At 48.7% G+C, this 71,212-nt stretch overlaps 2 protein-coding genes and 1 pseudogene across 4 annotated transcripts; 2 read left to right on the top strand and 1 right to left on the bottom strand.

Moving 5' to 3' along the window:
* The first annotated feature begins 8,891 nt into the window (after positions 1–8,891).
* On the top strand, positions 8,892–9,209 carry LOC308607465 (small ribosomal subunit protein eS27-like; annotated as a pseudogene). Its single transcript has one exon. The product of its transcript is annotated as a small ribosomal subunit protein eS27-like (transcript).
* A 17,362-nt stretch (positions 9,210–26,571) lies between these two features.
* On the top strand, positions 26,572–31,609 carry TAC4 (tachykinin precursor 4; the record flags this gene model as incomplete). Its single annotated transcript, XM_081219201.1, has 4 exons — positions 26,572–26,688; positions 28,244–28,337; positions 30,609–30,638; positions 31,542–31,609. 4 exons carry the CDS (start codon positions 26,572–26,574, stop codon positions 31,607–31,609), a joined length of 309 nt encoding a protein of 102 aa, XP_081075327.1.
* Positions 31,610–37,621: 6,012 nt separating this feature from the next.
* On the bottom strand, positions 37,622–68,864 carry KAT7 (lysine acetyltransferase 7). 2 transcript variants are annotated; one of them, XM_081218163.1, is made up of 15 exons: positions 68,703–68,864; positions 65,859–66,006; positions 63,438–63,614; positions 61,980–62,219; positions 56,983–57,065; positions 53,937–54,026; positions 52,417–52,515; positions 49,663–49,773; positions 47,853–48,044; positions 45,328–45,417; positions 44,956–45,096; positions 43,764–43,857; positions 41,119–41,265; positions 39,948–40,054; positions 37,622–39,313 (listed from the first exon to the last, which is right to left on the bottom strand). In XM_081218163.1, the coding sequence occupies exons 1-15, from the start codon at positions 68,715–68,717 to the stop codon at positions 39,212–39,214; spliced, it is 1,836 nt and encodes a 611-aa protein (XP_081074289.1). In that variant the 5' UTR covers positions 68,718–68,864; the 3' UTR covers positions 37,622–39,211. The 2 variants fall into 2 exon arrangements, with proteins under 2 accessions (XP_081074289.1, XP_081074290.1); XM_081218164.1 differs by lacking the exon at positions 53,937–54,026.
* Between the last annotated feature and the right edge of the window lie 2,348 nt (positions 68,865–71,212).

The raw sequence follows: 71,212 nt of genomic DNA, 5'->3' as shown, positions 1-71,212 counted from the left end.
TACAGATGGGGAAACTGAGGCAACCACTTGTCCAAGACCACTCAGTAAACAAGGCGGGGATGCGAGGATTCCAGCCCAGGGGCTCTGACTCCAGAGGCAGCCTCCGGTGGAACAGTCCGGAGACAGGAGCACGGCTGGGGCAACCTCCGGTGAGTCCTCTTGAGGGGCCAATAGAATGACCTTTAGGTGTCCATTAGGGTGAGAGTACACCTCTCGTAATCACTGCTGAAGGTGCCAGGCCTCAGCTCACCACACTGTTGGCCTTTCTCTCCCCAGTGTTTTTATAGAACCTGATTTTTATGCCTGGGAGAGGAAAATGAGCCAGAAGAGGACGAGGGGTATTTCTTTTCCTGTGTTCAAAGACCTGACCCTCAGGTCTTTTTTGGTGCTAACTCTTGTGCCTCCTTCCCTCTATTGTCCACTGCCTGCCCGCCTTCCTAAATTGCTCAGTGCCACGCCAGCAGGGCGGCCCTCCAAGACCTGGAGCAGGGGGTTAATTCCCTAATTCCGCCCCATTGCAGACCTGGATCTGGCAGGTTTATTATCATGTACCCCCATGACCTGGGAGGTTCTTCCCGGAGTCTGACCCAAAGCCTTTTCTAACAGCATGGCGGAGGATCTACATGGAGAAAGGCAACCACAGTCCCTGCCTTCAGTTGGAGGTGGGAGGAACTGTCGTAGGCTTTCTTGGACACAGGACGTCGGGGGACCCCAGAGGTCATATAGCCACACGGGCCCAGCTCAGCCAAGATGAGAAGGCAGGTGCCACGTGCCCAGCTAGAGCTGGCCCTGCCGGTCCCTCAGCTGTGTCCCTCATTAGAAGAGCAAATGGAAGGTAGTGAAGGACTGACTTATCTGATGAGAGCCCACTCAGGCCCCCTCCCCCGGAAAAGCCTCATTACCAGGGCCCCACCTCGGGCTCTGCCTGCCTGTTTACTCTGTCCTAAGAACAACACACCCTGCAGCACTTCAAGGCTGCTGGGAGGGAGGCGGGGTGGGGGGGGAGGAGGCGGGTGGGCAGGCAGAGAACAGAGAGGGCCAAGGCGAGGGCAGGGCTCAGGGCCTGGGGCCGTGCTCTGATGGCAGGTGAGCACCCTCTGGAAGCAGGAATGGATCACTGAGGTAGCACTGCTCCTGCCCTCAGGGAGACCCCAGTTTACGGGAGAGATAGGCCCTGCCTTGGGAGCCCCTGGTCTGATGGAAGAGGCAGCTCCTCTCTCAGACACACACACACACACACACACACACACACCAGGACATGTAGACTTGAATGTGGAAACTGACTCTCCTGCACACCAGGGCTGCAGACCTCCAGCGGCACATTGAGGAAAGCATCCCAGCTGCCCCCTCACCGACTCAGTCATCCCAACTTGAACCCACAGTACAGCCTGAGGACTCACCGCATGACTGGCCGCCTAGATTCTCACCCAGGTCTGACCAACACAGCTATTCCCATCCCCTCGGAATCCCCCCTGAGCCCCTCTGCCCACCCTGGTGTGGTGGGAAGTCTTCCTGATGCAACGCCAGCTTGCTATCCTGAAACCCTGCCTCTGGGCAGAGCTTCTGGAAGATAGAGGGCCTTCCCCCCTCCACCACCCCACAATGATCAGGATGTGCTCCCATGGGTCACACCTGGGAGGATGAGACGGGTGCTGGCAGGCGCCATCTCCTGCTTCACAGGGGGGCCTCCAAGAGAAGTCCTCGCACCCTGGCACCTTCAGGGGTTTCTCTTCCCACCTGCCTCTCCGCTGCCCCCAGCTTCATGAAGGAAGGTAGTTAACCTCAAACAACAAGCAAATTAAGGTCCTCAAGCCAATCAAATAGCCCAGAGGGTAAATTGAAGGTAAGCTGCCCAGGCCTCGGAATTATCCTGTTCCCATTCCCAGCTCCTGGGCTCCCTTTCTCCCAGGTTCATAAAAGGCAGAAGGTTGAAATGAGGGGCTCACTGGGACAGAGCATGGAACCTCTGGGATCTGGAGTAGTTACTTCTGGGAAAGAAAGATCTCTAGCACAGATGGCCCACCTGCTTCGGTGCCTCGTTGGGAACAGCGACTTCCCACGGATGAGCCGGGTCACAGCGAGCATGGGATCCAAACAGCGCTGACAGCTCATGGCAGAGGTGCGCTGACAAAGCCATGGTGACAAAGAGGCCAATAAAGATGCAATGATGGCGCCCCCAGGAAGAGAGTATGGGCTACAACTGGGACTGAATTAAACCACGTAAAATATACTTGCACCCAGACAGCATGGAAGGTTCATCTGGGACAATGTCCCATTGGTGGTATGGAAGATATATTTTATACTAATGGTTCATAGTTTTCTCTCTTTTTTTTTTTTTTTGGCCGAGCTGGCAGCTTGCGGAATCTTAGTTCCCCAACCAGGGATTGAACCTGGGGCCACAGCAGTGAAAGCGCTGAGTCCTAACCACTGGACCTTTAGTTCTCTACTTTAATGTGTGTGAGAAAATCTAACTGGTAGGCTTCCCTGGTGGCGCAGTGGTTAAGAATCCGCCTGCCGATGCAGGGGACATGGGTTTGAGCCCTGGTCCAGGAAGATGCCACGTGCCGCGGAGCCACTAAGCCCGTGCACCACAACTACTGAGGCTGCACTCTAGAGCCTGGGAGCCACAACTACTGAGCCCATGTGCCACAACTACTGAAGCCTGGATGCCTAGAGCTGGTGCTCCACAGCAAGAGAAGCCACCGCAATGAGAAGCACACGCACCGCAACGAAGAATAGCCCCCGCTCGCCGCAACTAGAGAAAGCCTTCACGCCGCAATGAAGACCCAACACAGCCTAAAATAAATATGTTTTTAAAAAGTGAATGTTTAAAAAAGGAAAAGAGAAGAAAATCTAACTGGTGCACCAAGCCACGACTTCACAGCTGTCATTGCTCAAAAGTGTTTATTTCCTCATTCTATCTAACAAACATTTACATGGAGCTTTCCATGAGCCACAGGCGCTCTTCCAGCTGCTTCACAAACACTAACTCATTTAGTCCTCACGATAACCCATGAGATAAGTACTATCGTTATCCCCATTTCACAGGTAAGGAAACAAACGCAGAGAGATCAAGGGACTTGCCCAAATCACACAGCTAGGAAGGAAGTGGTGGAGAAGCTAAGTTTAAAAAGTGGGTTGGGGCTTCCCTGGTGGCGCAGTGGTTGAGAGTCCGCCTGCCGATGCAGGGGACACGGGTTCGTGCCCCGGTCTGGGAAGATCCCACGTACCACGGAGCGGCTGGGCCCGTGAGCCATGGCCGCTGAGCCTGCGTGTCCGGAGCCTGTGCTCCGCAACGGGAGAGGCCACGGCAGTGAGAGGCCCGCGTACAGGGTTGATATCAAATCAGTCAACTTCAAAGTTCTCACTGCAGAAATCGGGCCAGTGGCGTTCCCGCAGCCAAAGTGTGGGAAGCACTGAATTCAAGGGACATAATTGGAATTTTATGTCCAATTACTTATCTGTTTAATTGTTTGTGAAGATTAATTTAAAAATAAAAGCACGTTTTTATTCGTATCTCCACCCACTTCCCGTGCTTCCCTCTGCCCAGTCCCAGCTGATGAGAAAAGACCCTGGGCAAGCGATTCATTTTTGCTGGGTCTCAAGCCGGAGTTCACTCCTACAGCTGCGCCCCCGACCCGTCACAAGCTCCATCCCCATTCCTGTCCCGACTTCCTCAGGGCCCAAGGAACTGGATCCTGGCATTAGGTCATCAGCAGAAACCATAGAATTCACACCCTTAGCTCTACTTATGAATTCAAATAATTACTGAATGTCTACTACGGGTCAGGCACTATACTCAGAGCTAGAAAAAGAATACATGGGGGGCTTCTCTGGTGGTGCAGTGGCTGAGAGTCTGCCTGCCGATGCAGGGGACACAGGTTCGTGCCCCAGTCGGGAAGATCCCACATGCCGCGGAGCGGCTGGGCCCGTGAGTCATGGCCGCTGAGCCTGCGCGTCCGGAGCCTGTGCTCCGCAACGGGAGAGGCCACAGCAGTGAGAGGCCCGCGTACCGCCAAAAAAAAAAAAAAAAAAAAAAAAAAAGCCCTTCACCTACAAAATCAAGCTGAGGCTTCTCATCGAAGTAGTCAAAGCCCCTCCCAAGCTCCAAGCTCCCTCTGCAGCATTTCTTCCACCTACATACACCCTCCGTGGAGCTTGACAGACTGAATCCCACCTCTGCCAGCAACCTAGCTGTGTGACCTTGGGTGAGTCACGCTACCTTCTTGGGCCGCAGCTCCTCAGCCCTAAAATGGGAGCTAATGATACCTCTTCTCCGGCAGAGTTAATGAGATCACCTGGGGTGAAGCACCTATTAGGTACCAGGCACTGGTAGCAGCTCAGTACAGAGCGGGAAGGGAGAAGGAGGAAGGAGAGCTCTGAGGGGGAGAGTTGAGGTGGCTGGGTTGCTGGGTGGGCCTGAAGAGGAGGGGTCTCTTGCCAGGGGCAGGGAGGGAAGGAGGCTGTCACCCAGAGAAAAATGTGCTCTGCAGTGGCCTGGCCAGTCACCAGCAGGGGGCAACACTGGCACTCAGCCTCCAGAGTAAGATGGCACCCGATCCCGTCTCCCACTCACCCATGGAGGGGCAGCCCACCCAGTCTGGGGCCAGACCCGGACCCCATGCCTCCCACCAGCCCCAGCAAGCCCCAGAGCCAGGATGCAGCCCACAAGATGCTGGCCGGGGCCACCAGGCCCTGTCCCTGGAGGAGAGAGGGCAGCGACCATGCAGAACTTCCTCAGCAGGGGTCCTGAGTCCTGAGACTGCCGTGGCCCCAGCCCTGAGGGGCTAACGGCTGTGCTGGAATGGGAAGGGGTCTGCGCTCAGCCGAGGTGAGCCCGTCCGCTCTTCCCTGGCCCTGTCCCCCTGGTCTAAACCAGACACACAGGCCACCCACGAGGGACCCAGGGCCTTCCTGGCTCCGAGGACCAAACTGAATTATTTCCCGAATGTGGTAAATAATAAGAGAGTGGGAAAGAGGGGGCCTGAGATCCCAGAACCTGGCACGCTTCCTGAACGAGAAGGGCTCTCCGCCTCCATTTCCTCACCTGCAGATGGGGGCACGGCCCCACTCCTGCCTGAGTCTCAGGATTGCCAGGGGCTCAAAATGAGGTCGGGGGTGTGAATGTGCAAACTGTGAAGTGATCACAAACTGAAGTAGTTCCTACTTGAGATGTGTTGCGTCAATCAATTGCAAATATAGCTCTTGGAGCTACTGCTCTACAAGCTGGTTTGGGTCAGACGAGCTTTCAACACCTAGCAAAGGGGCAGCCCACGCTCAGCCCTCCAGAACCTTGATCTTCTACTAAGAAGGGAATGGGCTGATCTACCACCAGGGTTTCATTCTAGATCCGCCTATCCTTGGTTACACACGCCTTCTCTTCCTGGAACCAGTCAGAGGGGGGCACACATTCCCTGCTTCCAGAGCTTCTCAGCTGATTGGGGAAGACCAGCCTCAGGTCTCAGGACCCGCTCCCACCATCTGGAGACAAGGCCCCGGGCATAGAGCAGGTCCACGTGGGGGTTGGGACGGTCCGGGGGCCGGGGAGTGGCCTGGAATCTGCTTTCCACCCTCCCACTCCCCTCTGGCGTTCTCTGAGCCTGGTTTCGAGGCTGCACCCAAGCAGGCTACCTGGGGATGAGTGGGCGCCGGACACCCCCAGGGGCCCCTGTCCTCCGAGCTCCCCAACAGGACCCCCTACCGGGATGACCCGGGGCCCTTTCCACTGGCATTCACCCCCTTGCCTCCCTGGCTGGACCCGCTGGACAGTGCCAGGGAGGAGGTGCCTGCCCCAAGATCTCCTGGGTCTGGGAGGGAGGGAGGGAGTGGGACCAGGGGAGTGAGTGGCTGTTGAGAAGGCAGGAAACCCAGGCTGGCCCCACCACCCCCTGCTGAGGACACTGCTTCCTCTCCTAGGAGGGGCAGAAAGGGGACCCTTTACAGCCCTCTGGGCTTCCAGGAGGGGGTCTCCCCAAAATACTAGTGGGAGACTGAGGCAGAAAGAGAAACGAACGAAGCAGGGCTCCAGGGCCCTGGAGAGGCCTCGATGCTCCAAATAAACGCCAGCGGCCTCAAACATCCAGAGCTTCAGGGTGAAGACTCAGCGGTCCCTGCATCCCAGCTGCCTCCAGGGAGCTGCCCAGGGCCGCCCAGCTCACGCCCGTGTGTCCCCTCCGTCCCTTCCCGCTCTGATGTCCTCCCTCTACCCTTCCCTCCTCCCCTCCTCCCGCCCTCCCTCCTTTCTTTCCTTTTTTTCCTTTCATTTATTCAAAGAATTGGGTAGATGTCTTCAGCCCAGGCCTCGGTAAGTACTGTGGATCTTGTGGTTCTGGCTGGCTGGGAACTGTGTCCTTATTTTACTGTGTGGATCCAGCTCTCTGGGTGTCCAGTGTGTCACATCACTCCCACCAAACTGAGGGGTTCCCCGGGCCACGCTGCTCCTCCGCCTTCAGATTGGGGCTCCACAGAACCAGTGCTGCAATGTCTCCCTCAGACAGCCAGCCCGGGAGCCATCCCCCGCTGCAGCAGAGGTGTGCTAGGACAAGTCCATCTGGGGAGAGCACGGCCACCCCGGCCCAAATCTCCAGTTTCTAAAGGCAAGGAAAGCCCTCCCTCACTCCTCCATGCTTCTCCCCTGCCAAGGACCTCAGACTGGGGGCCCTGCCAAGTTGGCAGCTGGGGGAGAGGCTGAGACCCAGGCAGCAGGAGGAGAAGCTTCACAGGTGAGGGGCTGAGGCCCAGAGAGGCAGGGGCCGGTGAGGCTCAGGCAGAGGCTGCCAGGGCAGAGGCTGGAGCCAGCGCCCGGGCCTGGGAGCCGCCTCCTTGACCAATGGGACCCAGACACTGACGCTGGACAATCACTGTCATCCCACTCCCACCCTGGGCCTCAGGATGGTGAGGGGAGGAAGAGGCCAGGAGGCACTTCTCCACTCCTCCTCTGACCCAGGCCTCAGGGACAGGGGCCGCCACGTCCTGCGTCCCGAACCAACCCCCCCGACCCCGGCTCTGAGGACCCCTTCCTGCCGGCAAAGGGAGAAAAAAGTGTCCCCAGGGTGCCTCTGGAATTGGGGACTGGTCCTGGCACTTGATCCCCAAAGGGTGGCTGAGCAGGGAAGGGAGAAAGAAGGGGACAGGGAGGCAAGACAGAGGAGGGAGGGAGGAGGGGATGCTGCTGACCCCAACGATGAGGAGAAAGCCTGGGTGGCATGCTGCTCACACAGCAGCACACACATGCACACACACGTGCACATGGACCCACACCTGTCTGTTCCCTCCTGCTCTTGCTCGCGTTTATATATAAACCTGTGTACATAGGTCCTCCTGCATCAGAGACCCTGTCAATTCACAGACACACACATACACACACACACACACACACATCACGCACACTCAGGACTCACACCGACACAACCCTCTCACTCATTCACATTTGAACTGACCTCACGGGATTGCAGGCACTCACGAACCACAGCCTCTCACACCCTTATCTATGGAGTCACGAACCCTCGCTCCCAGGCACACAGCGTGTGCACGCACACGCACAGTCACTCATGCTCGTGTACACACTCTCACAAACGCGCCCGGAATCACACACTCCCTCACAGCCATGCACACACACACACACACACACACTCACACACACGGTCACGCATGCTTGGGCTGCCAGTTCAGAGGGGGTGTCCCCCCAGCCTCTCGAGCTCCTCATCACCTGAGCATGCCCCACGCATGGCACCTCCTGGGTCCTGTCCAGAAATGCCCCAAATCGGGGTCCCTGCTGAAGCCCCTTGACTCATGAGTTCGCAGCCACCCAGTGGGCGCCCATCTTTGCCTAGAACCTAGAACTGGCCAGAACTACCGAGGCCTGAGGGACGTGAGGCCCCAGCCAGGGCCATGTGTCCTGCCTGGCCCCCACTGTCTGGAGCCTGGATTCCCACAGGGCCCTGAGCCCCCAGTCCAGCCAGCTTGCCTTCCCCCTGAGGAGGGGTCCTGGATAAGGCCCATGGCATCCCTGTGCCTCAGTGTCCTCATCTGTAGAAAGATGGGGTCACCTCATTCCACGCCCCTGTCACGGGTCACGAGGCTTCCACACGACCAGGAAAGGGCACTGTCAGCTGGAAAACATGGAGTCCAACCTACGGGTTAGTCATGTCTTTCTTAGTATCACCCTTCCTCACGGCATCCTTGCGAAACAGGCTCAGGGAGGCCCCAGGGCTGGTCCAGAACTGCAGCGTCAAGGGAGGGCTCTGTCAGCCCTGGGGGTCTATCCACACCAAGACCACTCACTGCCCAAGCCTTGCCCCTCAAGGCCCGTCTCTCCAAGAGGACCTGGGTCTGTGGCACCAGGTGCCCTGGGGGTAACCGTGAGAGGAGTGTGAGCCTCTTCTCTGATGGGGATGAAGCCCTTACACCTGATGGGCAGATGCTGCTAGAGATACCTGGGCCCCGGCAGGGGTCAAGGTGCAGCCCAAGTCCCAGTGCCTTGGAGGGGAGGGGATTTGTAGGGTTCTTAGTCCCCTATTTCCCATATTAAACCATGGAGAGGCTCCTAGCAAGCCCCGCCCTCTCCCGGGAAAGAGAATGGACATGGCACTGCCTGCCACAGGGCGGCAAAGGGGGCCCGCTGGGTTGGGAGGTCAGCCTGGCCAGGAAAACCAGACGCGGGAAGGGCCTGAAAGAAGTCCAGGGAGGGGCAGGAGTCACGGGGGCTGTGCTGGCAGCTGAGGGCACCAACCAGGGAGGAGGTGGACAGCCTGGAGCTGGCCCAGCTCACGGCCCTGCGGGCTTGCACTGGGGCAGCCTCCACCAGGGAGGGGGTGGGGCCTGAGCCCCAGGTTCCGGGTGGGAGAGGCACGGATGGGGACAACCTTCAATGTGGCGAGGGGATGCAGATCACATTAGAAATAAGGGAGACCTTTCCGACGGTGACGACCTCCCCACGAGAACATGCCTCTCGCAAAGGATCTCCTTCATCCCTCTCCAGAAGAGGAGAAGAGGAAACACAAGAAGAAGCGCCTGGTCAGAGCCCCAATTCCTATTTCATGGATGTGAAATGCTCAGGATGCTATAAAATCACCACTGTCTTTGGCCATGCACCAACAGTAGTTCTGTGTGTTGGCCGCTCTACCGTCCTCTGCCAGCCTACAGGAGGAAAAGCAAGGCTTACGGAAGGATGCTCCTTCAGACGGAAGCAGCACTAAAAGCCCCCAGAATCAAGATGAATGCGAAACCATCCCAATAAACACATTTTAGATTTTAAAAAAAAGAAAGAAAGAAGGGAGAAAGGAAAGGAGAGAGATGGAGAAGAGCTTGGTAGAGATGGAGGAGGTTCGGCAATAAAGACGGAGAAGTCAAGTCTCCAGTCAAAGTGAGAGCGCACAGGAGGAGGGGAGGCTGCGGGGGAGAGAGCGTGCGTCCGTGGGAACTGCAGCCTGGCGCCCAGCCTAGAGCTGGTCCCGGATCTAGACAGAGGATCAGAGACACAGAGAGCCAGAGAACCAGGAAGAGAGGGAAAGAGAGAGATGGAGAAAGAGAGAGACAGTCGAGAGATAGAGGCAAGACAGAGAGCCCGAGCCAGATCAACAGCAGGGAAGGGAGTGAGGGTGAGAGGCAGCCTGAGTCAGGCTCTAATTATGGGCGGGCGGGCGGGCGGGCAGAAGCAGAGGGCAGCCTGTTTGAAGTCTGTGGTGAGAAGCATCAAAGGGAGAAGGGGGAGGCCAGCAGGCGAGGGGAGACACAGGAGGGGCCGCCCTCTGCCACGGCCCACCTGGACCTCCCAGCCTCCACCCTTCCCTGCCCCAGCCGCCAGCTCCCCTCCACCCAGCTGCTCGGGACTGGCCAGAGGTCTGGCCACCTGGTCACCAGCCTGGAGCTCAGGCTGCCACGAATCCCTGCTGCCTTCTCAGCATCCCCAGGGGCAGGGCAGGCTTCTGGCCTCAGGGACTGCCTGGCTTGGGGAGGGGCAGGCTTCCCTTCCGGTTCCTGCAGCTACCCGCTTCCTGTCGCCCCAGAAATATGTCCTGGCCTCTCCCAGCCCCCACTTTTGGGATCCTGAGGTGGGCTCCGAACTGCTCCAGCTTCAGCATCCCAGCACCAGCCCCCATGATTGGTCTTTCCTTGGATCCGGAAAGTTCCAGCTCTCAAGACTCCCAACTCCCACCCAGGCCATTTTGGCCTCTTATGGCTGCAAGAGGATGTCCCAAGATGACTTCTGGCCACCCTTGTCTCAGGTCAGCAAATCAGCTGCGCTGGAGCCACCGTAGGTCACCTTCTCCAAAGAGTGTATTTTTCTGCGCTTCCTCTTCTGCCCTTTTCAGAGTTCTACAGCCCTCCAGGCCAGAAAGTCCTGCTGGTAGTCTCACCCAAATCCCTCATGCTGCCTCTTATTTCAAATAGAGGCCAGCAGGTCTCTGTACAAGAGCCCTAGAAACACTTAAAGGTCCTTGGCTATAGCCCATCTCCTTGGTCTCGAGCCTTCTCATTCTCTGGGGGCCTCACCTACATCCCTCAGGTGTGTCCTTCCAACGGCTGCTCCTTGAACCCGTTCTAACCAGCTGGACCAGACTGCAGGGAGGGGGTGGTGGGCTCAGACATGAGAGATGGCATGTGGCAGAGAAGTCAGGTCGACTTGAATAGGAATCCTGATTTTATGACCTCCTTGGTGGGTAATACCAGGCACATTCTTTAATCATTCTGGGCCTCAGTTTCCTCATCTGTAAAATGGGTGAAATACTCCCTCCCTTGAAAGGATACTGTGAGAATTAAACATGATGATGTATGTAAAGTGCCTGGCATCCAGCAGGTTCTCAATGCGTGAGGCTCCTATAATTGTCATGGAAGCCAGGCCATCCAGAGTCCCCAAGGGAAGATTTTCCCCAAGAGAAGGGCAAAAGAGAATCCTCTTGAAGCCAAGAATAGGCCTGATACCTGGGAAGGGAGAGAGAAATGATTCCACAGCCCCCCCCAATCCCCCCGCCAAGCACACCCCCTCCTGGCATTTAACCTCCATGTGTCTTTTTTTTTTTTTTTTTTTGTGGTACACGGGCCTCTCACTGTTGTGGCCTCTCCCGTTGCGGAGCACAGGCTCCAGACGCACAGGCTCAGTGGCCATGGCTCACGGGCCTAGCCGCTCCGCGGCATGTGGGATCTTCCCGGACCGGGGCACGAACCCATGTCCCCTGCATCGGCAGGTGGACTCTCAACCACTGCGCCACCAGGGAAGCCCCCTCCATGTGTCTTGTTACAGCTTCCGTTTGCCTCCTCTCATTCGGGAAAGCAGGTCAGTGTCCACCTTCTGTTGTCAGGGCAGCAGTGCCGCTATCAAGTTCACGTCAGCATCCCACCACCTGGCAGATGCCAGGCTAATCTCTGTGGTCCTGGGCTCCTCCAGTGCTGACTAAGCATCAGAGAAACCTGAAGGAACAGCCTTAGACCCTCAGGAAGTCCAGCCACTGTCCCTGACCCTAGAGAAGGAGTGAGCCCACCAGAGAGCTACAGGAGAATCACGGCACACTGACTGCACTCTGTAACTGTCTGAGAGGAGATGCCGTTCTGCCCAGGACGGGAGGGAGAAAGATGATGGCGGGCTGAGAGGAAAGCAGGAGCTGGACTCCCAAGATGAGCCGTACCGATGCGTATGACTGACGCGTTATAGGCAATGCTCAGACCCTCAGACTTCATAGGGGAGAGCCAAAATCCACCCCAGAGTGTGATAGAAATCAGGTTGCAACCAACCAGCATCTTCTAGATTTTTCCATAACATGGTTTCTCTCCATCAGTTCAGATGAATTGAAGGCTGACCAAAACCAAGATACTTGTGAAAAATTCATTCCCTGTGTATAGCCTGTCTTTCAAAGTCTCCTCCAGGCTCCCAAATCTCTACCACAAATCCACTCACACACCTATCTACCCACTTTCCCATCTCTACCCTTCCATACATCCATCTATCCATCTGTCCATCCATCCATTCACTCTTCCATCCGTTTATCCATCCTTCCATGCATCCATCCATTCACCTACTCTTCCATCCATCTATCCGTCCAACATCCTCCACACACCTAATAATCCGTCCGTTCAACCATTCACTCATACATCCATTGATCTAAATACCCACCCACCCATCCATCCTAACACCACCCACTCACGCATCCACACATTCCACCTGCTCACGTATCCGTCCATCCATTCACCCGCCAGCTGACACATGCATCCCCCACCCAACCCACCTGTGCATTCACCCTCTTCTATATATTCATCCACCCACTCACCACTGCATGTCCATCCTCATGTATTAATCATCTCTTATACCAAAGGCACGGAGCCAGATCCCTAACCTCCAGGCCCTTTCCCAGTCGTTGGGAAAGCCCAGCTTCCTTCTTGGCACGCTTGGCAGCTTCCCTTCAATGGAAGGAATGGGGTTGGTGCCTCACTGCCTCCACTGAAGACCAAATAAAAGGAGACAGGAGGGGACTACACCTCAGAATAGTATGTTGATAGAGCATCCATAAATACCTGCAAAAGCACAGGATGGATGCAAGGACTGGCCATGCCATGGGGCCCTGATTGCTTCAGGATGGGGTGCGACTCAAGGCGGGGCCAGGTCATCTCACCCAGCTCCCACTGGCCTATCTCCATTCCATAGTTTCCTGAAACAGCAGACTCTTCGAGGGCGGCAAGGACAGGGCACTGAGGAGGCAGAAGCCCAGCCATGGGGATCAGGAGGGGCCCAAAGGGTCTCCCTTGACACGTACAGAGCAAGACCCTGGGCTCCGTCCTGGCTCTGTGGCTCACCAGTTGTGTGATTTCGAGTAAATCCTTTAACTTCTCAGAGCCTTGATCTAAACACCTCTGAAAGAGGAATCATAGTAATACCTGCCCCACCTGTTGAGAAAATCCACGGGAGTAAACGTGAGAGAACTTTGAAAATCACTTCTGGTTTTGCACAATACAAAGAAAAGGCTAGACTTAAAGCCCCAACGTCAGGACTTAAAGCCTCAACGTCAGGAGGCACGACTAACAGAGTAGTCACTCTCCCGACGGAGAAGCCACAGAAACACGAGACCCAATGTCATTCCCAAGTCTCCTGCATCGAGCTCCTTTGACCCCACACCGAAACAGACAGCTTCGCCTCGCTAGGGTGGGCCGAGCCCTCACCAGAGGGGCGGCCACTGCCTTCCCACTCTCGCTCTCAGCGCTCACTGGCCGGATCACGCCTTCCCCCAGGAATGCAAGGGGAAGGAATGGGAGGTCGGAGCAGCAGTCAACTGTGGGGGAGGGGTGCAAGGGCCAGGAATGAGAGGTTCAAAGACAGAGGGGTGCCGACACACATGTAGGCCTGCCCAGCACGTGCTGAGTGACAGAGAAGTAGAAACCCAGGGGAGACATGGCCCCGCCAGCAGTGTGTGTACCTCAGGACCCACTTCTCATGGGGGCACCAAGGTGTGGGGGCAGGGGACACACACACACACACACACACACACACACACACACACACACACACCCTCCGGGGCTGGAGAGGCTGCGGTGAGGGCACCGCCCCTGGGCTCAGAGGTGTCGGTGCCAGCCGGGTGGGCTGGCATGAGGTGGGGAGAGGGTGGCGCGGGCAGCTAATCCCCCCAGCGTCTCCCAGACGCCCACAGAGACCAGGGTGAGCTCTTTGTCTGAATGCAGAGACGACAGAGGGGCGGCGGGCAGGCGGGCAGGCTCCTCTTTCTCTCCTGCCTCACGCCGGGGGGCAGGTAGGAGCCTGCCATCTGTGGGGATGGTCGGAGGGAGTGGGGGTGAGAGGATTAGGGGAGAGACAGGCGCTTACGACTTGCAGGGTTCCCTCCCTCAGGCCCAGAGGGCCTGTGGCTTTGGGGTAGGGGTCCCCAGAAGGGCAGTGGGGCATGACCCTCAGTGGGAGCAGGACTCATCTGCAGTGGGAAGCTGGTGGGTGACTGACTGGTAGCCCCGCTGCACATTCACATACCCAGTCACACCCAGAATAACAATACACACACACACACACACACACACACACACACACACACACACACAGAGCCTGAGTCCTAAACTCTGCATCCACACATGCGTTTACTCCCAGGCTCACACACGGAGACCAGCATCCAGGGGGATAAGTACACAGCCCCACAGGGTCAGAGCTGGACAGTTTAAAACAGCCCCGGTCCCTCATCTACCACCATGCTCCAGGCTGCCGCACAGAAACACCACGATGGGGTCACATGCTGTCCTAGCCACCTACAGTGGAGCAATGCCATAGCCACCGGTGGGCCATCTCACACCCGTGTGCCACCAGAGCCCAGCCATGCAGTCACCCACACCACACGGGTCCCAGCCCACCGGCCCCAGCACACAGTGAGTGCCCACCAGCCCGAAACCCGCGGCAATGAGGCAAACGCCTGTGTGCTTCCGCACCCCCAGCACCCAGCACCACTCGGCACCAGGACGCTGCCTCTCTGTGCGCCTCTCCTTCCCTCTTGCACGGTATCCCTGCCGCCCCCCCACCTTCTCCAAACACTGACGCCCAAACATGTCAGTCTCCTTAGAGAGGATGGAAAGGCCACCGCCTTCCTGTCCCTGGAACTCTGCCCCCTGCCCACCTCCCTCATTAAGAACAAGCCCCCAGACTCCCAGGCCCAGCTAAGCCCCGTGCCACAGACACGCTAGGCCTCGGCTGGGCCTGGGCTCACCGGGGCAGGCAGCAGGTCTTCCCCCAGGCCTGCCCTCCAATGCCTGCAGGAGCTTTCAAACCTACAGACACATCCTGAGCGTGGCATTCAGAACTGAGTGGTCCTGACTGGCGTTGACACTCCCCCGACCCCAGCCCCAAAGATGGGCATGGCCACATTTGCCCCTTCTCCCCCCTGACCCCACTCCCTGCCCGAAGCCTGTCTGCCCTGCAGCTCAGGAGCCCAGCGTTGGCAAGCTGAGTCCCGCTGCGGCCAGTGCCTCCAACGATGAAAGACCTCTGGCTCCTCCAGAAACCAGGGCTAAATATACCCCTCGCCAGCTTTCTTGTGCCTAACTGGAACCAGCTGGGCAAGACCCACCCTTCCGCCTGCAGGACAGGCCATGGGCCATCAGACCAGGGACAGGCAGATTGACAGGCTGCTGCCCGGAGCCGCGCTGGATAGTGTTGGGATCCAAGGAGTGGAGCCTGGAAGTAGATGAAGAAGAAAGCCCTGTTTCTCGGCACCCCGCCCCCAAACCACCATCCAAAAAGATCAGGATGCTCCCTGAGCCTGGCACACAAAAAATGGGCTCCTTCCAAGCCTCAGTTTTTCTATTTGTCAAATAGGGATAAAATAGCACGGACCTCGTAGTGTCGTTGTACACAGTAAATGAATTAATACAGGTAAAGTGCTGGGTCGGTACCTGGCACAGTAAGCACTTAATAAATGGTTATAAACACTCTGGGCACCCCTCTGGGACGACACTGTCCTGAAGGTGCTCTGGCCGCACCTTCTTGGACACACACGGATGCAGGCCCAGGGTTAACTGCCTGAAATCAGCAGCGCTACAGGGAGGGGTCAGATGAGCCAAGGACACGCCCCCACCGGGCCCTGCCCCAGGCCTGGCCACGTCCCCGTTCCCCTCCCCCTGCCAGGACTCCGCCCCAGGCTGTGGTCGGTGCTGTGGCTGCAGCTCCCACGCTGAGGCCCAGTTTAGCGGCTCCAGCCCTCGGCCCCAGGACAGCCCACTCTCCGGCCCCGTCCAGAGGCCTGAAATAGGAAGGAAGAGGGGGCTAAAAATAGCCCTAATTACAGAGGGGCCCAAGGGGGTGGGGGGCGTCGGCTCCTCTCTGGCTCCTGGGCACTGCCACAGCCGGCCCAGGATCCTGCTCCGGCCCTGGGGAAGGGACCCCACCCTGGGCCTCCTGTCCCAGCCCACAGCAGGCCTCCCAGTGGGACAGGGGGTGAGGGGTGGGGCGGGGGGATGGGCCAGTCGGGGAGTTGAGCCCACGTTAGGGCCAGCGTGGGCCCGTCCCCTGACTCCAGGGCTGTGACACACCACCCCCCTGCTCCCCATACATGAGGATCACTCAGCAGCTGCCATGGAGGGCATTGCCCTCACTCAGCCTACCTTTCCCTAGTCCTGACCCCTGCCTCTTCCAGGAAGCCTCCCTTGAATACCTTCACGTGGCTCTGGCTCTATACCAGTAGGGACTCCCAGAAAGCTACACCTCTGTGTCCCCCTTTCAATAGGCTTCTGGGGCAGGGTTGTGTTTCCCACTATCCTGGGGGCTCCCCAGAAGGCAGAGAGGGGCTGCCTCTTCTACATTTCAGCCTTATTAGAAAAGACAGAGCATGAATATACATAGAGAGACCAAAAGGAAAAGGAGAACCTGGTTAGTGTAAAGATGCCTCAATTCTGAGAAGACCCAGAGGCTAAGATAACAGCAGGCACTTCCCTGGGTAAGGATCATTCTGTGTCAGGTTTGAAAGAAACAAACCAAGAGACACCAAAGGGACAGTCACGGGCCTTAGCATGGGAGAAAGTGCTCAAGGGCCTCACCTGCTCTGGGGACCCTCGCACCATCCATTTCCACCCACTCCTGCCAGCCCAAGAGCCCCAAGTTTTGGGAACCTGCAAAGCTGGGGTTCAAGTTCCCTCCCACTACACATTTGATGTCCCACCCTGGGCGACTGACTTCATTCCTTTGGGTTTCACTCTCTTCATGTGCCCAGTGCACACTACCCAGGACCTCACTGGGTTTGAGGTAGAAATGCTGTGATGTGTGCAAACACCCTTTGTGAGGTAGGTGTTACCCTGAGGGGCATTAGAGCCTCTCCAGCTCCGGGCCCCCACCCTGGCCCTGCCCATATTTTGTTGCATCTGTTTTCCTCCACGTTTAAAGTCCCAGGAAGGCGTTGGGCAGGGTGTGGATGTTGTGAAGGGTTAAGGGTGGCTCATCACCCTGGGCTGGGGGGAGGGGGGAGCAGTACGCTCATCTAGGATGGGACACATGGTGCACTGGTGCCATCTGGTGGCTACAAATAGCAATGCTAGTTACTGGGTTGAGAGAAGAGAGGGAGGAGGGATGGGAGGGCAGAAAAGTGGGTGTAAAAGGAAAGGGGGAAGACAGAGACAGGCATCAGGGAGACAGAGGGCAGGAGGGACTGAGATGGAAGGAGGGAAGATGCGGCCAGGGGCCCACAGCAAGAGGGGGGATGCCAAGGACTGTGCCTCTCAGATGTTGCCGCGGGCTCCGGCAGCCCAGAACAGCAGCCCAAGAAGATTTGCAGTCTCTCAGAGGCTCCCAGGGGCCATAGGGCCGCAGCTCCACCCCCAGCACCTGAGTCTGATCCATGAGACCTGAAAGTCAGGAGGCTGAGAACCAGCAGGTCAAACGAGGTGTTACTCCACAGGGACCCCCAGTTCTAAGGCCCAGCCACATGAGCCTTCAGCTGTTGGCCCCAGACACCAGGGATGGGGTGAAAGGTCCCTTGCTCCGTGGCCAACTTGGTCCCTGGAAAAGGTTGGCCACACCTCCCCCAAGGACGCATGTGAAAGCAAACACGCTTCTGTACATGTCGCCCACATGCAAGAGCCCAGCACACATCCTACAGGCCCCGTGGACACCCGCGACACGCACCTGTGTTATGCAGATGGCTTGGGCCTGGGGGAGTGCTTGTGGGCCCCCACCTCACCCTCTTCCTTGCTTCCTCTCAGGGGTGGGAGGCAGAGGGCAAACTTGTTTACCACTTCTGCTCCGGGCAGTGGTGATGAGCTCAGACTGGCCCATTGCCCTCCAAGCGCAGGGCCAGGCCTGAGTCATGGGGGCCAGATGACTGCGGAGGCTAAACGGGTCCGATCCTGCAGCCCCCAGGAGCTGCTGGAAGCCCCACCCTACCCCCGGCGGCGGGCTGTCCTTCCAAAGCAATCAGGCACTCCCAGGCAAACAGGATCGGGGGGTGTGGTGGATCCTGAAGTTCAGGCCCCAACCGGCCCCTCCCCTGACCAGAGGACAACAGGGCAGATGGCCCTCTCCATCTCTGCCCAGCCAGGCCCAGTCCTCTGAGCACCCATCCAGGAGCAGTGCCTGCCCTCTAGGGCATCCTGGTTCAGGCCAACTCCCTCCCAGAAGGCCAAGCGCTCCCAAACACATCTCAGAAGTAAATGGAATGTTGCAAAATGGTGGCGCTGGAGGATATGGTACTTCGTCCTGGACCTCAGTCTGCTCCACTGTGGAAGGAGAGGGGGGGATCAGTGTCGCCCAGGGGCGCTTCCCAACGGACCTCGGCCTTGGCCTGCAGTACGTGTTCCTGGGCCTCCAGCTAATGACAGAGCCCTCAGCTCTGTCCCCCAGCAGACCTGCAGGCCTTGGGATTATCTGCCAATAGGAGGGACCCACAGCCTGACCCCCCTGGACAGCAGAGTAACCAAGGTCAGCTCCAGGTACTTAGCACTCACCTTCATGATGTATTTTTGTCTTGAAAAATCCTTTCTAGTACTGTGGGATATTTGAGTTCCATTGAAAATAAAGTCCTAATGGTTTTAAATACCTCCCTATTTTTTGGAGTTCCACCAAAACTACAATTTCCATGGAATTCCTCCCAAAGGTCCCAGCTCAAAGGAGGTGCGCTCCACTATTGACCCAGAACATTTCCCCAGGGGCACACATGGCCTTCCTCTGCTGCCTGGGTTTGGATGTGTTTGGCCTCATCTCCCCAAGGACCACCGGTCTCCTTGGTCAAGACTGGAGCCCTTCACTCTCGGCACCCCTCACCTTCCAGCTCCCCACCCTACACCACACAGGTGTGGCACAGACTTGGACACACAGGCAGGTTCCGTCCAGTTCATGTCTCTCGACTCACTGGGTAGTCCTAGAAAGGCCAGTGCCCCACTGTGGGCATCGCTGTCCCCATCTGTACAAAGAACGAATTGGAAAAGATGACCCCAGAGGCCCCTCTGAACCCTGAACTCTAGGGTTTATAACTCACCAGTAAAGGCCTCTGTTTTTATTGCAAGGTGAATGAGACCTGGGGAAAGAATAAGTTTGAGGGCTCCCTCCCCCTGCCCCCCAGCCCCAAGTTGGCACTGACTCTTTCCCATTGCTCCTTTGGCACTGCCCACTTCCTCCCAGTGACCCTCTGTCTTCACTGATCTCCACACTCCACCCACCACCACCCTGCCCCTGGCGGCCTCCTGCTTCAAGCCCTGACAGTGCCCCGGCCCTCCCCCATCCGCTCCTCTGATCTCCAACCCTGGCAGCCCCTAGCCCCAGCTTGGCATGGCATCTTTCAGCCTGCTGTCTGCCAAGCCTGGGCATCGCCCGCTCTCCATGCCTGGGCACCAGGATTTGGCTTTTGCCTCCCCAAACCTTCAGGCCTCAATACTATCCTCGCCCCCCCACCCCCTGGGCACCAGAGACTTGGTGACTCCTGCCAAAGTCAGCATGGTCATCCCCCTGCCTCGGGGCCAACCTACACCTCCAGCAGCACTGCCTGGCCTGGCCACTGTCACCCCTTTGGGTCCTCAAACAAATCTCTCCCAGAGTGATGACTCCATTTACTCTTGGGTAAGAGACGAGGACAGCTTCACTGTACCGTCAGCAGCAACATCAAAGGCTCCTCGCGTGTCCCAGTGGCGGCAGGGCTGAGACCACAGTGGGAGGGTCCCCAGGTGGGCCACTGGCTGATGATGGGCTTCAGGGCCCTCTTGTCAGGACTCTTAGCAGGAAAACCGAAAGCAGACCCTGAGCCTATGGGCCCAGAACACTGGTGGGAGCTCGCCTACCTCAGGCCAGTCCAGGCTCTGCCCCCAACTCTTTCACTGCAGGACTTGCTCTGCATTTCATACTGTTGACCCTTCCCTCTTTCTTATAACCCCTCTCCCCATAGTTTTACATTTCTCTTCTAATCTTCCTTTTTCAAAATGTGTTAATTATATCAGGAACATAAAAACGTATACATAATACTACAGCAAACCTGCGCTCATTACCTAGTTTTTTTGTTTGTTTGGCCGCGTGGCTTGTGGGATCTTAGTTCCCCGACCAGGGATTAAACCCGGCCCTCGGCAGTGAGAGCGCAGAGTCCTAACCACTGGACGACCAAGGAATTCCCTCACTACCTAGTTTAAGAGAGGAATCATTACAGAGAAAATTGAAGCCACCTGTGTTCTCTCCCCAACCTCCTCCCCGTGTATATTTTCACTACCTGTGTATATATCCATGTATAATATGGATATATGTTTTTCATGTTTTTCAATTCTACATAGATGGACTCATACTCTAGGAATCCTGCTGCAACTTGCTTTTATGAGCTCAACATTCTATGAGTTTTATCCACGTTGATAGACACACTCTAATTCATTCGTTTTCACTGCTGTGTAGTATTCCACAGCCACAATGGGCTTACCCATTTTCCTGTTAACGGACATTTATATTATTTCTCATCTTGTTTTTGATTGTAAAGGTGTATTCTTTTTTTTTTTTTTTCTGTACGCGGGCCTCTCACTGCTGTGGCCTCTCCCGTTGTGGAGCACAGGCTCCGGACGTGCAGGCTCAGCGGCCACGGCTCACGGGCCCAGCCGCTCCGCGGCATGTGGGATCTTCCCGGACCGGGGCACGAACCTGTGTCCCCTGCATCGGCAGGCGGACTCGCAACCACTGCTCCACCAGGGAAGCCCCTAAAGGTGTATTCTTACTGTAAAATATTCAAATCCTATAGGGTACTGAGTAGATGATGGACACCTCCCTTTACTTACTTGTCCATCTCAAAAGTTAGCACCACAACCACCTATGTGTATTCTGCCAGCCCTTTTTCTAGGTGTTAACATACACATGTTTGAGGGGAGGAGGATTTGGGAACCCTTGAAGGGAAAAAAACAGAATCCCACATAACATCTTTGTTCTAAAACCTTCAGTGACTCGCCAGTGTCTGCCAGATAAAAGCCACACTCCCTAGCCTGGCATTCAAGGCCTCATCTCTTTGTTCTCCAGTCCCCAGCCAGCCGGTACAGAGTCTCACTGAACTCAGCAATCCTCTGAGAGCCCAGGTGTTCCAGACCACGGTCAGGGACAGCAGGACAGGAGTCAATGCTGAGTCTCGTGCCCCGCCCCCACCAGCCAAGTTACCCCACCCATGGGTACCATCTCCATCTCTGAGTGGCCGGCTCTGGCGTCCTCCCTGACTTGAGAAACAAACTATTCTTCAGACAGTGGGGTCTGGAGGCACCATTTGGTAGACAAAGGACAGTGCATTATAACTATATTTTCAATTAGTCGTTCACTTTTCTGCCACACTCACTAACCAAGATCCAGGAAGAAAAGGCTGATTGGAATCATGAGCTTCACCTCTCCCACTAATGGGGTCAGTCTCTGGCGGCCTTTATTGCACAGAGGCTCTGGGAGACACAGGCACACAGGCGAGACTTCACCGCCACACATGAGGCAAGGGCCGGGCAGAACCCACATCCCCTTAACAAGGGGGGCTCCACAGGCCTCCCTCAGCACCCAGGCCTGAAGCTTATGAACCCTAACTTTAAGCATGGGCTCACTGAACCTTGTCTGAGAGACCTGGCTGCAGGGAGCTCCTAGTCTGATGGGAGAGACCCAGTTCCTGTCCTTAGGAAACTCCACCTGATAACAAAATATCAGGGAACGCCAAAAATGGTTTTTCTTAATCTGGCTTTCCTATAAAATAGGGATGAGTGTTATTGTTCAATTATATTATTAATAGCAATAATAATTGCTACCATTTACTAAGACCTACAATGTGCCTGATGCCGCATGAAGTTCTTTTATGCATTATCTCATTTAAACGTCTCAACAACCTTTTTAAGAAAGTATATTATTGGGGCTTCCCTGGTGGCGCAGTGGTTGAGAGTCCGCCTGCAGATGCAGGGGACACGGGTTCGTGCCCTGGTCCGGGAAGATCCCACATGCCGCGGAGCGGCTGGGCCCGTGAGCCATGGCCGCTGAGCCTGCGCGTCCGGAGCCTGTGCTCCGCAACGGGAGAGGCCACAACAGTGAGAGGCCCGCGTACCGGAAAAAAAAAAAAAAAAAGAAAGTATATTATTATCCCTATCTTATGGTGAAAATCAGAAAGGTTAGGTGCTTGAGGTCACACACTGGTAAGTGGTGGGGTCAGAATTCAAACCCAGAGTCTTATCCTTAGACACTACACTTTGCTTCTACTCTTGACTTAAATCCTTCCTATGGACAAACAACCCCCCACCATGCACGTTTGTCTTTCCTTATAGAATCTAACTGCAAAAAGGAGGTAGGTAGGTGGGGGCCAGGGCCCTGGGAAAAAAGGTGATGGAGGAGGAAGGGAGATGGCGTGAGAACCTCCTAGGGCCATAGGCCTGGGCCAAGATGCACCTTTGGTGGGGGGAGAGGGGCCTGATGAAAAGGGCAAGGACAGGGACTGTTTGGAATCATCCTCAGGACTCTGAGAATTTCTGAAACTGGGTTACCTATATCTTCAGGCCCTCCCAGAGATACCTGGGATATTATTAAGAGGCTAGAAATGCTGAAAGCAAGGCAGCCTTGAGCCAAATTGTCTGCCATACCTACACAACCTGTGGGCACAGAGGATTATGGCTCCGTTTGCTCCATCTGCAATCTGTGTGTAGAGACCCACTTTTCCAACCCAAAGTCTTCTGTCTAGGACAAGTGTCTGAAGTGTACCCACACTGTAAATGTGGGTAAAGGGGGTCCAGGATTCTTCTTCTCTCCCCAGATACCCCCGCCATGGCACTTTCCACACTGTTAAAAGTGTTATAATGCTTGTCTGTTTCTTTCACCTGTGTTCTGGGGCAACTCCCATGTTGTAAGGTCTCAGCAAATCCAGAATCAATGAATGAATGCATGAATGTAACCTCAAAGATTCGCAGTAGAATTAAGCCATTGCCACCGAAAGGGTCCTAGCACAGGGTGCAAAGACTATTGCCCCAGTTACACACTCCGAGCTACTTTTACCCACCACCCTGCCCCCTCCGTTGGAAGCACCGCGCTGCCCACCCGAAGGAGACTCACCTCCTCTGGGGGCCCAGCCTCCCCTTTACCTCCCGTCCTCTATCCAAGGGGCAGCCCGTGAGACCGGACCCAGCTCTTCCCCTCCCGGGTCAGCCAACTCCGAGTTCTAGGAAGGGGCGCGCAGAGGAGGGGAGGGCGGGGTAGATCGGGCTTCAGAAGGAGCCTCCACACGGGGGCGCTGGAAGGGCGCGGGGAAGACGGACGCAGGGTCCCTGCGGCGTCACCTGGGGCGGGGAAACCCGGAAGGCCAGCGCCCCCGGCTCCCCTTCCCGCTCCGGCCCGCCCCGCCCTTCCCCCGCTCGCGTTTGCGTTCTCAGTCGTGGGGAAAGAGGCTGATCAGGCTCCCGACTCTGCTACTTCACAGCTGGACGCCTCGTCCGAGGCACCCAGCCTCCCCGAGCGGGCCGGTAAAGTGGGGCCAGACATCCCACCTCCTTCGGACGCAGTCGGCGCTCAGGAAACGTCAGCTTCCCGCCCTCATCCCTCCCTCGGCTTGTGTTTCCCTCTTCCCCGCTCTCCTCCCTCCTGCGCCCTTTCTCCTCTCGGCTCCGCAATCTTAGCCAAACCGCAGCCTTTAGCAATCGTGCGCGCCCACCCGGCGCCCGGGCAGCCTCGCCGCGGCCGCGACTCACCCTGCGGCCTGCCCGCCGCCCGCGCCCCAGCCCCGCGCGCCGTCCGCTCCCGCGGCCTTGTCACCGCTCGGCTGCGGTGTCCCGACCCCACGCCGGGCCTCGAGGACAGGGCGAGGCCGGACCCGCCGGCCAGGGCCGAGCCCGGGTGGCCGAGGGCACAGGGCGGGGCGGCGGGCTCGGCAGCCGGGCCGCGAGCGCCGGCCCGACCTCAGCCCAAGGGCAAAGCTGCAAATAGCCGCGGTTTCCAGCCCGTGCCCGGCCTCCCTCCCGGCCTTCCGGGCCTTGGGGATTTTCTCTCCCTTCTTCCCGCCGCCCTCTCCTCTGCCCCGTGGCCCTGCCCCCTCCCCGCTGTGCACCCCCAACACCTTGTCCCGCGCAGCTGGGGCCAGGAGACCAGCGCTGAGGTCCAGGGTTCCAGAGGTCGAATAATCACAAAACTTAAGTTCGGATTAATTGAGCACATACTATGTGCCAGGCACTCTGCTGAGCTCTTTAAGGGTGGGCATTTATGAAACCTTTACCACCACCAGATAAGGGGTGGCTCCAACTTCCAGATGGAGAAACTGAGGCTCAGAGAGGGTCCTTGGCTCCTAAGGTCGCCTGGTTTGGATCTGCAGAATGGGAAGGCATCACCCCTATCCAGAGGGCCACGCTGGTACTCTGTCTCCACCCATGTGCTGCTTGCCCTTGTGGGAAGCAGCTGCCTGGGGACCCGGGAGGCTAGTCCGCCACAAGTTCTCAGTGTAACCTAGAGCAAGCCCAACCTGCTGGCTTGTGAAACCCAGTGCCAGTTTCCACATCTGTAAAGTGAAGGGGCCGTTCATCCCTGTAAGGAAGAACTTGTTAACAACAGTGGAAAAACAAAGTGGATTGTGAGCTATTAAGTGCCCTGCCCTTGGGAAAGTTCAGCCAGGGGCTCTGTAGATTCAGACCCACAGACTAGAGTTGGCTGTGTCAAAAAGGGCTGAGCTGGGGAACCTGCATTTTAGCAAATGCAGGGATTCTGAAACCATCAGTTTGGGATTCACCAAGAGATTCCCGGAAGGGGGTGGACGTGGTGTGTATGAAGCTGTCCTCCCCCAAACCTCCACACTTGTCCTTATTCATCTCTGCCTTCACTGGCCTGGACTCAAGAGTAATTGCACGTTTCTTAAGGACCCACTGTGTGCTAAGCACACATATATCACAGCCCCGCTCTCAGAGCATTCGTGACATAATACGGCAGCCTAGCAGGGCTGTCCTCAGCCCAGCTGGCCCCTCTGGGAGAAATGGAGCCAGGCACCTTCTTGCAGGGGGTGAAGCCTCTCGCCAGGCTGTGTGGCGCAGTGAGCAGAGCGAGGGCGGGTTTCCACCTTCACTCCCCCGTCGGTCGGCAGCCTCCTCTGTGCAGGACACAACCTGCACAGCCTCTGACCACAGCCTGTGCAGAGCTGCAAGAGATATGAGTAGGAGATATTGGGAAAGCCTAGGAAAGGAGCTAACTAATTCTTGCTGGAGTCGGAAAAGAGACAAACTCTACTGGGGGTGATCCTTAAGCAGACCTTTAAGGATGAGTGGGAGTTCACCAGGTAGAAAAGGAAGTCTAGGCAGAGGCAACAGCTGAGGACAAAGCATAGAAGCAGGGAAAGTTGTCCTGTCTGGGAGCAGGTGGTGAAGCTGTCTGGGGGCAGGAAATGGGCAGACTAGGAAGGGGGGTGGGGGCGCGGCCTTCTCCTGCCCCCACCTCTGTGCCAGCACAGAGCAAACTGAACACAGTTTATCTGCCAGCCAGAGGTGTCCTTTCCTAGCGACTGTGAGATGCTGTAGGACAGGGACAGGGACAGTGTCTTATTCATCTTCTGTGGCCCAGTGCCTCACCAAGTGTCAATAATAGTAACAGGAATGATCGTTAATGGGTATTAAATATTTACCACCATGTACTGTGCCAAGTGCTCCACGTGCGTTATCCCATTTCATCCTCAACTTTGGAAATAAGTGCTATTAATAATCTCATTTTACTGATGAGGATTCCAAGGTTTAGAAAGGTTACGTAACATGCCCAAGGTCACAGAGCTATTCAGTGGGGGAGCTAGGAATGGAATTCAGGGCTCTGACCACAGAACACTTGTTCTACACTAACAGATGGACAGATGGATGGATGGGAGACAGGGAGGAACTAAGTGGAGAAGCGCCCTGAATGCCATGCCAGGGAGCTTGAACTTTACGCCACGGGCAGTGGGGAGACACTGGAAGGTTGTAAGCAGGGAGAGATAGGTCAGGTTAGGGCTTTGAAAAGATCCCAGCAGTGGGAAGATATTTTAGAGCTGATGACACTTGACCAGGAGGCCATTTTTCTGGCAAATCCCAATTCCTGCCTGAGAGGAGCCTTATTTCTTTACGTATTGCCTTACCTCTTAGGGCAAGACGTGTGCTACCGTGTTCACATGAGGACTGCTGATGGCGGGGAACGCCGAGGAAGGGGTGCAGTGACCGGAAGGGGAGACTAGTGGTGGAATACTGAGTTCTGGGGAGAGGCCTCTCTTACAGGGTGAGGGAGAAGCCAGGCAGTTCCCCCTTCCCATTTCCAAGATGACGCTGCCCGCTCGGGGTTTCCAGTCAGGAAGCTGGAAGCACCAGGCCCCACACACTGCTCCATTGTGCACCTGCCTGCCAAGGGGAATGCAGCCAACGGTGAGGCGGTGTTGCAACAGAGATCAACTGCTGGGGGGTGGCAGTGGAGGAGACCTGGTCCCTTCTCTGGGCAGCTCGTGGTATCATTGGCTTTTCCAGCTGTGGGGGGCATGGGGCAGTCACAGGAAATGGCTCCGGGGGTCAGATAAGCTGAAGGAAGAAGCCGAGTAGGAGTTTCCCCCACCTGCCGAGAGGAGCCAGAGAGAGAGGACCGAGCCTGCTAGTGGCGGTCTGTGGACTGGGCGGGGCTCCCCGAGGGTCCCAGGAGCACACAGAGCGGTGCTCACCATGCTGCTCTGCCGCACCCTGCGTCTCCCGATGGGGCTGTCTGCTTGCACTGTGGCAGGTGACAAGGAACTGGCACTTGATGCTGAAGCTGGGTCCTGGGTGACCGTGACCCTGGAGGTAGGTACCTTTGGGGAGAAGCAGGGGATGATACATGGTGGAGGAGGCAGAAAATGCCCTTTATGGCTGCCAGGAGAGCAGGTTGTACACTGCAAGGCAGGGTGTCTGCCTCCCCTCTCTGGGCAGGTTCAAGGTCATGGCCCCTGGCCTGGCAGACCTCCAAAGAGGCGCATGCATATGGAAGCAACTGTGTGTGTGCGTGTGTGTGCGTGTGTGCACGTGTGTGCATGTGCGCATGCACTCACGCTTCATTTAACAAACACTTATTTAACATATAGTATGTTCCTGGCACTGTCCTAAATGCTTCATAAATATTAACCCATGTAATCCTCATATCAGCCAGTGGGGAAGGTACCATTACTATCCCCATTTCACAGATAAGGAAACTGAGGTACGGAAAGGTCAAGCAGTTTGTCCAAGGTTGTGCAGCTTCAAAAGCACAACTGTACAGGGACTTCCCTGGTGGCGCAGTGGTTAAGAATCTGCCTGCCAATGCAGGGGACACGGGTTCGAGCCCTGGTCCGGGAAGATCCCACATGCCACGGAGCCACTAAGCCCATGCGCCGCAACATGCTGGGGATACAGAGATGTGAAGACGGTCTAATGAACGTCACCCACTGTCATTCTCTCCACTAGTGAGCATCTCTCCCTCTCAGCAGAGCTAAGCAGGGCCTTCATCAGAGGCTGCAGTTAAGGCCAGAGAAGGAGAGGACTTCGGCCAAGGTCACAAAGGTTAACGGAGGAATGAGAACCTAAATCTATAGTCCTTGGTCCAGAACTTTCACCCCATCAGCTCAAGGATGAAAATGTCTTTGCCCAGGGGAGTGGCCTCCACCCCAGGCCACATGCCATTATCCTCACGGGAGGCCCAGGTTCTAGGGCAGGAGAAATCCAGGACAATGGTGGTAGTGCCGGGGGAAGAGAGGAAAACAGGAGTCAGAGAGGGGGTTGGAGGGGAAGCAGTCTCACCTCGCCAACTGGGTGCCCACCCCAAGTTCATCAGTTGCCCCCTCCTTGTCTATATTGGAGACATTTCCCAAGATGGAGCAGAACCTGTGCTCTGGAGTCAGACTTCCTGAGTGGCTCTACTGGCTCGACCACCTCCTGTGTGACCTTGAACAAGTCACTTAACCTCCACACGTCTCAGTTTCCCTACCTGTAAAACAGGGATAAATCAGTCCCTACTTCATATGGTTTTGTGAAGAGTAAATGAGATTATGACCGAGTGTTTGAGCTTTAAGCCAGATGACGTGGGTTTGCATCCTGGCTTCATCTCACATCCTTGCTGGGAATTGCTCTGTGATTCAGTGTTTCCATCCGTAAAATGGTGACAGTAATAGTACTTCATGTGGTTTTGGTGAGGATTAAGTGAATTAATATATGCAAGTGCTTAGGAACAGGGTAAAATGTTAGCTATTAATTATTATTATTATTATTTACAGTATTGTGTAAAATGTGCCAAAGAGCTCAGTGCCAGCACAGAGCTCGTGTTATTGAGATTGTTATTGCTCAGGCTGTCTCCTTGCCCCAACTCTAAGGAACTCTGCTTCTTCAGGAAGATGTTGTGCCCAGCATTCAGCTCCAGCTCTGGGAAGTGAAGAGGGGCAAAGCGAGCCAGTTCTTTGGACTGATGGGGAAGCAGGTGGGAGGTGAGTGACAGAAGTGGGCGGGTGCCCAGCGAGGAGGGCTTCTGGGTGGGTTCTGTTACACCAAGCAGAGACCCTAGCTTACAGCAGCTCTTACTCCAGTCCAGTAGGGGTCGCTCATGTGATGGGATGGGATAGAGTGTCCATGTCAGTTATCACCCAAACCAGGATACTTCAGAGAGTGGTAATTACGCCAGGCAACAGGTGCAAACCAGGGCTGTCTCCAGCATCCGGGGAGTGCAGTCACCCCAAGGGTGGGGACAAATGCATTGCATCCTGCTGGTGCCCTTCCTTCAATACAATGGATGACTGTGGAGAGAGGTGGTGGTTCTCAAGAGCCTCTAGATGTGAGGAAAGGCATGGGCTAAGCTTTCTAGTTGATTCTGTTTGGCTCAAATAGAATTATTAAAATGAACCTATGTTCCCTGAGGGCACGCTTGACACGTGATTCACGTCCTGGGGGGACAAGGAGAAAACAGTCCGAACAGAGAGCCGTTTCCTTTTTCTTATTGCCAATATTGTTTGTTTGTTTGTTTGTTTTCCGGTACGCGGGCCTCTCACTGTTGTGGCCTCTCCCGTTGCGGAGCACAGGCTCCGGACGCGCAGGCTCAGCGGCCATGGCTCACGGGCCCAGCCGCTCCGCGGCATGTGGGATCTTCCCGGACCGGGGCACGAACCCGTGTCCCCTGCATCGGCAGGCGGACCCTCAACCACTGCGCCACCAGGGAAGCCCTGTATATTTTTTAAAGTAGTGTTGGTGAGGATATGAAAGAACTGCCACTTTGGGCTTCCCTGGTGGCACAGTGGTTAAGAATCCACCTGCCAATGCAGGGGACATGGGTTCGAGCCCTGGCCCAGGAAGATCCCACATGCCACGGAGCAGCTAAGTCCGTGTGCCACAACTACTGAGCCTGTGCTCTAGAGCCCGAGTGCCACAACTACTGAAGCCCGCACGCCTAGAGCCCCTGCTCCGCAACAAGAGAAGCCACCGCAATGAGAAGCCCACACACTGCAACGAAGAGTAGCCCCTGCTCACAAGTACAGAAAGCCTGCGCACAGCAACAAAGACCCAACGCAGCCAAAAATAAATAAATAAATTTATATTTTAAAAAATATATATATATATTGGGCACATCCATACCCTTTATGGCCATTAAAATGGATGAGGCAGATCTGTGGAAAGACAGAGAAAGATCTCCAAGATACTGGTTAAGTGGAAATAGCAAGTTATATAACAATATGTAGGATAGGAGTTTACCTGTTTAAAAGAAACACTACATACTTACACAGATATATATGTGAAAACATAGGGAGAGTTCCAGAAGGATAAATATCAAACTGTCTACAGTGTTTACGCCTAGGATAGGAGGTGGGGGTGAGGGAGAGAGTTAGGAGGGACTTTTCCTACACTCTCCTCTATGTTACCATTTTATAGTGGGCATTTATTCAGAGACTGCTTTTTTATTCTTTTCTTTTTTTGTGGGGGGGCGTGCCGCATGGCAGGGGATCAGCCAGGGATCGAACCCGTGCCCACTGCAGTGGAAGCACAAGAGTCTTAACTACTGGACCACCAGGGAAGTCCCCAGAGACTGCTTTTGTAATTTAAAAAATGCGTATAAAAATAGAGAAAACCTTTCCAGTACCTCCACAAAAAAAAAAAAAAGAGGAAATCAACTTGTGAGCAAATACTTTTGGCCTCAGTTTCCTCCTCTACAAAATGAGTTTTGGACTGGGCCATTTCAGAGCTCTCTTCCAAATCCAGCAACCCATGAGGAAGCAGGGGAAGGGATTATAAGAGAAATATTTACTGAGGAATTCCCTGGAAGTCCAGTAGTTAGGACCCCGTGCTTCCACTGCGGGGGGCAAAGATTTGATCCCTGGTCAGGGAACTAAGATCCCGCGTGCTGCGTGGCACAGCCAAAAAAAAAAAAAAAAATTTATTGAACACTGTGCTCACATGTGATTAAATCTCACAATATCCCCTTTACCACCAGCAGGGAAACTAAAGCTCAGATAGGCTAAATACTTTCCCAAGGATGCCCAGCTGGTGCCAGGCGCAATGACTCCAAAGTATGCGCACTTCCTACTACCCCACACTGCCTCCTACCCAGAGTGTACCTTGTGCGGCCCAGCCACACCAGGACCACAGGGAGCGGCTGGAGTTCCATTGAAGACCCACCAACGGTGCGGGATCGCAAAGAGCCATGAGCCCTTTCACCTCACTGGGCCCCCAGGGAAGCGGTGCAGCCCTCATTCCTTCTCTCTTTCCCCCAGGAATACCTCCCATCCATCCAGAGAGAAGAGGTAAGTGTTGTCCAGACCTTCCCCCAGCATGCTCCCTGGGGAGAACAGAGCTGTCCAGGGAGGCAGGAGAGGTGCTCTGGCCAGGGCGCACCAGGCTGGCCTTGTGGAGCACCGGGGCAGCATGGTTTGGCCGCATGCTAGGCTCCCTGGTTGTTTCCTTAGAGAGGCGGTCTGTGCATACCTGGGGAGTAGCTGCGGGGATATGGAAAAGACGGGATGAATCTAGTTCTGCCAAAGGTCCAAAATTACCTTGGGTCTAAAGCCTGGAGTTGGAGAAACTAATCAATCCAGAAGGACCTTAAAAGTGAAAAGCTGTCCTTTCGGTGAAAAGGGAAAAACAATATCAAAAGAAAACCAACCAAACTTTACCCACCACCCTTCAGTGCTCTCAGGAGCAAACCTAACACCCTAAGACTCACCACATCCTCCCGGGCACCCTCACTGACAGGACTCCTAGCTCCTCCCTTTCCCTGCCTGCCTGCCTGCCTTACCCAGAGCTTGTCTCCATAGCCTGGGCATGGTGCCCTCCTTGGCACACTGCCTTGTACTGTTCTGCTGGGTCACATGGCTGGTGTCCCCAGAGCAGGAACTACCCCACAGGCAGGTAGAGGTCTGCCATCTCCTCTGTCCCCACAGTTTCTTTTCTTTTTTTTTTTTTTTCACAGTTTCTATTAGAGGTGCCCACGAGGCGTTAGTGGAAGGGGAGAAGGGAGGGAGAATGGAGGAGAAAGAGGAAGGAATCAGTGAATGCATCAGTGAAGGAATGAGCCTCAGCTCCTAGGTTGATTGCGAGATGACTCCATTCATGAGGCCCCAGCTCTGGCCCTGTCTTTCTTGGTTCCCAAGACAGCCTTCCTCTACTGCACTCTCTTTTTCTTCTCTATCTCCTCTCTTCACCACCAGGGTATCAGCGAGGACCAGCAGTCCAGGGCCACCTGGGCAGGGGAGGACCATCTACAGAAGGTAGATGAGAGCTTCTACTGGATTGCAAGGGCATAATGGGAAAGCAACCAGACACTTTGCTGCCAGTCTCCACGGTGGGGGCCAGGCAGCTGGCCAGACAGAACAGGCTCCCCACAAGCTATTAGGCAGAGGCCCCATGGAAGAGAGCAGTCGAGGTGCAGGGAGATCATGATCCCTTTGATGATCCAGGCCTGTAACAGCCGTAGCCCTGAAGCTGCACCCTCTCCACCCCCAACACACCCAGGCACACTCTGCTCCCCCCTCTCAGGGCCAGCTGAAGCTACAGAGTAGTGTGTGGTTTTTCAAACCCTGGAACATCCCCCTTATTCCCTTACTAATCGTTGTTAGAAAGTCTTAAGGTATTTTCTATCCTCAACAATTATAAATAAGGGCAAATGGCCCTGGGAGGGGTAACACCCTAAGTAGTTATCAGCTAACGCCTTCTGGCAGGGGCCACAACCCCAAAGGGGTTCAAGGGGACGTTCAATAAATGAACAGGCATGAAAGTAGATAAGTGAATCGAGCTGGGGAAGGATCCATAGCTCAAGCCAGTCAGCTCAAGAGGAAGGGCAGGGGGTGTCGCAGCTGATCAAAGACGCCAAGCTCAAGCCTGCTTTCCTAATCCTGACCTCTCCCCCAAGAGCCGCAGACCTGTGGACCCCTCTCTAGCTTCCCTGATACCTGCTCCTTCCAACATAGGCTCTTGCGAATAAAGATGGGAAAGTCCTCTATATTCCCCCAAGAGTTTCTCCTAAGTGTCTGAGCCATTCCACTTGAAGGGCCATGGAAGTCAACCCAATGCCAAAGTGGAAATGAATGTCCCTCCATGCAGACTGTCGGCAGGAGCCTTAGAAATCATTTTCAGGGATGGAAACAATTTGCCCAAAGTCACACACTGAACTGATAACAGAGCCAGGACTAAACACTGTGTGTCCTGCTCCCTAGGCCAGGGCACTTCCCGTGGCCCCAGGAGGGCCTTTGGAATTTTGAGTGGTGGATTACCACTCCCTTTCTTTAGAGAGGATTAGTGAGGGTTGGCTCGTCCATGCTCTGGAGGTGTTTATGGTTGAAAAACGGAAGCTGTGCCAGATGAACCTGTAATTTGCCTTAGATATCTGCAGCCAGAGAAACTCGAGTTAGGGACGCCGAGGGCCTTGGGTGGATGACTATGGAAGGGCTCCGAGGGTGGAGGAGGCAGACCAGTCTCCCCTAACCGCCGGCCACGTGCAGCACTCTTCCCAGGCCGAGAGGATGAGGACCACTGGTCAGAGTGAGAGCCCCCGCCACGTGCTTCCCAGAGGACGAAACCTCTTCCTCCCTACCTGGACGTGACAGCCAGCCAGCCAGCCTCCGTGTCTCCTGTGCTCATCGCCGGCATGTCCCCACCACCAGGCCCTCACTGAGCTCACTGGGGCTCCTCCCAGGACTCTCGGTCTCAAGCAGCAGTTGTGCAAAAGTGCACTGTTGTCACCACTGTGAGCTAGTGACCCTGCCCGCACCTCCCCCACTTGGACCTCACTGCACAGCACGATGAGTCTCCCCCGCTCCTCTAATCTCCTGTGCCCAGAACACAGCAGGGGCTCAATAAGCCAATGAACAGTGGATGGTTTCTTCTCCGGTGCAGGGCAGAGGCCCAGGGATGGCCTGGCACGTCAGCAGTTGGGAGACTTTGCAGAGTTGTAAAGGGAAATACTAAACAGTCGTGCTCCCCACCCGAGGTGGGAAAACAGGCTCGGGACACAGGTAAAGGTGACACCCCCTCCCTACCCACCATCATAACCTCAAGGAGCAGAAGTGGGTCCCAGGTCCTTCATCAATTCTTGTGTATGAGGCGGCCCATCAACTGACTGCTTTGCTTTGGGGACACAGGCAGCTAGTCATGCTCCCAGCACTGGGAAGAGCTCTAGAGGAAAGAAACAGGTCCCACTTCAGGGAGCTGCCACCGCCCCCCCGCCCCCCCCCCCACCCCCCCGCCTTCTGACGGGGAGACCATTGTCCTGCCCCAGTGGCTCATAGGCAGGCGGGACACAAAGGACCCCAGGATGCTTAGGAAGAGCTAGAATGAAATCCTAGGGGCCAAACCTAGGTAATAAGCATAAAGGTGAACAAAGGACTGAGCTGGGAGTTGTGTGGGTTCGGCGGTAAAGGGAGATTAATTCTCTGGGCTGCGTAACATTCAGCTTCTCTGTGTCCCTTTCCAAACAGAAAATGGGTTAGGGGCTTGGGGGGGGGCGCCTGATTCTTTGGGGGTGGGGTCGTTAGGCTGTCTAAAAGGTGGGGAAGAAGGCATTGGTGGAGAGGCCAGGCCCTTCCTCTGGGTGCCAGGGAAGGTTTTAGTGACAGCAGAGAGACCCTGAGAGGCCGGACATGTCCGCACAACCAGTTAAGGTTCTTCTGTTTGACCTGCAGTGAAAGTCTCCATCTCAAGACTGACTGTTCATCATCATTCTTCCTCATTCTCACACCTTACCCGTGTCCAGGGAGAAATATGCGAGTAGGGGGCAGTGCAAGCCTTCTCCTGACTGCAGGCCTCCCAGGGTCCAGCACGCCCTCCAGAAAAGTCCAGCTCACACTCCAAAGGAAAATTCGCTCTTACTGGAAGGACTGGCACACACATGCAGAGATGGGAGAAGTTGCTGGTGGCCATCTCTGGAGGTGATCTACCGCACCTCTTTTGTGAGATAAGGGTATAGGTTCCTAGAAACTTTGGAACTGACTAGACATAAGGTGAGTGGTTTCCAGAAACAAATACCCAGTTGAGAAAGACTGAATGGACATGACTTATCAAGGATAAGGGTGTTTCCATCTCACATAGAACGTCTGGGAGGAGCAATGGAGCCAAAGTTGTGCAACAGCACAGGTTATTTTCTCCACTCTTGGGCACAGATAAACACTCCCAAACCCCATCTACACGTCTTGCACAAGACAGAAGGGACAAACTGATAGTGCAGCAAAAGGGGCATTTGTCACCACTGGGCAGCCTTTTTTTTTTCTCCTTAGTGACATTCATTGGCATTTTGTTGAAGATACCACAAAGGAAGTGGGCAATTACCCTGCCCCCGTTGGCAGGAGACCGTCTGGAAGAGACAGTCATGCAAGTTTACAGCAGAAAGCACTGGAGCCAACCCCACAGGAGGTCCACTTCTACAATTCCATATCAACGAATAGCAAAAGTAGCTTCTAGAATTCCTAGCATACATCATATATAGTTAGCAAAAGAGTTTTCACCTTATTCTCTGAACACGCAAAACCCTGTAGAGCGCCGTGTATATGTGCGCACCTGTGAGGATCCTAACGTCGAGCCGGTGAGCCAGGCCTTCTCCCTGTCATCACTGTACCTCACTTAGCGGGACCTGTCATCTTACACAAAGAACTAGTCGTGGGCTGTGAGTGAAGGCAGGTGGGTGGGGTTCCTGCCTTTCCACTGGAGCTTTCTCAAACCAGGGTTTCTTATTTATTAACCCCAGTTCAGAAATGGACTTCAAAGGCTCAATTTCCTGAACTGTAGACAAATGTGTGCATATTTGCGTTTATGTACATTTTTAAAAAAAGACCTGATGCTTTGATTAGATTCTCAAAAGGTCAGAAGGAAAGTAAAAAGGGGAAGGACCACTGGGAGCTACACTGCTTGATTCCAGCACCTTTCATACAAACCACACTTCTTCAATGTTTGGCATATCAATTGCTCTTCAAAGGAGGAAAAGGCAGCCATGTTTATGACTAGTTACTAATATACATTCAAAAAGCTGCTTTTCATTGGTTTCATATTCCAGAAGGAATGTGTGCTGTAAGCAAGCTGTGGTATTTTTCTATACTGGCTTCACATGAACTCCATTAGAGGCCATTCCTAACCCCAGCGAGGCAACCTGCCCAGAACTACAGGGACAAACCAAAGCTGAGGACATGTCAAAAGCATCATCTTCCCTATGAAGGGCACACCATAGTCTTAAAAGTTACTTAATATGACTCACTGTTAACCCTGTGAGAAATGGGAAAGCAGGCACAGAGGCATCAGATGACTCACAATAGCGTTGTCAGAAGCATGGGATTTGGAATCAGAGGAGCAAGGCTCTCATTCTGTTTCTATAACCCAGCAGCAAGACCTCTGAGCCTCAAATTTTCTCACGTGGAAAAGGGCTACAATACTCACCTTACAGTGGTGGCGTTGTAAGGACTGAAGGAAACCATGTAAGTAAAGGGACAGACAGTGCTTGCGAAACAGTTTATTCCTAAGTCGGAAGCAGAGCCAGAATGAAGCACATCTTTGTTTCCTGGTTTAGGTCTCTGGCCTCCACAAATGCTGCCTATAGGAGCAACTAAAATCAATTCTTTCATCTTGAAGTTTTCACCAGTGTTGTCATCTTTGTGGCAGTGGAAGCCACTAGAAGCATGGGAGTCTACAGTTGAAGCAAGGAAATCTAACTAGAAGGGAGATAATTCATTAAGGAATCAAAAAAGCCAAGAAAGCAAATGATATAGGTTCTCAAGCTGGACAGACCAAAATATGTGTCTTTGACGCTTCCTGCGTCACCCTGTGATCTAGGTTTCCTTCTGCAAAACCGGTGTGAATTTCCACTGCACTGAGCTAACGTGAGGGTCAAACAAGGCAGTGTGAAGGTACCCAGCACAGTGCTGAGCAGATAGGAAGCAACCAGCTCGTGCTAGGGCTCTCTCCCTCCCTCCAGAAATAGAGTAGGTGCTTCCACTTAGAGAGTTTCAGGAGCTAGACCCAGGAATGACTCCAGACTTTTGCTCTTCTAATGAAGGAGCCTAAGCAGCTGAGCTTCTTTTGTGCAGGTAAAAAGGAGTCAGAGGGGACAGGCTGACTCAAAGTAGCCAAGGAAGTGAACGGTCTCTTCCCATACCTGTAAGGATTTAAACCAGAGAAATCTTCCTTTGATTTCTAGGTGAGGAAAAGGGGGTGCAATCAGTGGAGGCTTGGGATCCGCACTGTGCACAAAACTTCAAGTGCCTTGACCTCTCAGCATCCGTTCTCATGATCCACATTAACTACCTAAATTTTTTCAAAATGTGAGAGAGAGCAGAATTTCCCTTTGATGCGAATACCTAGAACAGGGAGATGTGGGCACACATCTTTCTAAGATGTGTAAGAAGGGTCTTTTTATAAGCTTGAGCTTCTCTCCATCCCATCTCCCACCCCCAGTCAAGTGACACACTGGACTCTAAGCTTACCAAGGAGGACCCTCAGTTTGTCTGCCAGGAGAAGCTCTCACCATGCTGGCCGCAGTGGGCAAAACCACCCTCCTAGGGCTTCCCTGGTGGCGCAGTGGTTGGGAGTCCGCCTGCTGATGCAGGGGACACGGGTTCATGCCCCGATCCGGGAAGATCCCACATGCCGCAGAGCGGTTGGGCCCGTGAGCCATGGCCGCTGAGCCTGCGCGTCCGGAGCCTGTGCTCCGCAATGGGAGAGCCCACAACAGTGAGAGGCCCACGTACCCAAAAAAAAAAAAACCACCCTCCTCCTCTCCACCATATAGCGAAGTGCCCGGCCACCCTTTTCCTGCTCTAGGTAAATGCTACAGGAAAATGCAGCTACTTTCAGAAATCATCTCAACCCGAGAGACAATGATTAGAGGTGACACTGCTCACTACTGGCAAATAAGCCTGGAGACAAGAAGGGACCCACCTTTTCCCACTTCCCACAGCTACCGACTGTACCCCACGTATCCTAACTTCCTGCTGGGTTTTCTGTCCTTGAACTTAATGAACTTAATGAAAGAATGGATCATACAGACTACTTATTGCTATGCATACCTACTATCTGGAACCAGAGTGTGGCAGGGAGAGTTTATCCCATCAAGTAAACAAGCTCAGAGTAAGCACTGCCTCCACAGATACCCTGCATCACAGAGGAAGACACAACCTTCCCCAGCCACAAACCACATCCCTCAACAGTCAGTTTACTGCTAGGAAAATAAATCCCAAGTGCATTACCTATTAGCAGCAGGTCAGGGGCACCATTTTGTACTCAAAATGAGAGCTCCTAGGTGAAACAAGACTTGAGCAGAGAACATGCTTTATTGAGGAGCAGATATAGAACAGCACATTCTACCACATGTGGGGAAGGATTAGCTTCTGTAAAAGGCCTTTACCCCTTAAGAAAACCCCCAGTGAAGTTGCTTTTGGATAAATTTTAACAGTGACACTGAAACTGGCAGGGAGCTGCCACTGAACATGCTTAAAATTGGCTCCCCCCAACCCACAGTGAATATAAGTAGTGTACAAAGATGACAAGAGAAAGGCACAAATGACCAGAGTTGGGATTGTGGTGAGGGTTCCACATGAAGACAGCGGTGTTGTAGAGACCAAGTTGGAAAGGGTGACATGTCATACATCAAAAGCTGCCCCAAGATAGCAGGTTATAATGGGCTAGAGAGAAATTAGAGGGAGCATCTCTTCCTTCACTTAAACAACACCAAAAATAGGAGACCAGAGAATGGGGGGATGGTGGTAAATCCCAAAAAGGAAATGGAGGAGGAGTTCTTGGAAGGGCATAAGCACTTCAGTCTTAGAGGGAGGGGGAGGCACTGTTGAAGAGGGAAGCGAACCTTGGCAGGGGCGGCCATTCTGCCTCGCTGGGTCATGGGCTGAGACACGGAAGTCATTTTCAATCACTTCTCCAAGGATGTTCAGACAAAGCAGTGTAACTTCAGTGTAACTTATGTGGAAGCATAGGGATGCTATATCAGACTGGTACTGGTGAAAAGGTTTCTGCAGTATAATTAACCAGTTAACATGCAGCATGAGAGGGAGAACTGGAAATTACTTTGGCACCTGCAAACGTAAAGACGGGCAGGGAGTGAAGAGAAGAAAACATTTACTACTGGGCACTTTCTGGTGAGGCAAAAAGTAGTATTCCATTCCCTTCCACCAAGACGTTGCCCACTGCCCACAGGTGAACTCAAATCCAAATACAGAATCACCACTTCTCAATTCTTTTCTCCATCTCATTCAGATAATGTGCTGTAACCAAGACTAATCCCTGCGAGGCTTCAAAAGTATTTGGCTCTGGTCAGCCTGATACTGATCAAAAACAGGTCTTTCAGGAAAAATGGAGGAAAAAACTTAAAGTGAGATGAAATCCAAAGGGAAGGGACCCCTCCCAGCACACACACACACACTCAGAAGTGTTACCTCTTCCCTGCCCCTCCAAGAACACAGGTAAGGAGTAACTGGGAATGTCCTGGTGGCAGTAACCGTGGTTGGTGGTCTGGTGACTGGGCGGCAAGAAGAAGCACTATTACAAAGTTTAGAGACACGACACAACCTCATGGGGCCAGAGGAGAGAACCAGTGACTGGACAGGTACAGTACCAAAACAGAACACCTTGGGTCAGTGCTATGAGGGACCCGCACTCGAGTCTAGTGCAGGATCCCATCCGGGCAACCTCACTGAGGCCGAGCATCAGTTCCTCAGAACCAGCGTCTGCAGTGTGCACGGAGGGCGGAGCCAGGACAGCCCTGAGGGGGGCGGGCCCTCCCCAGAGGATACTGCACTTGCCAATCACCAGAGCAACAGAAATGACAGACAGATCCCTAGGGTACGGATTCCTACTGCTGGGGTTCGCTGGCTCGGAGTAACCGGGCACTTTAAGTGCCCTTGGGAGGGGTCCATTTTAAACAGCTTGGATCCATGGTTTTATTGGAGTTGGATCTTTTGGCCTCTTTGGCTATCCACTCATCAATCAGGTCCTGAGGGAGAACAATGGGAAAAAGTATTATATACATTCAACTAAAACATGTTTATAAGTGGATTTCAAAAGGATTATCAGCAAAGAAGAAATGGCCCTTACATATTTAATACTATACTAAGGTGTGAGGCAGGTATATATAAAAAAATTCTCTTTTGATTTACCCAGTGCTCTCCTACCTAATCCATTTCTTCCTGCTATGCCTTCAGTAAGACCTGAAAATCATTATTCATCTTCCATCATTGAACGTTATAAGTCAATTTAAAAAAATTTTTAATTGGCATGAGTTGAGATGGCATTTGTTAAAGGAATTTAACACCACTTCCACAGGCCCTGGAGTTTATGAAGATTCTCCTCCACAGATGGGCACTCTTCATCCGATCTAAGAAAATCATCAAAGGATAGAAGCACGACTGTGCCACATAAAGCTGCTTAACTGGAGCTGCTTACACGTCTGTCATTCAAATCTGAGACAGGAGCTTAAGATAAGCCTAACAATGAGACCAAGTAAAGGATGCATAGAGTCAGACTCCTTTAAGAAGGGAAGGTTACCTATAAGGTGTGAAGGCCCCACTTTGCTCTGCTAGGTCTCAAGGGACATTAAGCAATGAGCAAGAGGCTGATAGTAACTTTACCTGTCTCTTCAAAACTAGGTGTTTTCCTTTCCAATATTTGAGCATCTGAAGGGCTTGCAGGGTGCTGACAATGTCCACAGGATTCACAGCTGTCTCCTGGCTAATTTCTGAAACAGAAGAGATACCGAGAACTTGGCCAAAATGCAGACACCACCCCCGCCCCGCGCCACCAAGGCCCCCTTTCCCTTGGCGGAAATCTAGACGCAGACTCCAAATGTTTGGAATCTTCACTACTTGACCCAAGCTGTTCAGAAGAAATTTACAAAGCATTCATTTGACCAGTTAAAATAACTACAGAAGAGGGATATTACAGCAGGAAACCATTTGGCCCCTATAAAAATCAAGGTCAAAGACAGACCAAACTAAATTCTTCCATCCTCACATAAATAGTCAGGGATGTTAGAATTTCCTGTGCGTGCCAAAAGACTTGAAGTTTTTCTTCTTTCTTGACTTTTGTTTAGAATTAAAGTGTCAGCAACCTGAGATTTGAGACGCAATAACGAATGTCTGAATAAAACCTATCTATAAAACACATTTTCAGACTTCCCTGGTGGCGCAGTGGTTAGGAATCAGCCTGCCAAGGCAGGGGACACGGGTTCGAGCCCTGGTCCGGGAAGATCCCACATGCCGCGGAGCAACTAAGCCCGTGCGCCACCAACTACTGAGCCTGCACTCTGGGGCCCGCGAGCCACAACTACTGAAGCCTGCGCTGTGCTCTGCAACGGGAGAAGCCACTGCAATTAGAGGCCGCGCACCACAACGAAGAGTAGCCCCCACTCACCTCAACTAGAGGGAACCTGCGTGCAGCAACGAAGACCCAACGCAGCCAAAAATAAGTAAATAAATAAAGTTCAAAACTCAAAAAAAAAAAAATTTAAAAAACAAAAAAAAACACACCACATTTTCTCTGTAAGAAACCTAATCATATAACCAGTCCCAAGAAACCAAATCGTATGACCAGTCCCAAGGGCCAAACACTCTGGAATCCTTAGGCACCTTTAGTGAGTGGTCCACGTTAGTGGGCCTTCTGCTCTCATATTCAGATGAAACACAGAATGGGGCATTTTCTTTGCAGGTTACAAAGCATGAACAGGGCCAAAAAGAAAAGTCAGAATATTCAGTGGAACTAACATCTTGAGTAACAACCATTTTCTAAGAGTCAAAAACCAACCTTTGATAGAAATCTCTTTGCCTTGGAAATTATGCAGGTAACGAAGAAGCACTTCTTTCCAGTAACTGCGGTAGCTTATGAGCCCCAGATCTGAGAGTGGACGCTCTGGGGAGCCAACTTTTTCTTCCACTTTGGAAAGCAAATAACCTGCCAGGGAACAATACAGACACTGTGTCTCACCCTAGTAAGAACAATGTACCAACATGGAAAAAGATTTAAAGAGCAGAGTCTGCTTTGCAATATCAATTAGGGTTCAGTCATTTAATGCAATACTATGTTGGCTGCCTTTGTACAAACAAAAGGGGACGAATGTGTATTTACATTTACTTATAATAGACATTAAAAAAACTCTGAAAGGCTTCACTAGAAACTTATCAATGGTTATCTGTACGTATGTGTTAAGAACAGAGTAGATGAGGAATTCCCTGGCAGCCCAGTGGTTAGGACTCAGCATTTTCACTGCCTGGGGCCTGGGTTCGATCCCTGGTCGGGGACTAAGATCCCACAGGCCAAGTGGTGCAGCCCAAAAAAAAAAAAAAAAAAGCCGAAAAACAAAAACAAAGAACAGGGTAGATGGGAACAGAGATTGGGAAGTCATTTCACTATATAGCTATTAATCTTTTTCAAATTTTTGAACTTTAAGAATGGGTTATCTCAGTACTGCCTATGAAATATTAGTGGGGGGCGGGGACGGGGGCGGGGATGGATACTATCTGAATTTCACTAAGTCACTAGTTTTAACATCTAAATGTCTAACTTTCAACACCATGGGGATGTAGTCAGCAAGATTCATACCCCAGGAAACTACTGGATAATTAACCTGCTTTCTTCAACAAATAAATAGCAAAGAAAAAAAAGAGATGGAGTGGGAACTTTCATACTAAAAGTGATTTATAAGCTACATCTATCAATCCCAATATCAGTTCTATCTGGATTTGAGTAAAAATAAAATTTTTTTAAAAGAATAAAATCACAAAATAAGGAAAATTTGAATAGTATAATTTATGACATTAAGGAATTTTTTGGTTTTTTGGTATTTTTTAAGTATAACAGACCTTATTCTTTTAGATACCAAAATAGTTGAGGGTGGGACTATAGGTAAAACAAGATTGGCCATAAAATGGTAATCATTACAGGGGAGTTTATTATACTGTTATGCTACTTTTGTATATGTTTGAAAATTTCCATAAAGTTTATAAAATAGGTGTTACCTATTCAAAGATATACAATCCCCTCACACCCTTAGTGGATTGTGCCATTTCCTGATTCATCACTTACCAGATGGCTTAAAAAAAAAAGGATCACAAAACTGTTTCTAAGAATTCTAATTTGACTAAAATATGTCATGTTACAGTGAATATCAAATAAAACACGGTTGAATCTCATTATTCACAGTAGTTATATTCTACAAAGTCACAGTGAACACTGAATTAGCGAATATTGAACCACTGCTCTTAGGGGAGATACAGGGTTAGGTTCCTGTGGGCTGCTGGTCATATTTTTGTCAACCAATCAATACATAGCCTCGTTTTATGTGCTTCTGTTTAAAAACACCTATTTAATACATATTGATGATTCATTAACAGTAAACTAACAGCCAACAGCACAATAATGCATGCCTGAATAAAACCTATCTATAAAACACACTTTCTCTGTAAGGCACATCACAGCCTTCCGAGACAGTACTTCAGCACTACGCTTAGGGACCATTTAAAATCAGCAACAGTGAATTCCCTGGCGGTCCAGTAGTTGGGACTCCACGCTTTCACTGCCAAGGGCCCAGGTTCAATCCCTTGTTGGGGAACTAACATCCCACAAGCTGTGCGGCACGGCCAAAAAAAAAAAAAGAAAAGAAAATCAATAATAAAAAGCACAAAAATACGGGGATTTCCCTGGTGGTCCAGTGGTTAAGACTCCACACTCCCAATGCAGGGGGCCCAGGTTTGATTCCTGGTTAGGGAACTAGATCCCGCATGCATGCTGCAACTAAAGGTCCCGCACACCACAACGAAGATCCCAGACAACTAAGACCTGGCGCAGCCACATAAATAAAGATTTAAAAAGAGGCACAAAAATATGAATGACATGGCACTAATAGACCGTGAAAAGGACACTGGCTTAAACACAGAGAGCTGAAACGAGGCACCTTGTTTAACCTCATCTGGGAATGCATGGTGACTTTTTTTTTTTTGCTGCCATGGGCATGTTGATTGATTTTGGGCTTATGAATAAATTTTAATGAGTAGGCAAATTCCCCAATACAGAATCCATGATTAATAAGACTGCCTCTAGACAAAAGCTTACAAAACTAAAATTCTTAACACCCAAGAACAAATTTGAAGTCTTATGCATGTATGTGCTGTTGGTAAGTCTCAAACTGGGGTAATCCTAAAGAGCTTACTTTACTATCCTCTGTATCTCCCACCATTAGGTACCAACTCAGGGTCCTGTATTCATTTGAGTGTTCAATGTGTATCAGGCCAACTGACAATGTTCAGATTTCTTCCACTTACTCATTCACTTAATACCAGTGTAATTCCACTACATGCCAGGAACTGTATAGATAGATCACAGGACAAAAAGACAAACAACAATATTCACATGGTCCCTGCTTGTGGAACTTATGACTTTCCTGTTTCACTTACTGAAATCAATGAGCATCTTGCCATAGCCCTGTCTCATGTACTGAGGCATGGTAAGGATACAGGATACATTGTAGTTGAGGAATGAATTCTTTTCCTAAAATCAAGAGCAAACAGATGAGCGGGTCATGAGAATTTGGAACCAAAGGTGTCAGCAGTCCCACAGATACAAAACAAGGTTGCTTGCAAAATATATGCTAACTAGTCCTGAGGAGTGGCTGTCAGGCTCATAGCTGGTACATCCACACCCTTTATGATGATCCCAGGGTTTCCCTAGCTCTAAGATTTCCAGTCTCATCTTAAGGGGGCTGACTCTGGGTTCCTTACAGACACAGAGCAGGGCAAGAAGGTTTAGAATGTGAGTCAGTCTAGAGCAGCTCTCTTTTAAAGCAGTATTTCAAAAGAGTGTTGCCTACTGGAGAAGGGAGGGAACCCAAACAGTAAGTCCCCATTCTGGAAGGGGGTCAAAACACGATTAAATCACATACTGCATGATTCCATTTATGTGAAATGTCCAGAACAGGCAAACTTACAGAGACAGTCGGGCTGGGAGGGAATGAGTGGAAATGAGGAGTGACTACTTATGGGTACGGGGTTTCTTACTGGGGTAACAAAAACTGATTGTGGCGACTGCCAGGTGGTGGCACAACTCTGTGAATATGCTAAAAACCACCACACCATACACTTTAAATGAGTGAATTGTATGGTAGGGGAATTATATTTCAGTAAAGTTGTTATATTAAAAAGTCATAAGCAAAATCTGGCCTTGAGTCTTTAAAGGCACAGTGGCGTTATCAACTGAAGGAGCTCAGCTAGAAAACCAGGCAAAAGGAACATATTCCTGGTTTTAAGCTAATAACACAGAGGAGAGCAAAGCCAGGAGAGTTGGTTGGCTTGACTACAAGATGTGGGCTTGTGGGTTAGTAGGCAGGGCCCTGGCCAGTAATTAATGGGCAGCTTCAATCCACAAGTCCAGAAATGAATAAATCAGAAGCTTTTAATAAAGAATTGCACATTTTCATTAGATAACCTTTGATCCGTGGATTTCCACCCCACCCCTTGCCAGCCTTTAAGAGAAGGGCTGTCCTCGCTGCCCAGGGAACCGCCCCTTTCCATCAGTGATCTGAGCCACCATATGCCAACATCAATCACCCTGCTCTGGTCATCAGCTTCTTAATCTCCAGATCCTGCTGACCTTGGAAAAATATCCAATCAGGTGACAACCAGTGTTGTCTGCTTCTGTCATAACATAGAACAGGAAGGGTTCCACATCATAATATAATGTCTTGTGGTCCAGAAAAAGCTTGGCCAACAGGCACAGGTTTTGGCAGTAGATCTGGAAGTAGAGAAACAACGTTTATGTGTGGGCCAGTGATTCTTATACTTATCAGATAAAGGCCTAAAATTTAAAGGTCATACCATTATTGTTAATGAAGCAGAAATTGTGTATTTTGGCCAATAGAAGAGTTCTATCTTCTTTACAAGGTGAGATGGAGATAAAACAAATTTCTGAAACCTGTGAATGTACAATACTTTCACCCCCTTTTCTGATGTCAGCACTTTTTACCTTGTTTTTCTTGCCATCCACTTCAAACACAGAGATTGAACCTTTGCGATATATCTCATCTCCGGGTGGGTGTTTCCACACACACTTAGCCTGCAAGAGAATGGAATTCACATCAGAGAAACAAACCTTCCCAGTAAGACTGCTGCCCAAAAGGGAAAAGGAATCACAGGTCAAATTTGTTAGCTGAGATGGATGGACAGCTGGACAAACCTGAGAACATACAGCAAAACAGATTTTCTTTTTAGTGAAACAAATAAAGGCTTCTCAAGTCACTGCAATATATTTGTGGTATTTTTATAGCAGTTTGGAACAGGTTTTCTGGATTATATTCTGGCACTGTTCCAACCCAGGAGATTAAAATCATCTACCACGTAAAAGCAAGATAAATTTTAAAAAAATACCCCTAGCTTATTATAAAATGCCTTGTGCCAACAGGAAATTCTTAAGCAGCTTATTTCCAGCAGCTGAGAGTTGCTAAGTAAAGGTACTCTCACCTTTACCAGAAACTTCTCATTACCACCTAAACCATTATGGTCTTTTTTTCAGATTAGAAAACAGACCCAGTGATAAAAACCATGCCCCCCTCTCCAAGTGTTCCGTTTGTTATACTATAATGATATAGGAGCATGTCCTTTTGTGGCTTTAAAAAAAAAAAAAAAAAAAGGCAAGGAAGCCTGGTTGAGCAGCAGGAAGCAGGGGGAGCGGAGGAGGGAGGGAGGAAGACAGGACAACGGACACTGACTTGGCCACAAGGGGGCACAAGGTTCTCCTTTCCTCACCCTCAATTGCTAATAGATTTAATGCAGCCGGGAAGCCACTGCTGTAAATGGGTGAATTTTTTAAAGGTTTTATGTAAAAATACTTTTAAAAATATCATTTAAAAGGCATATGTATATGGAATATTTTTTATTACATTTTATTGTGACTCTTTTGGTCAACTCAAGAATCATGCCTCGATTTGTCACATGTAAGGCCACATATGCAGTAACTGGTCTTGTTTCAAGAAAGCTCCACCTGTAGTTTGTTCCTATCTCCACCCCTTTACTCATGTTGGCTTTTCCCAACAATAAGCAAACGAACAACAATTATCTGTTCAGAAACAGAAGCCAAACTGTTGGCCAAATGGCCAAAGAAAGCCCATTTCTGTGATTATGCCTAAAGCAATAGGAATCTTCAGAGGTGTGAATTAAAATAGGTTTTTATTTCATGAAATTCAATTTTTGTAACTCATATAATACAGTAGAGAACCTCAAATATTCAGAATGTTTACTTGATCCTCAGATTTATCTAGTCCCTTTGTTTCCTCCCCCTACTACTATTTCTTGCCTTTTTGCTACTTCATTGGTTAGTGCCACTAAATAAACAGAAACAAAAAGAAAAAGGGCATAAATAGTAAGCAGTTCATATCAATAAAAATACCAGTCTTTCACATAGCAAACCCTAAATTAGGTTATCTCCATGGACTTCCATCATGGAGTCCAGTCCTCACTCACCCACCTGCCCTCCCTCCCCCTCCCCCCTCCCCACATCCTTCCCCACCCAGTCTAGTGGGAGCCTAGTGGGCTGGAGTCTAGAGGGCTTAATTAGCAGTGGCAGTTCTGGGCCACTATGTACTCTAGAGTTGGGAACACAAAAAAGCAGTTATCACCAAACTGGGGAGAAGAGTGTTATGACAGAAATCACAGGAAGTCTGGGTTATAGATTCTCAGCATGTGGAAATCCTGGGAAATAAAGACGGAAGGGGAAGGGAAAAGAGACACCCTAAAAGGCCTTAGAGCCACAATTACGTTGTGACTATGGAAATAAGAAAAAAGATAGGCTTCCCCGCCTGACAGACTAATCTCCACCCCTGACCCTTCCCCATCCCTGCTCCATGGCAGAAATTCCCTTTAAGACGAAACTTTTCATTCCATACCTAGGGAAAGAAAAATGGCTTAAAACGGCAGAATACCTAGTGAGCACATCTGTCAACAATAAAATCAGATTCAAGTGTTTATTCCTATTTTCACAGAAATAAGACCGTTCAGAAACCAGAAGACACTAAGCAACTCAAGGGAGACGCTGACCTAAGGACCCATTCTGTTAATTTCGTAATTTGTCTTTCTTAAGCAAGTGTTCATTTAACACACATTTATGGGGCATTAACTGCCCATGCTAGCTGCTAGGGACACAAAAGGTGAGTCACGTCCCATCTCTGTCTAATGAAGGTCTATCTAATGAAGTCCATTTATTTTCATCTAGTTGAGACACAGAAAAACTGTGGGCAGAGGTAATTCACATCCCAAGGGAGAAACAGACAAGAGCAGGCAGCAAGAAAAAAGACAGGGAGATGAGTATGACAGGATGTGGTTAAGGGCCACCCAGGCTTGCCACAGGCTGTATATCCCGACTCTGAAATGTGGCTTTCAATTTCCTGTGCCTTCCTCCCCTTTCTGCGGACCACTTAGAGGTGCTTAGATAGATGTCTAAATCTAGAGATCCCATAGCTTATCACCACCAGGGTCATGGACCCCCAAACAACTTACCATGTGTCGGCGGAGTATTGTTTGGCTCTTCATGTATTTTAAACAGAATTCGCACATGTAAAGACGTCCCAGTCGTGCATATTCCTCAGGATAGGGAGAATGGTACCACGTATCAAGCTCATAGCGACCAAAAGCAATTGTTTTAATCATGTTGCTCCCCTCTGTGATTTGGCCTTGCAGCCTTAACTTCTCCTATTGTCGACAAGAAATTAAGTCAAAGGAGGATTAGAATTGATCATTTCTGTTGTTGTTAAGCTGTGTGCACGCCACCATGCTAGGCTATGAGAAAAAAAAAAAAATCAGATTTGGCTTCTATCTCATGAGAAACTTGTACTGAAGAGAACTACAGGAGCAAAGATAACCAGAACCAGGAAGCTTACAGAAAATGTACTTACTGTCTGCACTGCCCAGAGCACAGATCTCAATAGTGGCTTTTCTCTGCTCCCTACCACACTTTGGGCCTCATCTCCTGAACATCAGAACAAGTCCTTGGTAAAATTTTATTTTTACCAGCCAGAACCACACTGAATTATAAAAGGCAATCTATCACAAATACTCCCTACACCTTTACGAAACATTCTAAAACTGCACAAAAGATTCTTTAGAATGTGCTTTACATATCTGCAGCTTTTATAAAGCTGCGAGGATCTGCATGACATACACCCATGGCAGCCATCCTCTCAACTGAGGTCCTTTAAAAAATATTTTTGAAAGAGGGATGATGCTTTAATTCTGGAATCTAAAGCTAGAAAGTAGAAGGTATTTTTGGATGGCTGTCCCCACTCAGCGGCTATGAGTTGGCTACAGAAATAATTTTGAATAACCAGGTAAAGAGTTGTGAAAAGCTGGCCTAGGAAATCCTCTGTTCCAGGGTAGGATAGAGAAAACCAGCAGCAGCAACCCAGCCTAGCCAAGGGCAGCTATCAAACCCTGCCTCCCACAAAACTTTCAACAAGTCTATTTGAGAATTTTTAAATAAAGTATTCAATATAATTTTTTTAAAGAGGAAGATGAAATTCACTTTACAAGCTAAATTTCCTTGAAGACATTCAATTCATTAAATCCGAGGTAAACTCAATGACAATTCTTTTTTTTGGCCGCACCGTGCATCATGCGGGATCTTAGTTCCCAGACCAGGGATCAAACCCATGCCCCCTCCAGTGGAAGCACAGAGTCTTAACCACTGGACCACCAGGGAAGACCCCTCAATCACAATTTTCTTAAAGCGAAATTGTTGAAAATTCTGCCTAGGGATTCAAAACTAAATGGTAACTATAAATAAAAATCAGAAGAGGAAACCATCTTGATACATGAAACTAGGCTGTGTCAAAGAACAATTCTAAAATATCTGACAACTGTATCCATTACTCCTCTTCACCGTTCTTTTTATTCTTTTATAGCTGTAATGAAGGGCTGAGGCAACCCTGCAAAAGGGAGTTCCTGTTTTGGTTAAGAGGACAACAGAGAGGGGTTATCTCCCAGTCTAGAGGTTCTCGGAATTGCAAATGACACACCTGGCACAAAGGGATACCTGTTGTTTTACCCAGCTAACCACCTCCACAAAACAGGTCCTTCCAGGAGTTGAGGTGGGGAGGAAAAACTTTAAGGGACAAGGGAAGGGAGGAGGGGTATTTAATTTTAAATATGAATGGGAAGGAAGAAAGTCTCAAATTAGGATGGCTGGGGGAAGGGGAAAGAGTCAACCAGCAAGGTATATCTAATCCCCATCAAACTGACTGCTAATCATTTTTCTTGGCAGTTCCAAGTGCCCCTCACAAGTGGTCCTCAGCTTGGAGGTTTTACTACTCACCAGATCCTCTGAAGCCCGGGCTTGTGCTCTTCGGAAAAGATCCAAGTCATACTCGCTAGTCAGGTTTTCCAAAAGAGGTTCCCGAGTGTTCCCATAGGTCTGCCTGTGTTCCTAGGAAAATAACCAGAGCATGATACTCTCTGCTTCTAAGAACTTAATCTATTGCATTTCAATGGATGCCAACCAGAGGGCCAAGAACAACCATAAGCTATTTATTTAGTGCCTACTATTTGCTAGGCATTATACTAGGCACTAGGGATTGAGTACAAAATAAACTATTTATCAGACAGGTTAATTCCAGAAGACACCCACCACCCACCCTAGTGAACCTGGAAAGGAAATGCTCTTATAATCCTCCAAAAGCGAGTTTCATTCTTTGGAACTCTATGCTTCCATTCCTTTCTCTGAAAATGTGCGTGACAATACAAAGAAACAAAATATAACAAACCCAAAGGCACTACCAATTCCTAGAATCCTGAGATCTGGAAGGAACCTTGGTGGATACTCCCCATTTAAAAACAAAACCAAATAAAAACTAGAATCTCTAAGCCTTCGAGTCTAAGCTTTTAGACTGAATAAAATCTGCAGGTAGGAAGGGGCAGTTGGACTGAGCAGTCTTCTGTAAACTCTTTCACTTGAACTGCTGCAGCGCCCACCACTACACGATCCACCGAAGGTACCGTCATGTTCCGACTTTAGAACTCCAGCCCAAGTGCGCTGGAAAAAAGGCTGGCCTCTGAGAAATGTTTTACTCAATATTAAGCAAGAACAAGGGACACAACAGACATAGAAAGTTAGAATCACAGAAATAATCCAGTTTTAAATAAGTAACGAATCTTACCATGGCAGTCACTACACAAGTATCCTTTCACAAGAAAGAAATTCCACAGGGGAAACTTCCCTTTTAACCCTTGATTCTAGCCCATCCCACTCCGTCCTAGACTCCACCTCCTACCCAGAGAACAGAAGATAATGGTTGTTAAGACGAGCAGATGGCTCATGCCAGGAAGCACTCAGCAGACTTGGCTCATATATTATCATATGAAGAAACCACTCACCAGCATCTTCACCCCTATTAAAATTTCTTCTGCTTAATCGGGGCCCATCTGATGGGTATCTTTTTAAATTTGGGCTGTTATCTAATACTTGGGTTTTAAGTATAAGTTATTTCTTCTAGTTTCATAAATTTTTTTAAAAAGCTTTAAAAAATCCTACCCAGCATTTTTACCGGGAAGGTTCAGTCCAAATAACCTAGCCCAAACTAGTGGAAAGCAAATGTAAGGTAAATTTCAGGAGCTTTTACTTCAGACACTCTCTCTACCTGTATGATTCTGGGAAAATTACCTCTCTAAATCTCAGTTTCCCATCTATAAAACAGGTGAAATACCATCCATCTTTGTAACAAAGATTATGGGAGCAACATAACCACAGTGCCTACCTAGCACACAAGCACTCAATAAATGGTATTATCGTATTATTACACCTCTACCCAACTTGTAGATAAAAACACTGAACAAGACAGAGGGGAAGCATACAACTTCCCCCCCACAGCCCATTTCTAGAGCCTTCCCTCTCTACAAACCCAGCACAGTCTGGAGCAGGTGTTTAGCTACAAACTCACCCCACAGCCTCCACACATCTCAAACTGGACCATCTCCATTTACTCGTAAGGGTATCATTTTTAAGACAGTGATGACTACCACACTGTCTTAAAAATGATACCCTTACGAGTAAATGGAGATGGTAGGAAATGGTAGTAAATTTGCTACCACAAAAGCAAATACATAGTTGGGCATATTTCCGTCTTAATGAAGCCATGCTAAGTATTCACAAACCATACTTTTAATAATCTATTCTAATGACTAAATAAACAAAGAGTCCAACTCCATGAAAAAATAAAAATACACATCAGAAGAAGATGCCAAAACGTTAACAGTGGTTTATAGCTGGGAGGGTGATTTTTTTTTTAATTTTTCTTTTCTATAGTTGGTATTTTCAAAGTAAACGCTATGAAGAGATTTATAATAAATCTTTACTTAAAAATTAATATTTTGTGCAAAAAATTTTTGGAAGAATTTTTAATAAAACGGGGAAATCAGCTTAAGATAGGTAAATGAAAACACAGAATTAAAAGCTGTACTTATAGTAATATCCAAACTATGTAAATAAGACATTGTAAAAAGCTAGAAAGTTTTATCCCAAAATGCTAGCTGTGGTTATTTTTAGGTAGTAGGATTAGTGTTTATTTCGGAATACTTGCCTTAATTGTTCTATATGTTTTATTACAAACGTGCACTCCTTTTAAAACTAGAAAAATAAATTAAAATACTACAAAAAGACCTATTATACAATGTATCACCCAATTAATACCTTTTATCACGTAGGTATTTTATTCTTCCATTAAAGGAAATGCACTACTGCTTAGCTTGAATACTCTTCCTTACACAGACATCTCCAACATCATGATATTTGTTCGAGCGGGTAAATTTAACCCTTTAAACCTAAAGTGAGGTTTACAAACTAAAGGATTCAATTTTTTTTCATCTAAATTCTAACAGTATTTTGTTTTTCGAGGACTCCCAGTTCCACTCTTATTGGGGAATTATATATGGTGAACTCTAACTGCCAGAGAAGAGTCCTGTTACTTACAGAGCATACCAAATGGCAAATGTGAAAAGCAGAATCTTAGTAACCAAAAGGAATCAAATGTTATAGCAAGAGTTCATGGTAATTAAATATTTAACTTTTTCTCACCATATATTTCTCTTTCTGTTCTTTGCTCAGCCCAGAATTTCTTTTCTTCCTGAGTTCAGCAACCTTTTCCTTATATCGCAACTGCCTCTCTGTTGGTGCCTAAAAAAAAGGAGAAAGTTGAGAAGTTAGCTAGAAAACTCATTATGTAATTAAGTTTCTAAATGAAAGTAACATACACCAAAGAAGGGGGCGGGGGCGGGGGTGGGACACCAGATGCATTACGGGCACCCTGTGGATACTGCGGTAATTTTAAAACTCCAAACGGGGTTCCCTCATCACCTAGAACACTACCCTGTCAGTTAATACGAGCTCAGGAAATGTATAATACTTTAAAATTAATCCAAACAGAATATCAACTAAGGATGGAAGCAACGGGAATAAAAGATTATTTCAATTCAATAGGCATTTACTGAATGCTTACAGTTTTCCAAGTACTGATACGAAAATGAATAAAAGTTTAAAAACTGATTTAGAACCCAAGATAGACAATGAAGACAAGTGTAGAGTGCTTTTACCTGCCAAGCACTGGGAACAGGTACTTTACATGCATAATTTAGCTGACTACACTGCCAGGTAGGTATTATTCAAGGAAATAAAGTTTAGGGAGGTTAGCTGACCTGCCCAAGACCACACAGCTAAAGTAACAGAATCGCCGTATTCAAATCCAGATCTGTTTGTCTCCAAAGTCAAACTTCTCCCTCATCACCGTGCCTCCTCTGTTATCCACTTATAATCTAACCACAGAAACAGACATCCATATGATGAGCTATGTGTATATAATATGTGCCAAAGGCTAAACTAACAATCTGAGAACACTGCAAATAGGAATACATGAGGAAGAAATTCATTAATGGTAGAAGATTTGGGAAGAATTCCTACAACAGCTAAGAGCTGCACAAGGCCTTGAAGGAGAAACACAATCTCTTCTTGGTATAAGTATAGAGTTCTAGAGAGAAAAATAGCAAGAGAAAGACCAAAGGCATTCATGGGGGAACAAGGAATTAAATGTAATCAATGGGCATGAATGTTCAGAGAGGCAGAAAGATTAGAGCGAAGCACCATCTTGGAATCCAACAGAAAAGAGAAGTAGAAGAAAAGTGACATAAACAACAAGTGTCAAATGCTAAGGAAGTTACTGGTGACATTGGAAACATACCACCAGAGCAGAGGGGCCTGAAAGTAAATTATAATGGGTTAGAAAGTGGATGCAAATAAGGAAATAGAGCAGCAAGTATAATCTTTCAAATAATCAAGATTACCTATTAATACTAATATTATTATTACCATTATTATTATTATTCTAGGTAGCACGATTCCTTCTTTTATGAGGTAGAAGTTTTTTTTCTTGAGAATTCACTATTTGGAAAAAGTACGATTCTAAATTTATGACCGAAGACCAGTTATCCAGACACAGCATAGAAAACGAGGCATGGATATACCTAAAGACCATTACAGGGCAGAGGAGATCCAAGACTTGGCTCTCAAACTGTAAATGGCCAGAGCTTTAACAAGGCCCGTACCTGGTGCCTGGTTGCATGCCTGTTGTTGTCATCTTGCCTGTGGGACAGCATCCTTTCTTCTATCTGCTTATCCCGGCTCTGTGCTCTCACCTGCAACCATCAACAACGTCAATCAATCCACCTGCCTCTAAGACTATGTTTACTTAAAGTGCAAGAATACAATAGTAATCCCTTGAATTTACACTGTACTTTTACTTTCAAAGGGTCTTCACATTTAGTATCACAATCTCTATAAGAAACAGATAAGGCAAGCTTCACATTCTGTTTTCTCAGCCATTATCCGAGAATCAGAGAAGTGAAATAATTAGAGCTAGGTGGTGGTAAAGCTAAGATTTTAAGTAAGTCTGATGACTCTGAGCCTCTGTACTCTCTCCATTGTGCAACAGTATGTGTGAGGAAGTGCAAGAACAGAGTAAAGAAGTACAAAGAAAAGGTTAGACACTTGGGATCAAGTCTATAGAGAAACTTAACTCTGTAGTTATGACCTTAGACAAATCACATTAGCTCCCCAAGTCTCAAATTCATCTTCTGGGCAGTGAGGACTCATATCCAACTCCCTATTCTGCATCAACACTAAAACTCAGCATGGTCAAAACAGAGGGACTGACACTCTCCCACAGATCTGCTCCACCCCAAATCTTCCCTGTAGCAATAAATAGCAACACTTTCTAAAGAATCGATCAGGTCAAAAACTTGAACGTCATGCTTGATTGTTCTCTGTCTCTCCCACCTCACAATGAATTCATCAGCAACTCTATCAGGCTGCCCCCCCCCCCAGAACATATCCTGAGTCCAACCAATTCTGACCATCTCCACTGACAATGACACTAGACCAGGCCACCATCTACTGCCTAAGCCGCAGACACAGCCTATCTACCCTGTGTCAACTCCTGCCCCCTCCAGTCCACTCTCCACATACCAGCAAGCTGTGATTTTTAAACAGTGTTTATGGTATTACACCACGCCTCTGTTAAAGCCCCCCGAACGCCTCCCACGGCCGTCAGAACAAAAGCATACTCCTTTTGCCAAGGCCTACAGGTCCTTCATGATATGGATCCTGCTTCTTCACTTCCCATCACGTTCCAGCCACACTGGCCAACTTTCCACCCTTCAAATGCAACCGTTTATCCCTGTCTCATGGCCTTTGTGTTTGCCCATCCTTCTACTCAGGACCTAGACACAACTAACTGCCTCTTTGCCGTCACCCATGACTCAGATAAAATGTCTTTCTCCACAGCCCAAGCAAAAGCAGTGCCATACCCTGCCACCCCCAGAACAGTCACTCTCTGTTTAACCTTTTCATTTCTCACATTACCACTACACAAAATTCTTAATTGCTTACTAATTTTATATGTTGATTTTGCCTTCCCCCGTGAAAATGTAAACTCACTGAATTCAGTCTTTTGACTGATTAAAAATGGTAGTATCACTGATTGCAATCATTTACTGGAAAACTCAGAGTAATTCTGTACATGCAAGTACTTTAAAAACTCGGGGGTTTTTAGTAAATGTGAGGAATTAGCCCAATCTTTCCATTTGGGATTCTAAATGTAATAAAAATATGTATCTTTCAGAAATTCTCCTGATCCTCACAAGCACATGGTCCAGTAGTAAAGATGGATTATGCTGAGCCTGATTCCCCTTGTGAAAAAGAGCACAGAAGAGGAAAGTTCAGGAAATGCGTTCCTTTTTTCAGAATTTTCTTCCCCACACTGAAAATTTTCTTTTTCTTTTTTAAAAAATAAATTGCTTAAGGCAACATGTTCATACTGCTATTAGCCAACAATTTAAAAAGTTATACCTTAAGAAGACTTTTATGTAAAACCATCCATAGTTATCAGATCGTTATATTTAAAGACAAGTGGTAACGGACAACTCTCAAAAACCAGAGATCACAGTTATTTTCAGAGAAAGAAGCACCTAATGCCTTGTCAGCTTCTGATGCAGATGTTGGAAGAGCTGTTCCTGTTTTGATCTGGTCTCACACTAATGGGAAGATAATGGGAAGACCTACCACTTCTACAGAGAGCAGAAGAAACTGCCTTGCTTATATTAGAGATCTGGGATGAAGGAAGATAAGAGTAAGTATCCACAGCCTCAAAATCTATGTAAGCATTGAAAGTATACTACTTTGCTGAAAGACTAAACACCACACAGAATGAAACTTTCCCTCCTGTGGTCTACTTGTAAATAAGAGAACACATTCCTGAAGCAGGGAGAATTAATGTTAGCTGGGGAATCTCAGGAGGAAACTGGCCCAAACAGGAATAAACCTGTTATCCTGGCCTTCATAGCAAAATAACAACCACAAAAACGACAATTAATACTTTGGTCTAACCAAATTGGGTAACCTGTCCAAATACTACCTGAGCAATGCATTTAATGAGTAACATTTTCAACTCCTGCTTGCCCATAATTAGTTTCTTGGTTCCTCCTTGGTAGCAACAACCCATACAGAAACATACAAAATAGGATCTGAGGCTTTACTCCTAAATCCATTATTCCAAATCCCAAAGGTTATTTAGAACTATATTTTTCAAGAATGTAAGACAAGAATTAGCCAAGAGTATGTGTGATTGGGAGTAACAAAAAGAAAAGTATTTCACAGAAACAGACAAAGAAAGAGGAAAAGAATTTTGAAAAACTTTTAAAAAGCAGAATGTCCTCATAGATTTATAAGAAGAGAAACTAATGCATAAACATTGAGATCACATATTTATGCAAATTATTCCTTAGTGGAAAAGGTCTCTAGCAATCTTTGAAGATAATTTTCAACAGAAAATATCAAAGCACTTAGAGGATGATGTTCCAAATATTCCATAGATAATCTCATTGTTAATTTCTCTCAAAACACTCATTATGTAGAATAATTCATGTCTGTTTTTTTTAAAAAACACAGTTGTTTTTTATAATGTTTCCTCCACTAGAATGTAAGAACATGGACCTTGCCCATTTTGTTCACACTGTATCCCCATTGTTTAGCAAAGTGCCTGGCAAATGGTAAGCACTCAATAAGTATATGTTGAATAAATGACAATATAGTTACCTTGCATTCATCAGCTGAGAGGTTATGATAGAGAGGGCATCCTGATATAGAGAAATGTCTCTCGTGTTTTCCTGTAAGGTGTCCTGTTAAAGGAGGAAAAAACTTAATCTCAAGATGAAAGATTTAAGCTTGTAAAGTCGTATTTTTCTCTACCCTCCTCTACCTTTTTTTACAGTATCACTTTATCACGTACGTGTCTGATTACGGATTAAATCCATCAAAGGTAAGTGCTGTCAGGGTCATAACTTGCACCCACAATAAATTCTTTTCTTCCACAGGTTGGATCTAGCAATCTTTGAACACACTTTCATATATTCAGTATAAATTATAGTTCCTTCTTTTCTGATAATTATTTCTCAAATTCCAAAATGTCACTAAGCCCATAAACTTATTTAAAAGGTACAAAGTTGGGCTTCCCTGGTGGCGCAGTGGTTAAGAATCTGCCTGCCAATGCAGAGGACGTGGGTTCGAGCCCTGGTCCGGGAAGATCCCACATGCCGCAGAGCAACTGAGCCAGTGTGCCACAACTGAGTGTGTGCTCTAGAGCCGGCGAGCCGCAACTACTGAAGCCTGCATGCCTAGAGCCTGTGCTCCTCAACAAGAGAAGCCACAACAATGAGAAGCCCACACACCGCAACGAACAGTAGCCCCCACTCACCGCAACTAGAGAAAGCCCGTGCACAGCAACGAAGACCCAATGCAGCCAAAAATAAATAAATAATCAAATTTAAATAAATAAATAAAAATAAAAGGCACAAAGTTACAAGCAAGAATATTTTCTTTTGGTGGAATTTAACTTTCCTATGCTAAATTGATCAAGTCATATGTATAGTACTTTCCTTTCTGTTATGCAGTGTTATCCAATCTGAACTGAACTTTTTTTTTTTGGCTGTGTTGGGTCTTCGTTGCTGTGCGTGGGCTTTCTCTACTTGTGGTGAGCAGGAGCTACTCTTCATTGCGGTGCACGGGCTTCTCATTGCGGTGGCTTCTCTTGCTGTGGAAAATGGGCTCTAGGCACGCAGGCTTCAGTAGCTGTGGCATGTGGGCTCAGTAGCTGTGGCTCTCAGGCTCTAGAGCGCAGGCTCAGTAGTTGTGGCACACAGGCTTAGATGCTCCGCGGCATGTGGGATACTCCTGGACCAGGGCTCGAACCTGTGTCCCCTGCATTGGCAGGTGGATTCTTAACCACTGTGCCATCAGGGAAGTCCTTTTCTTAAAAATAAATTTATTTATTTATTTATTTTTGGCTGCGTTGGGTCTTCATTGCTGCGCACGGGCTTTCTATAGTTGTGGCAAGTGGGGGCTACTCTACGTTGCGGTGCATGGGCTTCTCATCGCGGGTGGCTTCTCTTGTTGCGGGGCACAGGCTCTAGGTGCGCAGGCTTCAACAGTTGTGGCACACAGGCTCAGTAGTTGTGACTCGCGGGCTCTAGAGCACAGGCTCAGTAGATGTGGCGCACGGGCTTAGTTGCTCCGCGGCATGTGGGATCTTCCTGGACCAGGGCTCGAACCTGTGTCCCCTGCATTGGCAGGCGGATTCTTAACCACTGCGCCACCAGGGAAGCCCCTGAACTTCTTTCAAAAATCAAAAGAAACTTATGAAAAATGGAGAAGGAAGTGGCCTTTTCTATCATATAAGGAAACATACCTTGATAATTTTGGACCAGATTAAATATATTCATTCTTTTGGAGGGGTGGCTGGTTTTGTTTAAAGATTTAGCCTTCTTCTATAATCAAACTTTTATATTATTCATTCATTCATTTATTTATAAAATACATAATCAAACGTTTAAACAGGCAGTTTGCACAAGGCCCTCTTAAGAAGGGAAGATGAAGATATCAGGAAAAACAATACAGAAAGCTCATTTTATCTAAAGGGTTATCTCTTCATTTTTCTATTTCTCGTGTGGTTTGTGAAAACACACAGAGAATTGATTATTTCATTTTCATATGTCCCTTCAATCAAAAGGTTTATCAAACACCTAGGATTGAGAGGGATGGTGAGCCAAGGCTAATGAGGTAAAAAGATGAATTAGCTAAATTGTAAATCTAAAAAAAACTTCATCTTTCTTGGGGTAAAGGAGACATTTAAAAGGGACTTAAAAATTATACAAGATTTACAGAGTAAGCTTTAAAGGGTGGCCCAGTGGTCAGGGCTCCGTGCTCTCACTGCCAAGGGCCTGGGTTTGATCCCTGGTCGGGGAACTAAGATCCCACAAGCCTTGCAGCGCAGCCAAAAATAAATAAATAAAGGGTAAAAACAGTCCAAGTACTGGGGGAGAGGGGAGTTAATATATGACATGCAGGCTGCCATTTCTCCAGGACTATATTATTTAAAACGTAATCTTAGAGATCCACACATTTATCTTAGACACAAAAAACTACCCTCACTGATCAAACACTATGTACAAAATGTAAAGTATCACTGCTATAGCAAGCTTTTTAGATACTATGCATCTGTAACTTCTGAATAAATTATTCAAGTTTGTTTTATTTTATAATATATTAACTACAACCAGTATGTCTATATTAAAAGTTTAAAAATGATAACTGTTCTATTGACCTAGCAATTCCACTGCTATGAATTTATCCAACAGATTTTCTAGAAAGACACCAAAATACATACATACGAGGCTATCAATTACAGTACTGTTCAAAACAGCTTTAAGAAAAAAATAGTTAAAAAATGAGAAACAATATAAATGTCAATCAATACAGGGCAATTTAAATAATTTCTGAACTTTCAATATAATGGAATTCTCTATATGCTTTAAACAGATGGACCTCTGAGTGCCAGTAAATATCTAAGATGTCAAACCATTGTATATTTTCCTTTTTCTAAATAACAAAAAAAGAAATACATGTACATATACACGTGTGCTATATATGTACAGAAACTTATCAGCATTCATAAAAAACTACCAATAGTAGTTTTATATCTAGGGCATGGTTCTGGGGATATGAGGGAAGGAGAACTTTTACTTAGCACTCAATACCTCCTGTAGGGTTTTAACTTTTCAAAAGCACATCCTACTTTCATACTAAAATTAACAACAAAAAAAAAAATTAACAACATTGTTTTGCCTAAGATGAAGAGTGGAACAGGATCCAGAATACTTTTGGAAGCTCCGGTTCATACTTTTCAAACTTCGCCAATACATTAAAACCAGAAGTCAAGTAAACTTTCCTGTGATGCAACAGATTTGTATTTACCCTCTGGTCTACCACATTAAGGGTGCTGAGTCCAGGACATAAATAACACAGAATCAGTCCCCCACTCTAACCTCATTCTGGAGACCGTCTCCTCCTCCCCATTCTGTTCTATCTGCTCCAAGCATATTGGCCCCTAAAGTATTCCTCAAAGGGACTTCCTTGGAGGTCCAGTGGTTAAGACTCCGTGCTCCCAGTGCAGAGGGCACGGGTTGATCCCTGGTCAGGGAACTAAGACCCTGTATGCCGCATGGCGCAGCACCCCCCACCCTCCCAGAAAAATACTCCTCAAAGTGGTTAAGCATTCTCCTGCCCCAGACCCTGTGCACTTGCTGTTCCCTCTACCCATAATGCTTATCCCCCAGATACTCAAATGGTTCACTCTCACTTATCTCAGGTTTCTGCTCAAATATCAGCGTATCAGAGTGGCTTTCCCAACTCACACATGCTTGTGTGTATGTGCGGTATCCTACCCTTCACAGCATACATCTCCAGTTGATGTATATTACACATCTGTTTTGCCTTCCCCAGTTAGACTATAAGCTACATGAAGGTAGGGAATTTGATATGTTCACAACTCCACCCCCAGAATTTAAAACAGTCAATAAGTATTGAATGACTGATTACACATAGTACATAAAATAAAAGTAACAATCTAAGGATGCATGGATAGCAGCGAGCAGAGCTGAGGAAAATTCCTTCTCCTGCTGTGTGGCAACGAGATCCCCTTACCGTCTGAAAGCACATTAGCTATCTCTTGTACTAGTGTTTATATACTGTCTATTCTTAGCTTTTCATTATTTATCTCAAGGAAATTGATTTAGGCCTGAAACAACTACCTTGAGTAACAACTGGTATAGTGCTCAGGGGAACTTTTGCTTTACTTATGCACTTTGATGGCTTGAAATTACCTAAGAAACTGCTGCTAAGACCAGGAAAGGATCCAAATAAATAAAATACTAGGGAAAATGTACTGGTGGTCTGGCAAGCAGCAACTTACTCTGTTCTACTTTTTTTCTGAACCTGGTGGCCACATTCAAAGGCTAAATTTTTTTTTTTTAATTTATTTATTTTTGGCTGCGATGGGTCTTCATTGCTTCACGCAGGCTTTCTCTAGATGCAGGGAGCGGGGTCTACTCTTCCTTGTGGTGTGCGGGCTTCTCATTGTGATGGCTTCTCTTGCTGCGGAGCACGGGCTCTATGCATGCAGGCTTCGGCAGCTGCAGCTCGCGGGCTCTAGAGCGCAGGCTCAGTGGCCATGGCTCACGGGCCCAGCCGCTCCGCGGCACGTGGGATCTTCCCAGACCAGGGCTGCAACCCATGTCCCCTGCAATGGCGGGCGGATTCTTAACCACTGCGCCACTAGGGAGTCCCAGAGATACTTTTTTTTTTTTTTTTTTTTTTTTTTTTTTTTTTTTTTTTTGCGGTACGCGGGCCTCTCACCGCTGCGGCCTCTCCCGCTACGGAGCACAGGCTCCGGACGCACAGGCCCAGCGGCCATGGCCCACGGGCCCAGCCGCTCCGCGGCACATGGGATCCTCCCAGACCGGGGCACGAACCCGCATCCCCTGCATCGGCAGGCGGACTCTCAACCACTGCGCCACCAGGGAGGCCCCCCAGAGATACTTTTATTCAAGCAGGCAATTCAGGGTTATTCTGAGGAGTGATCACTGAAGAGCCTAAGAAGCTAAGTCGCAATGGAACACTAAACATTTCTGGGTGATCCTAATTCCAGAGGGAGAGAGAACCACGTATCACAGGGTGTCATGAGGCTTGGGCACACTTACCTAGGGAGTTACAGCCTGGTGTAGGACACTTCATATTGAAATTGTAGCTTTCATGGAAGCGGCGGCGCTTGGGGCGATGAGAGAGATCACTGCCTGAGTCCTTCAAGGACATGTCCTTGGCAATGCTCTCATCGTGAGAAACGTTGGGGCTGGAGATGTCTATATCAGACTCAGAAGAAGGGGCATTTCCAGTTGGCGTTCGAGGTGGAGACTCATCGTGATCAGCTGTATTTTTAGTTTCTAAAGTAAAAGCAATTGGTAGAACTCATGAATGGGGTTTATTTTATTTAGAGGGCTATTATATTCAGAAGAGCTTATGGGCTTTCCCAGACCCTCTTTCTACGATTTAACCAGTAACTTTTAGCCACTTATCTGCCATAAAACTAAATAGAAAATGAAGAGAAACTAATAACATCATTCCTCTTTTGCAACTTTAAATCCTGACTAAAATTCCATTTGGAGCTTACCTAATGCATTTTACTTATCTGTGTTTCTCCCAAGCCCCAAATCATGGGTAATCAAAACTGGATGGGAATAAATCTTTAAGAAACATTACCACCCCACTCTCCTTCCAGGAGATATACAGGATGGAAGATAAATGAAAATGATTCTTTCTGGATGACACTGAACAGACTTGGTGTGAGACTGTGAATGGACCTGACTAACTCTAAATCGGGGGTTGCAAACCAAATGCCTACCAGGCTGAGCAAGGCCAAATCAAGAGCTGATGGTCCCTCTCAAGGGACAACTTCTACTCAGCTCCAGCCAATTATTACTGTGGTGAATGGCCACCTAATGTTCCCAGAGCTTTCCATTTTTTTAAAGAAACTAGTAACTCAGGTTTTTACATGAAATCTTTGTTTTTTCAAATACTGGCAACAAAACTTTTTTTGAAAAGTAAATACAGTTCCATCAAACCAGCTGACCAGACTTCCCTGGTGGTCTAGTGGTTAAGACTCTGCGCTTCCACTGCAGGGGCCGCCAGTTCCATCCCTGGTTGGGGAAGTTACACATGCCGTGGGGTGTTGGCAGGCTAAAAGCCTAAAGCCTTTCATCTAAGGCCTCTGATTTGGGCTGCTGAATCACAACCTCAATACCTTACCATTGCCCATTACTGATGGGTCACTCCTCTTCAGAAATTCAGGGATAAATGGACTGACAAGCATGGCTGTAAGAAAATGTGCTTTAAGCCTTCTTCATCTGTGGGTAAGAGGTACCCAGTCCCTTCTGCCTACTGCAGGTCCAATCAAATATACTCCAGCTACTCTGGACCTCAAGAGTACTAGAGTACCAAACTTGACCTCAGCAAGACACAAAAAAGGAATCAGACACACAGCATTCACCTAGCTGAATTTTGTATTGGGCATCTATCTATCTGCAGTGGCTCCAAGCCTCCCTTAAGAGGAAACTGACTAGAACCTCTCTGTAATGGGTCCAAATCATACCATACTCACTCACCTCTATCTGAAAAGTCAACCACTTGCTCAGTTTCTGAGCCAGATGAACGAGTCTGCCGAAGAGGGTATTTTTTCGGAGTCACTGGGGTAGGCTGCTGCTGACTACGGGTCACTCTCCTGGTAGAATAAGCAGGCTCCTCAGTGCCAAAAGACTGCAAATTTCGAACAGGACTGGAATCTGATCCCGATTTTTAAAAACAATAAAACAATTAAAGAAAAAAGAAGGAAATCTGTTTTATTTCCCAGCGGTATGACTTATTAGCACGTAGGCCCTCCTCTTCATATTTCAAAAACTCCAACAAATCCTCAAAATATCCATTTTATCAAACTAAATATAAGCAAAATAGATCAGGTATAGAGATGCAATACAGCAAGGAATTAGTAGTTTAGGTTCTGGAATCAAGACTGAACGTGATTCAATTCCACTTCATCATACTAACTAGCTGTGGCATCTTGGGCAAGTTAATCTCTCCAAGCCTGATCTATAAAAAATGGGGAAAAACTAGTAGCATATTCCTCATACATTTTGTGTGAGAATAAGTGGCATAATTCATGTAAGGCACCTAACATGATCCCTAGGTAGCTAAATCTAGTGCTTTATAAATATTAGCTACGTCCTCTCTTTCTTCCCTTACTCTAACCCACCAGAAAACAGATGTTCTACTACTAAAGGTATATCAATATATGAATATCTCCTTTCCTTAAGGATCTCTTTTTTTGTCTTCCTGATTACCCTATCTGATACCCTAAAGCAAAATAATATTAGATTCGTAAAGGGCAAGGCAAGACTACAACTTTTAAAATTCTTTTGGATAGAGGAATCTATTCTGAAGCACCCAGTAGCCTTTTCTCATCTCCGCTCTGATGACACTCAAAAAAGGAATAAAAGAAATTCAGAGCTAAAATTAAAGCATATTTTAATCAACAAAAAATCCTAACATGTATATCTTACAGATTCTTCAAAGAAGAAAACTGAAATTCTCCAGCTCTTGTGTAAAAGTTAGCACCCAGCTAGGTTTTCAGTTTGCATACCTCCAGGGGGCTCCATTCACAATGTATTGATAGTCTACATTTTGCTTTAGAGAGGGTCATCTTACATGGACCACACTGTGAACGGTGCCCCATGGAGTTGTGCGACTCAGTGGTTATAAAGTGTAACTAGAAAGAGACCCAGAGCTCATGTAATTCCTAGCTATTTTGCATATTTATAACTTTCAGGTGTCCAGGGCATGACCAATTACACTTTCTAAGAAGACTTATGCCCATTCCTTTGCATATACTGTACTCTCTGCCTATAATAACACTTTCCCATCTTTCAACTTGTAAATTCCTACTAGATCCCGTAAGATTTCCATATCTGGGCTTCCACGGTACTCTATGCAAACCTCTCTCAGAGCCCGTTCCACAATGCATTACCATACCAGTTTACATCCCGAACTAAACTGTGAGCTCCTTGAGGGCAGGAAGTATGATTTTTCTATCACGGTATTCCAGTACATAGCATAGTACCTGAATTATAGTAGCCATTTATCAATATTCCCATTATGGCAAAAGATAAAAACTTAAAAGTTGAGAAATCAAGAGACAACATCTACACTTCAGCTCAAATATTAGATTCAAAAATAAAGTAAGGAACAGTTGCTGAGAATGTTCCCACTTTCTTGCCTGAAAAAAGAGATGTTTTTCTCTCATTTTGCAACATGCTTATACAAAGCACTAACCAAATCAACACTGTTTAAGCACTCTAAGTATATTATATTTTCCCTCTTAATTTATTATCGCCTGTTGATCATCAGCTTTCTGTATTCATTACAACTTCCTTTCTTACCCAGGGAATCCCAGAGCAGAGCCAGGAGGGTTTAGGGGTACCCTCCAAATCTAAGCCCAGATAGCTAACTGCACTAGAGAACCTTCCGACACCAAGATTCTCTGTTCTTTACTACCAAAGCAAAACTCTGGGTATTTACAATTGATAGTTCGGTCAACTATTTATATTTATTACCTGTACCTGACTATATTACAGAACTAAACGTGGTTTTAAAAGTATTGGGCCTCCTATAATAACAAGTTCAAGAGACTATTTTAAGCCCCTAGGCCTAAACCACTCTAACGAAAGTAAAAAGATAGCATTCTCATTTTACTGACAGGGAAACTGTAATGTATACAAAATTAAATGACTCAGGACATACGTGTGTCACACACCTATTAAAGCAGACATAGTTCCTTTGGGTCTACAAATTGGACAGTACCCCCAACAGAACCATTTTTAAAAACCTGATACTTTGCATTCATTTACTCTGCATTTTACCAGATTCTGTCATCAACACCAAGACATGGGACCAGTTTCCACAGTAACTAGCACCATAGTGTGATGTCCCGTCAGCTGTGAGGTGTGGTCAGGAAGAAGGAAGCCGCCCGTTACCTTGGGAACTCTGGCTCAGTCGGGCTGAGGAGCGGGTGACGCGGGCAGATGGCCGGGACGTGCCGTCACTCTCTGAACTGTCTGTGTGCTCGAGATCTGTAGAAAAATCGGAATCTTCGGTTCCATCTGAACTACTGCCTGCATTCCTCTGTAACACCACAGATCCAAACATTAGCACAGAAACATTTACTCTGTGGGTTTGACTTAACACTGGAAAAAAAATGAACTGTGATACTGAAAACACCAAGTTCAAACCTAAGAAAGGATTCCACAGCCAACTTTCCTTTATTTAGAGCATTTAAATGAAACAACCTACAAATAATGCACCCTTATTAAATAAACACAGAAAGAGAATTCTTACTGTATTGTCGTTAATTGTGAAACAAGTCCATCTGGAGGTCAGTTCCACAAACTGGAAAGTATTCTACTCAAAACAGCCTGGTTGACATAACCATGTACTTACAGAAAGTCCAGGGTAATGAGAAAAATGTTAGTACTAGACCCCATTGAAATTCAGAGTAGCTTTTGTACAAAGTCTCCATGAATAGCTATTACATTTTAAAAAAACTACACACTAATTCAAAATGTCATGGTCCACAACTCTGATCCCAAAAGAACTTAAGGAGAAAAAGAGTAACATTCTTCTTTCTTATCTACTTCTGAAGTTTCTCCACATGAATGGCAAAAGTACGTTAAGAAAGGGGGGAGGGAGCGGCTTGCACATGAAGACTCATAGGTATGCAAAAGCAAAAGGTTTTTAAAAATCATCTTTTAAATTAGTAATTATTTGTCAATTGTTAGCCTCCTGAGGCATGATTAACCATAAAGATAACTTTTATCAACTGAGCATTAACACTAGACCTTTTACTAAACCAGAAAGAGAAATGTATTTGCTAAAAAAATAAAAAACAAAAAAACACCGAAGTTTCAAATTACAAGTCCCCAATTCTTTATTCAAAACCCTTAGGAGCGGGGCTTCCCTGGTGGCGCAGTGGTTGAGAGTCCGCCTGCCGATGCAGGGGACGCAGGTTCGTGCCCCGGTCCGGGAGGATCCCACATGCCGCAGAGCGGCTGGGCCCGTGAGCCATGGACTGAGCCTGCGCATCCAGAGCCTGTGCTCCGCAACGGGAGAGGCCACAACAGTGAGAGGCCCGCATACAGCAAAACAAAACAAAACAAAACAAAACAAAACCCTTAGGAGCAGCTGTGTTTAGAATTCATAACTTTTTAGATTTTTGGAAAGGGAATAATTTGCGTATATGCTGCAAATAACACCCTTTCTGCAGCAAAATATGTAAACAATCACACTAAATGAGACACACGAAAACTCAGGACAGTTTAGGACAGGTTTTGTCACCAAATAAGTTACTAAAAAATTTACATTTTCAAGAGCTCTTTGTATATGGGAATTGAAGAAAGGGGACTGTGGGCCTATTCCAAGGCACCAGTACTATTCCTGCATTTGGTAAGCCTTAACATAAATACTACCTATCAGTCAATGTACGTCATTTTAGGAGACATTAAAAAGTGTAAATATTTGAAAGCCTCTGTGAAGAGAAACATTTCTGCAGAAGTGAACAATACCACCCAACTTTCCAAATATTTCAAGTCTAATCTGCCCAGATAATGAGTATAGTCCCCAGAGAGGGTCACAGAAAATTGATAGGATAAAAGGGGAATCTTAAAGGTCATCTAGTCCAATTACCCAGATATTTGTATCCCTGATCATCTCTGACCATCCCTTCCTGGCTTGACCGTAGAACTCAGTTCTTCTCTCTGGCTTTCACCAATCTACTTCCCATCTTATTCCAGAACAGACTTAATTGCTCTCCCACTTCCCTGACATTAAGCTTTGTATATTACTGCCAAGTAGAGAATTTACTAGATCCTTCTACAGTTATTTATATGTCTGTTTTCCCCATCAGACTCTGATTTCCTTAAGCCAGGGATCACGTCTAATTAATTTCTGAATCCCCAGCAACCAGCACGTAGCAAGTAGTCAATAAACATTTGTTGAACTGAATCGGATTTGTTCTGTAGTCCTGGCTCTGCCATTGCCTAATTGAGTAGCTTGGGGCACTCCAATAAGCCTCTGTTTAGCTGAGAAAAGAAGGGATGGGAGTGTCCTTAGGTGATCTCATAAGTCCCATCTAATTCTACAAAGTTTCTGATTTTACGAACTGCATTTTCTAGGCGCTGTCCAACTAAGGAAACAGTAATAATTACAGCTTAGGAGCAACAGGGCAGAGTGAGATCCCTTGGGAGTGGGCGCTGGTTGTCCACCACCCAGTCCTCTGCTTTGTTGTGTCCCCCGCGGGGAAAGGAAGGATGCTCCAAAACCCCGCCTCTCCTCCTATGAGCATCTCCAGACGGAAGGGAGGGGGATTCGTGCCACCCAATCGCGGCCCCGCTAAACCGCGCCCCCATAGGACAGATTGCCAAGCCCAGCCAATCAAGAGAAAAGGGATCGTCCTCTACCGCCAGTCGGAGAGCGGTGGGGCCGGGCCCAGACACCGCCCCCACACGCGGGGAGGTGACCGTTGAGCCCAAATGGGCGGTGTCACCAGCCAATCAATATGCTTCTAGACGTTTCAGCGACCAATTAACGAGAAGAACGCCTCCGAGCCAGGCAAGCAGAGGGCGGGAATAGTTGCAAGCATAGGCCGAGGCCAGGGTCGGGCCGATATTTTTCTGTTGGGTATGGACAGAGGAGAGGGTTGCTGAGCTAGGTTCGGGGGAGCGGGAAGTTGGAACCCAACCACTGTGAGGCGTGGCCAACTGCGTCACGTTGCTCAAAAGACTGTCCTTAGAAACCCGCCATCCCTCCTGTCCCGTTCCTCTCACCTTCCTTCGCGGCATTGCCGGCGGCTGCGGCCCGACGGTTCCGATTCGGGCAGCGGCGGCAGCAGCAGTAGGAACGGTGGCTCCGGCGGGCTCCGTGGCGGCCTCTGTAGCAGTCCCAATCCTGCGTACGATCCCAAGTGCCTCCTGCTTCACAGCGTCTACAGCTTTGTGCGCAGGCGCCGCGGGCTGAGGCGCTTTTTCCTCTACTTCCGGCTGGGGTTCGCGTCACGTGACGTTATGGGTCAGAGAGGATGCTGGGAGGTTCGTTCCTCCGCTGAGGCTACTGAGCGCCATTTTGGACTTGGTCAGGAAGTGACACCGATGGTGGAAACCGGGGTGAGCCGTGTTTAGTTAGGGGAATGGCACCCTTTGTAGGCGTGGGTAGCCATTCCTGTTTGGGGCAGAAGCCTGACAGTTGAAGTTAACGGTTCTCATCTTTACCTTGGGCAACATTTCCCTTCCCGGTCGTTTTAATTTCCGAAGTCGGGGAAGGAAAGCCCCAGAATCCATCAGGTTGCTGAGGTTTAACCCCTTCGTCGCCGAATTGGCTAAAGGACGTTTCCGTTTATGACATAAACTCAAAGTTGGGAAGGGATATTTTGCAGAAGAAACTATTTTTTAACAGCCATCCTGTGTGTCAAAGTGGTGAGAATGGGGGCTTGTGAAAGGAACGAAAGGGTAGCGTCTATTATCGGGAAGTTTCTTGTCTGGTAGAGGAGACATTGTCCTTGCCCTTAGCGAACAGCAAGTAAGTTAATCCGTTCACTCGCGAAAGGAGACAGAACCATTCTCCAGAAGCTGTAGCTCCAAAGAATTACCAATTTAGTTCTGTGGTGAGCACATTCTGTATGGGTTTGAGAGCCTTGGGTGGCCCGCAGGGTGAGAGAGAGAGTGAGAGAGAGAGAGATTGAGAGAGAGAGAGAGTGTGTGTGTGTGTGTGTGCGCGCGCGCGCGCCGTATCAGAGCCGGAGAAGCATTGAACCCGTTAGCCCAAGTGACCTCTCGAAATACAGATGCTTGAGCCAGGAGTTGGGGGAAGAGGAAGGAATATTTTTGGTAAAGCTGGAGCTCAGAAAGGCGTTGATTTTTAAATAATAGTGAGAGCGCCTTGAAAGGAGAAGTTGTGGAAGATGTAAGGCTGGGAGAGTCATAAGAAAAGGCTGGGAAGTGGACAGCAGGCATTGAGGATTTAGCCTTGCTGGAGGAAAAGCCTTGAGAAGACCAAGGCTTGGCCCAGAGCGCATGGGTGGAATCCAGCCCAGCTCAGTCATTTAGTTAGGATCCTGGACCCCAGTTTCACCTGAGGCTAGCTAAGATGGAGATTTCCCCCTGGAGCTGAGCTAAAGAACAAGCAGCAGAAGGTAAACATCTGATTAATGTGCTGAACAGAGGACTCTGAAGAATTGAAGTTCCAGACCCTTGGTTAGTACTCTCCTTGGAGATATCCTGGGCTGGTGTTAACACAGGCAGCTTTTAGTATTTAGTGTTTAGCTTTTAGTGTTTACTATAAATACCTCTGAATAATTTACTTAGGTTGAATTGCACATAAGAGCTTATTTGGAAAGGACTCCTGTTTCTTCTTCTTTTGTACCCCCTCAGGACTTAAGCATTTAATTTCACACTATTACTGTTATTTTGCACTTACTGGAGTGTTCCTGAGGTTACTCTTGGATGTTGTGGCTCCCCGACTGTTGGTAAGGAACTCTAATGTTAAGAGCATACATCATTTCTTTTATACCATCCTTAATATTACCCAGAGCTGGGCTTCCCTGGTGGCACAGTGGTTAAGAATCCACCTGCCAATGCAGGGGACACAGGTTCGAGCCCTCTTCCAGGAAGATCCCACATGCCGCGGAGCAACTAAGCCCGTGCGCCACAACTACTGAGCCTGTGCTCTAGAGCCCGCAAGCCACAAGTACTGAGCCCACGCGCCATAACTACTGAAACCCGTGTGCCTAGAGCCTGTGCTCCACAACAAGGGAAGACACCGCAATGAGAAGCCTGTGCACCGCAGCGAAGAGTAGCCGCGGCTTCCTGCAACTAGAGAAAAGCCCGCACGCAGCAAGGAAGACCCAACGCATCCAAAAATAATAAATAAATAAGTAGTACCCAGACCATGCTCTACGTACAGTAAATTCTTGCTAGTCAATCAGAATATGTTTACTGTTTCACAGTCTCTGAATGTATAGCACTCAAAGATGGTGAAGTATCCCTCCCTAGAAATTAGTGTTTTAGAGTAAAATCCTGACTTAGCCATTCAAAATACAAACACCAGCATTACAGGTGTTCAACATTAGTTAATCCCTTACACCAGGTTTTCAAACACTGCAGGTAGCATTAAAAGAGTTTACAGTTTCCTTTAGACATGGTTCTTGTCCTGGGAAGGTGTACCCTCTGGCAGAAAGATGAAAAAACTAACACCAAGAAGGTAGAAACGTGATCGTAAGAAAGGTGTGTACTAAAGGTGAAAGTCAAACAGCTAGGTGTATATATATATATATATATATATA

The sequence above is a fragment of the Mesoplodon bidens genome (assembly GCF_964165515.1).
Source record: "Mesoplodon bidens genome assembly, chromosome: 19".
In the NCBI taxonomy this organism is placed as follows: Eukaryota; Metazoa; Chordata; class Mammalia; order Artiodactyla; family Ziphiidae; genus Mesoplodon; species Mesoplodon bidens.
This window is presented reverse-complemented; position numbering and strand designations above follow the sequence as displayed.

Coding starts and splice junctions, on each gene's coding strand:
- KAT7 (XM_081218163.1), bottom strand. Junction 63,615..65,858: donor ACTGAGCCAGAGTTCCCAAG/GTAACGGGCGGC, acceptor AATCGGGATCAG/ATTCCAGTCCTGTTCGAAAT. Junction 45,418..47,852: donor CAATACTCCGCCGACACATG/GTAAGTTGTTTG, acceptor ATTCTCTTGCAG/GCTAAGTGTGTGTGGAAACA.